Raw genomic sequence first — 71,843 nt, forward strand, 5'->3', positions numbered from 1 at the left:
AACAAAAAGTTTAAATCTCTTAATCATAACATGAAGGAAATGAAAAAAATTAAGACAATACATAATTATTGTTTTTACTACATCATGGATAAAATAAAATTCTTCATAGAGAATAGAAGTGAAATTTTGAAACAAATTCTGGGGGTCACCTGAAGAGTGCTGGAAACATATCATAAATGTGCACAGAAAATAAAGAAGAAAAGGCAGTGAAATAACATTTGTGAAATTTATACTTATTGGTATTTTTTTAAAGGAAAGCATAGATTCTCACTCTTAGGTTCACACACCTAATAATGAGTATGTACTTGCCTGAAACTGGTGCAAAATTAGTTTAATTCTAATTTGCAGAGATTAAAACAAACAAACAAACAAACAAATTTACCCGAAAAAGAGCTGAGACAGTCTGGAAAGAAGACCCCTTCTTCTTACCACCCTTTTTGCCACCACCACCACCAGCCTCTGACAAAGTAAAGATAATAAAATATTTTTTATATTTTTTATGTTTTTCAGATCAGTTCATAATTCTGAATTTTGTAGAATCACTGCACACCAAAGAGTTGATATTTCAGAAGAACTGACCTGCCTCTCCACCAGCAGAGGCAAACAGTAAGGCCAGTGTCTTCACAGATGATTTCTGGTACAACCCAATGACAGTTTCGTTCAGGGGGTCCTTGTTCTTCTCAAGCCAGCCAGAGATGTTGTAGTCCACTGTGCCAGCGTAGTGCACCAGGGAGAAGTGGGCCTCAGCCTTGCCTTTGGCAGGCTTGGGCTTCTGGAAATTGTTGGACTTGCCCAGATGCTGGTCATAGAGCTTGTTCTTGAAAGAGGTGTCAGTTGCCTTGGGGAACATGCACTCCTCTTCCAGGATGGAGAAGATGCCCATGGGCTGAAAGAAACAGCAGTAAATACAATAGAGATAAAATATAAATCTGCTTTCATAAGGATATTGGTGTAAAGCATGGGAATTTGAGAAATGGATCCGAGTTTTTTTAAGCTTTGGACATACATTTTTGAAAGAAATGTGAATTTCTAGTATCTGGAACTGTTGTATTTCAGAACTGATCTCATCACAAGAGGCAGATTTTTCTAATTTTTTTTGAAAACTCTAATGGATCAAAAGTAGATTTTTATTTTTGCATCAAGCCTTTCTCTAGTTAACAAGATATAGACAAAATTATCTAATTAAATTTGACATTTGTTCAACAGATCAACAGATGCTTTAGATACTTCCTGAAATCATATTTTGATGAGATATCCTTGTCTTTTCATTAGAAGAGGATATTACACAAAAAGTTTTGTCTTACAGTTATATATTTATTCGGTCCTGTTCATCCAATACCTTTTTTCTATGTGCACATCTGGTTTTACTTAGTAATTGTGTTTGTGAAATCACAACATTAATATTTAGATCATAATCCTAATGCTGAAAATAAAAGTTCCTGAGTTTCTATAAAGAAACTGTTTTATCTTTGCAAACTTAAAAATATGCTACAAAAAATCCTACATATCAACTTATGTGTGAAACATGTTAATTATTCTATTTGCAAATGAGTGAAATTGCAGTTTGTTTTTTAAAATGTTTACTAATGTACTTAATGAATATTCTAAAGGTACTTAATTTGTAACCAAATTGTTCTTCCTTAAAAATTATTTTCTGAACTAGAGCAAAAAACTGATGCTGAAGAAACGCCCTAGAATTCTGCCACAAACAACATAAACCATCTTAGATATAATGAACGTACTTTTTCAATGAGCTCAATGCAGGCAGCCAGGTCCATCCCAAAGTCAATGAACTCCCATTCAATGCCTTCCTTCTTGTACTCCTCTTGCTCCAGCACAAACATGTGGTGGTTGAAAAACTGTTGGAGTTTCTCATTGGTGAAGTTGATGCACAACTGCTCCAGGCTGTTGAACTGTGCAAAAATAAGATTTACTTGTCAAGGTGAAGTACTCTCAGTAGAGCTTATTCCTGTGTGTCTAGATTAAGGGTTTTTTTTATGGTATAAACATCTCTGGGTTTTGTTGTTTTTTGGTTTTGTTTTGTTTTGTGCCTGTTATTTTTAAAGCAAATTTCAAAATAATTTAGTAATCTTATCCCTAATAATGTTCAATTTACATCTGTTTTTTTGTTTTTTGTTTCTGTTTTTTTGTTGGTATTATGTATATTTTCCTACTGAATTAACAAAACATATTAGATGTTACAAGTGTTTGCCAATATTACCTGCACTCAGGTTCTTTTATTTTTACAAACCATGCTTGCCCACCTTCTCTGCTTGCTTTGAAGGAAGTCAGTAACATCCTCCTCTTGGAATCACATTACAGGTCTTCAAAAGCAAAGGGTATGTATTGCCCACTTTTCAAAGCGTTGGGACAAATTTGTACGGGACTTAGGTTTAGCTTTCTATTTAGACAGTCTGCAATGTTGTATGCTATTTGTCAGTGGAATTTCATCTTTAATAAGAAGCTCTAGCTAGTGAAAAACTACATTTTTGGCAACTATATAGAAGGCAGCAATGCAATTTCTTTCCTTTGTTCTTCAGGATACTATTACATGAAAAATATCTAAGGCTAGTGCTGTGAGATGGAGAAAAAGCAGTCACATATTCAAAAGCTGTGACATATTCAAAAAGGCAAGCATTTCCAGAAAACTGGAAATATGCTGCTTGCAGTAAAAAGCAGACCTTTATTTGAAATTGTAAGTGAACAGGTGGTTTTCAAAAAACAGAATAAAAGCGACACATCTCCAGTTTCTTATGACCTGCAGTAGTCTTTAAAGATTTTACTGTTATTTCTGACTTTCTTACATCAAAGATCTCAAAGCCAGCGATGTCCAGGACACCAATGAAGTACTGCCTGGGCTGCTTGGTATCCAGCTGCTGGTTGATGCGAACAACCATCCACAAGAACATCTTCTCATAGACAGCCTTTGCCAGAGCACCAACGGAGTTGTGCACCTAGAAGAGAGAATAATGTAGCAGGAGCAGAATGCCACCCAGAGCAAGAAGTACAGTACTCTAGAGGTTCCCAGTCATCAGCTGTTTCTTACCTGCTGCACAGTCTGACCCTTGGTCACATACTCATTCCCAACCTTGACACGGGGGTAGCACAGCGCCTTGAGCAGGTCTGCTGAGTTCAGACCCATCAGGTAGGCAGCCTTGTCTGCAACTGTATGCAGAGAAAAAGAGCGATACAGGGGCAGTGATGAGTGAACTGTGGATTTTCTCTAAGAGCGAAATACTTTAAGTTAAGTTCTTTAATTGCAATACTTACGGTAGCTTAAAGGAAATTTTAGAAATATGATTACTGTGGAAACTGAGATTTATGTCTTCATAAAAGTGAATTGGAGCAAGATACCTGACTGCTACCTGCCAGTTCTGTAACTATTTCTGTTATTGGCAGCTCTCCATATTAGTAGTACCTTCTGTGCCATCTGGCTCTGCCTGCTCTTCTCGCTGTTTCTGCTTGAACTTCAAGTTCCCATAGTGCATGACAGCCCCTGTTAGCTTGTAGATGGCAGTCTTTTCATCAGCAGTGAAGCCCAGGATGTCAATGGCACTCTGGCAACAGATTCAGTGAATGTAAATGCCACATATATTAAATGTATTAATAAATGTATTAAAATTTCTATGTATAACTTACATCTGTAGCCATAAGCTCCTCCTGGTCATTAATGCTGGGAACAGTGATCTCGCCTTGACTCACAAAGTGGTAGTCATACGGGTTGGTAGTAATGAGGAGCATGTCTGTAAAAGGGAATAGGACATATCTGGGCATAAGAGTGAAGACAAATATTAACTATGTTAAAACTTTACTAAAAAAAAAATGGTATTTCCTACCAATTAGCTCTGGCTTCTTGTTGGACATGATCTGATAAAAGATGTGGTAGCTTCTTTCAGCCTTGAGCTGGAAAGTGACCCTGGACTTCTCCAGCAGATCTGACAAGGAAGGAAGAAAGAGTTAGGTACAAGACAGGGCATGGAGGTGGGAATTTGGGAAGGAATATGAGCAGGCCAGGAGCATCTCTTACAAGTTTCAATGTCAGCAGAAGCCAGTTTGCCTGTGGCCCCAAAATGGATTCTGATGAATTTACCCTGTTGAGGGGAAAAAATTTACCTTGAGATTTCACTAGGAAAGACCATGATCTTGTAACAGTATTATTCACAAAGGGCACATGTTGAACTAAGAAGTTCTGTGAGTTTGTTTTTTGGAGTTTTATCCCCACTTAAAACAGAAACAGAAACAAACAAACAGAAGAAGAAACCAAAAGCTACCAAACAAACACAACCAAAGAAATCCCACCACAAGCGAAAGAAGAATGAAATTCAGGAAAAACTGTCAAAAGTAAGATAAAGATAAAGGCCCAGATATCCCTCATTGCAGAGGAGTGGGAAAATTATTAACAGCCTTTTGTCATTTATGCTTCAGATGGATATAGAAAAAGAACTCATGGAATAAGTGTGTTTTTTGGGTTTTTTTGTTTTTTTTTTTTATCTTATGGAAAATGGAAGGTAGTATTTATCCTCTGAATAGTGGAAGTACACAAAATGTAGAATTTGAAGCTGGGACCGTGGATTGGCATTGCAATTTTTCAAGGATATTTCACAGCCTATCTACTAATAAGCCTTTTGAATGAAAAGTGCTACAAATATGTCATAGAGCAGTTCAGTTTGCTATACGATGTCTTGAAAACTTGTTTGTCCTATCTCTCAGCTCGTATCAAGGTCTGAAGTGTTAAATTACTTAACCTGCACAGTACTGTATTGAACAAAAGTGACAGTAATATTTCACTGATTAGATACAAAATTCTAGTTTTGCATTATAGAAAATGTACACAATTTTATATCAACAGTCTGCATGACAGATACTAGGGGTGTATTTAGATATATATATACAAAATTCTAAATACTCAATAATAAATACATTTGCATATATTTTAATGATGCCTCTTTTTACACATTTATTAACTGTAAAACACTTCATGTAAAGACAATTCTAAACTGTGTAAAACAACTACATAGTTAATTAGAGAATTAGATAGCTTTTTGTTTAAAAAAGTATGAGGAATCAATTAGTTCAAGAAATACATCCATCCTATCATGTCACTTCTGAAGTGACAGCTCCTATTCTGATATCCATGCCCACCCATGAATATCAAAATCTCTGATCAAAAACTTACAAAGCGTGAGGAGTTGTCATTCCTCACAGTCTTGGCATTTCCAAAGGCCTCCAGTAATGGGTTGGCGCTGATGATTTGATCCTCAAGCGTTCCCTACAAGATAATAATTGTTCATTTACAGTGTTTATTTGATCCAGGTAGCAATTAAAGACTGAGTTCTTAGTCTGTCCATCGTAGGAGCTCACCTGCATTTTGCCGGACTGCTCCTCCTTCTTCTTCTCCCCGCTAGCTGCAATTGTTGCAAAGTACTGGATGACACGTTTCGTGTTCACAGTCTTCCCTGCACCGGATTCTCCGCTGTCCAGCCAAACAGAGAAGCAGAGAGCGTGAGGTCAGGGAGAAGGTCCCCTGGCACAGGGCAGCCCCGCAGGGACCCGAGCAGGGAGCGTACTTACGTGATCAGGATCGACTGATTCTCGCGGTCTGTGAAAGAGGCAAAAGGAAAGATATTTTTTAAACGGAGAACATAGCAAAACTGAAAATTAGTGCTATAAATTTAAATTCCACTGACAAAAAATATGTTTGTGGTTGTTTTTTTTTTTTTACTATGAATAGTTTATTCAATTTCATTTCTTTGTAAATTAATAATTTTCCATAAACTTTAAAGAATCTTGAACAGTTGTGTTTTTCTTCCATACTGCAGTGTTATGGTCTATTTTATCCTGCATGAAGTAGAGAGAACGGTTTTCATTTCTGTTAATTTTGATAGTTTTGATAATTTTCTGCTACTTAGACTGCATTTACAGTAGATGCAGGATTTTCATACAACATATGGAGTTCATGACTTCCTGACTTGTAAGTTCTGCCTATTGTTTCCCATAACATGTTAGCTGTGGTTCTATAGCTTCTTTTTAGAAATAATGATGTAAAAAAAAAACCCTGTTCAAGCCAGCAACAATTGACTGAAATAAAGCACAGATTGAGTGTTAAAATAATATCAACATATTTATCAGAAAAATTCTTTTTAATACATTTACTTTGAGTACCACTCACCAGTCAGCATGAACTGATAGGCGTTGTCAGAGATGGAGAAGATGTGTGGAGGGGCCTCCTGGCGCTTTTTGCCTCGGTAGGCCAACACCACCTCCGGGTTGTACACCGGCAGCCACTTGTAGGGGTTGACAGTGACACAGAAGAGGCCCGAGTAGGTCTGTGAGGAAGGGACATGGCACGTTGGCTTCCACTCAGCCTGGCACAGCAGTCCTCCCCAGCTACGCTACCCAAGGAAGAGAGCTGCTGGTACTTACGTAGATCATCCAGGCTGCATAACGCTCTTTGAGGTTGTACAGCACAGCGGGTTCATGGAGGTGGGTCATCATGGCCATGTCCTCAATTTTATCATACTTGGGAGGGTTCATGGAGAAGATTTGATCTTCCTTCACAGTTAGAGTCTGCCAAAGAAAAGACAAATCCCTGCATGTCAGCTCAGAGACCACTGTGGACATCAAATGGTGTCCCCCAGCCTTTCTTTTCACTCACTTCTCCACCTTCAGTCTTGACAGTGACCTTCCCAGATTCCTTGCTCTGGATTGTCCCTTTCACAAAGGATTCTTTGGGATGCACCACAAAGACAGATGTCTTGGCATCAAAAGGCTTGTTCTGGGCCTCGATTCTTTCCTTCTCTGACTTTCGGAGATAGGGAGCGGCCTCTCCAAAGATGGCCATTTCAGAATCTGAAGACATGGCGGCACTTTATGAAGGGTCTTGTCAGCAGAGAACTCTATGGAAGAGCAGATATGTTATCCAAATGAGTCAACAATTTCGGTTGCCATTCAATTTTCTGGAATCATAGAATTCGACACTGCATCATCGAATTATTTGGCTGGGAATACTCTCATAACATCTGTCCATGGTCCATTTTTTTCTGTGCAAAGCAGATACAGTATTGGATTTCACCAGGAAATTTTTAATTAAGAGTACTTTTGGAGGAATACTACCAGGCTACTGTGATGAAATCAACATCAATAAAGCATCTGTAATTTTATACGCTCAACAATTTAAAAGTATTTTTAAAATAATTTGTGTCCTTCAGCAAGCACTGGGTTCCAATAAAGAAATAAAGCATCACAGTGAGGCGTGTATTCATACCACCTATCTGGAGTTACCCAACCAAATGCCCAAACTAACAACTATACAGGCCTACACACAAAATAGAGGTGGGTGAATCCAGAAGGTGTTCCAAGGACTAACTATTGCTTGATGCTTATTGCTGGTGCTCTGAATCATTCGCTGGAGTTTGCTCCTCACAAGTTTCTTAAGGATTCCTGCATTGTAAATTCAGGCTTTGAAATAATATGTACAACTTCTCTTTCTGTGTGTCTTTCTGTTTATAGGACTAGAAACACTAGCTGCAGATTCTAAACAACTGTACCTTCAAGCAACATCCATCCTGCTTGTCCTCCTGCAATACTGATGGATGTTGCATCCCTGGTTGCACAGTGGTGCATTTGCTCCTGTAGAAAGATCCTGTGATACAGAATGCTTTCCAAACCCACGGTGAGGGCAATCTTCTAAAAACATGAGTGGGGCTAAGTCAAACTACCTCAGGTTAAAGAAAGCGTGGACTCCAGTATCTTGATTTTTTTTAGTATAGATTCTGATTATCAAGCATGAGTAAGATGTGTTCAACACATTTCCTACTGTTGAATTGAGTTCTGCATAAACTCTGAATGTTAGCTGAGGTATCAGCCATACAAGTCAGTGCTGACTTGAGCCCTGCTTATCAAATTGTCTCCTTTAGGTGTTTAAGAGTTACAAAAAACTTTTTTGTGTGTTTAAATTGAGAGATTTACTAGGTCCTATTTAGAAACAATTCTGGTTGTTAATTTATTGGAGGCAATGTCAATGTTCTAAAAAAATCATACAGGAAAATTCAGAGATCTGTTCCATCTAAACAAAGTAAGACTTTTTCCATATTTCATCTGAGAAAATACATGTATAAGTTACAGTTTCCTGTTTAATCTCATGCTTAAATTTCAATGTGAATCTCACCTTAAATAATCTTCACTGTTATTTCATTGACAGTTACAAGAGATTTACCTCTGGAAAATAGTATAGTGCAAATAGTAAATAAGGATGGATAATTCAGTAAGTTAAAATATTGCATCATCAGAGAATAGTTATATTAAAAAATCATCAGCTTCAGTTCAAGAAATTACGTATCAAAATGGATATTGAAAGTATTGAGTTCCCAAGGAAACATTGCATGTCTAGTAATAGAAAACACCTGAGTTCCTAGGAAGTCAGACAGGCAATTTATTTAGATGTTATGTTAGAACTTCTAGTTGCAGAAATGAATCAACCAAATGCTAACACTTTGCACAATTCCTAATAGCATGCTGAGCCCCCATTTTACTCTGTTTAATTTCAGCCATAAAGTAAAAAGATATCTCTACAGATTTTTTTTAAGTATGTTAGTTGTTTTTGGCTTTTTTACCAGGTTTCCTAGTACAAGTACCACATGCAGATTATAACCCCACAGTATGGTCTGGTAGGCATTTTCATAGCAATTTCTGGCCAATGTACAGTGTATGTTCTGCACAATAATTCCTACATTTTATTGCAAACCTGTAAGATTTTGCCATTAGTTGTTCTGTTGGCTGGCTTTGTCCAGCTTGACTTCATGCCAGAACAGACCATTTTCTCCACTGATCCACTATTAAACATGAGGAATCCCCAGGAAGCATTTCCTGGCATGGCAACAGTGGCTAATAGCTTCAAGCACATACACTTCGAAAAGCTTGCTTGCCATGAGCAGCCTAGCCTGCTCAACCATAAATGTGCTGTGTTTACCATAACAGGGCAGTGGACAGGAATATATGGGCTTTTGTCAACTGCCCATGCAACTGCGCAGAAATCTGCCACGACCAAGAAACAACAAAAAAATCAGATCTACAGAAGTCCTCCATCTTTTTGACTGTTCCTTAAACGTGAGTAAATTAGGCTCTTACCTCTTGTGACACAAGAAGGTCTTGTGCTGGCTGGAAGATGATCAGTGCTGTAAAGCAGAAATGTTAGACCCTTCTTACCATTGCATAGAATTTCATAAATCAGTTTAAGTTGAAATACAAACGTGCTTTATGTCACAGACTTTAAATGCTTGCAAACATAGATATATATACCAAGACAGCAGTGGGATGCAGGGACACTGTCCCTTTCTGCAAGTCACAGGCACTCACCATGAAGTTTTCTCTGGAGACAGGACAGCAGAGCTTCAAGGAATCTTTTATAGAGTCTGGTCAGCACATGCTACAGATACCTCCTCTGTCTTTGGGCAAAGCATTTTTGGCAAACCTTGTTTTTGGCAAAGCATTGTCTGGCAAACTGAACGAACTGAAAACTGGAAAGTGATGTTGCTAGATATAATTAGAAATTTTTGGTCTTGCTCTAGCTATGTGGATAAATCTCCTATAAATAATATGAGAAGATTCTTAGGGAGAGAATTTCAGCTAATGCTGACTTGAGGGATGAGAGCAACTACTATTAACTGTAGGCCATGGATGCTCCATGAATCTGAGGCAGCAGGGACAATCATTCACTGGGCAAGCAGGGTGACATTTGGATGCATACCTTAACCTTTTCTTGAGGGCAGCAGAAGTCTAATGACAGCTGTCCTTTTACAAAGCTCTCCACTTACAGACTTTGGATATGAGAAGTGGATTTTATTGTTGGCTGCACTTAATCAGATTACTCTACTTCTTCCAGCTGCAACATAATTTACCTTAATATGTGAGATAGAATTGCCACCTCAAACCAAAATAAGTGTTCATTAAGCTGTATTTCATCTCAGAATAAATAAAAAATAGTATTCTGTTGTGTATCTTCCAACATCCTGGAAATCTTGAGTTTACAGATTTATAGTAGGACAGATGACTGTGTTCAGGAGTGTTTGCTAGACGTTTCTTCATTTGATTTAATCACTTCAGGTTCAATTTTACTTGCCCTCTGACCATGAGATTTACAGTTTAAATGATTTTATTGAAAAATATTTTCTTTTTGTGATGTCCCTGTTCTCATGATAGAAGTATTATGCATAACAAGGCAAGTAGTGGTGATCTATTTAATTTCTCCTTGCATGGAATTAATTATTTACTTTGCATTAGCTTTTTCATTCTCCCCAGTAGTTTTATACTTCTGTATTATCTCTCTCAAGATTTGATGAAAGGTAGTGTTAATACTGCAGTCCATGGATTTAATGGCTGCCCATCAACTATGTAAAATGGAGCTGTTTTTCCAATGTACATTTCTTTGCACTTACCAATATTTTATTGCCCGGTGAAAATACCATGAGATTCTTCATGGTGAGAAACTAACTGAGGGCTTATGGGTAAGGATTAAAGAGTAGAGAGGTAAGGGTGACATTGCAGGCATGTCCAACCCACAGCCCATGACCACAGTGGCCTTGTCCAGCCGTTTCTGCAGCCACCCCTGCCCAATGCTTTTGACATAAATGCATTCCCTGCCAATTTTCAGATGGAATGGGTAGAGTTGCAATCAGATATTCAGCTCAAAGAAAAACTGAGTCATATCTCTTTCATCTTTCTGTAAGACCTCTCTTACCATAGACAGATATCCCTCACTTCATGTCTTATTCATTACATACATTTGTGACCAATTGTTTTCCAGGATGAAACACAGAAAGAGTAAAATTTCATTAAAAAGCTCTAACAAACATCTTGGGAACTCTCTGGGAATTGCAATCACTCCCATTGAACCAGGATGAGGTGTTAGGCTCAGAAAAACAGGGTTAAATACCCCATTACTTTTATCTTCCTTTGGCCTTCTTCTTTATTCAAATAAAAATATTGATAAAAATACGGCTTGTTGCTTATATGCTTTAATTATATTATATATTTTATGAAGGCTGCTCCAAAAGAAATGTCTCCTGTTTTATATTATATTGGTTCACAATGTCAAGAGGGAGATGTTGGAGGAATGGAAGTAGAGGTTGAACCTTTCTGCCAATATTCCATTACATTTTGTTGCTGTATGACGGATGGAAGCAGAGGGGGTATCCTGACAAAATGGCATCTGACATAGAAGTGTTTATGAAGCAAAGGTGTGTCACTGAATTCTTGCACGTGGAAAAAATGGCACCCATTGACATTCATCGATGCTTGCTGAACTTCTATGGAGAGCAAACAGTGGATGTGAGCACAGTGAGGTGATAGGTAGTGCATTTGAGCAGTGGTGGCAGTAGCAGTGAGTAACCACTGCTGGTGCAAATTTTGATGAGTGCAGCCAGTAAGCTCTTTGCTGGTGAAAATGTATCTCTAATGCTGATGACTATGTTGAAAAATTGTTTTGTAGTTGAGAAATTGCTCTATTAAAGTGTTATTATGCTCTTCCTGTCAATCGTAATTTCTGTGGAAATAATTAGGTGTTACTTTTGGTGCAAGCCATGTATATGCAGCCCAAGACAATTCATTTTAACTCAGCACGGCCCAGGCAAGCCAAAAAGTTGGATACCCATGCATTATAATCTGTCTGCTATAGGATGTCTGGTCAGGAAGAAGGGTGACGACCTCTACAGACAGTTAGGAACAGCCTCATGTTTCCAGACCTTAGTTCTCATAGGGGACTTCAACTATATTGAAACTTGCTGGAGACACATCCCACCAGGAAGTCAGTAATACAGGCAGTTCCTAGGGCCTTCAGTGTCATCTTCCTGACCCAAATGTCACAAGGACACAAAGAGGAGAGGTGCTTTGCTGTTCATCAAACTTGCAAACAAGGAAGGGATCATTTGGAGGCAGGGAGGAGGATGAAAAGGAAGATTACACTGCTGGACTTCAGAAGAGTAGACTTTGGCTTCCTTAAGGATCTAGTTGAAAGAACTCCATGGGCTAAGGCCCTGGAGGGAAGAGAGGCCCGAGGAAGCACTGCCTCCACTAAACTTAAGAGTAATCCATCCCAACAACCAGAAGTCTGCATGAATGAACAAGGAGCTCCTGGCCAACTCAAACACAATAAGGAAGCAATCAGAAAGCGCAAACAGAGATGAATAACATAGGAAGAATACAGTGCCATTGTCTCACCATACAGGAATTAGGTTAGGAAAACCAAAGCACAAGGGAACTGAATCTAACAAAGAATGTCAAAGACAACAAGAAGGACACCAAGATCGGTCAAGAGAGCCAAGACACCAAGATAGGTCAGCAAGGAGCCCTTTCCATAAACAAGGCTAAAGATACTCTTGGCTGTGCAAGGCAAAGAGAGGCCACATCTGGAGTACTGTGAGCAGTTCAGGGCTCCTTGCTGCAAGACAGACGTGTATGCATTGGAGATAGTCCAATGAAAGGCCAGAAATATGATGAATGGACTGGCATATTTCACATATGAGGAAAGATGGAGAAGTTGGATCAGTTCTGCCTGGAGAAGACATGAGGGGATCTAATCAATGTTTATAAAAACCTTAACGGAGGGTATAAGGAGGACTGAGTCAGGCTCTTTGCAATGGTGCTCATGGACAGGACAACAGGCAATGGGCACCAGCTGAGACATGTGAGGTTCCATCTGAATATCAGAAAAGAAGGGGCTACTCAGAAAATAATGCCTCCTATTTTATTATGTTGGTCCTTGATGTCAGAGGCACATGTTGGTGATATGGCAGTGGAGGGTAAACCTTCCTTCCAATACTCCATTACACTTTGTTCCCATGTGACAGATGGCAGTGTCCAGTCTGACAACATAACATCAGATTTGGAAATGCATATGAAGCAAAGGGCCACAAGAAATTGAATTCTTCCATCCATTAAAAATTGCAATTCGTCAACACTCAATGAACGTTTATGGAAAATAGCTGATGTTAATACATTTCAGCAACAATACCATCACAGTGGTTGTGAAACAATGGGTGATTTCTGCTGGTGCAGATTTTTATGAGTGCAGAATGTAGGGTCTTGTTCATTGCTGGCAAAAATGGTGGAGACTATGTTGAAAAAATAGCGTTTTGTAGCTGACAATTTTCTCTATCAAACAGTGTTATTGTACTCTGTATCTGTTGTGGTTTCCATGGAAATAAACAGAAGGCATTACGTTCAGAATGATAGATGTACTTCTTCACTGTTCAGGTGACAGAGCACTATGGGGAGGTTTGGAGGTGGAATCTCCCTTGCTGGATATAGCAAAGCTTGGAATGGTCTTGAGCAACTTGTTCTAGTAGAGGCTAGATTTGTAAAAGCTAGGTTTATTTAAGTAATTATAGATAAATTAGAAAGCTTTTCTTACAGAGGGAAGCTATACCTCATAAAACTGGAATATTTGAAAGGATATAGAGAAGAAAATACATTTGGAATAGTGACATTGGGTATAGGAAACTTTTTCAGTGAAGTCCCTAATAATAATCAGTTCAAGAAATAAGCTATTTTGGGAAAAGATGAGAAGTGATTATCAATATTTATAACATAGACAATACAGGACAGAATGGACATAAATCAAATTATAAAATAAAATATCTAATTTTTCCAGCAGAGGAACTTTTTCAGTAGCATCTCATAGTAAGCAGTGCTAGAACGTGTTGTTACGTACTCATTTATAAATGATATGTATGTAATTACAAATTATACCCTGGTAGTGACTGAGCCATTTTATGTGAGAGGAAATTTAGCGTTTGTGTATATCAAGTGATGCATTTTGGATAAAATAACTTTAATTTACACAATATATATTACCACTTGCAGCAGAGCTCTAGAGGTCATTACAGGAAATTTTTCAATAACATCAAGTTACTAGATAGAAACTGTTAAAGCAAATATGTAATGTTAGGAAGTGAGAATACAAACATAAACATCATAACATGTTTTTCTGAGGCACAGCTTTAATAGCATGTGAAACTGTGGACATCTCATTAAATAAATACATATATATATATATGTATATGTATAGTAAATAAGAAGGGGTTCTAAAGAATGACCAACATAACTTTTTCAACATCAGAATTTTATACCAGGCCTGGGGCACACTCTTGGCAGGAGCATGCCTTTTCTGTGGCCTTCTGCCACCATCCATTCTGGGGAATTAAGATGACAGGTCACCTCAGATTCCACAACAGAGGTGTCAGATTTAAGTATCCTCAAGGAGACTGTGGATCCGACTGTCTTCATGGCTATCTGATGCATTTTCCAATGCATTTAGCACTGCTGTCCCTAACTGCGTTCCAAATTGAGGAAAGCTAGTCATAGCACTGCAGCTGGACTACTTAAATTTGAACTACGCATTTCCCTGAAATTAGACTGGACCCATCTCTTTGGAACCATACTTGGTGGTAGCTGCTGTTGTCTTGACTGCAGTGCAGCTTGACTAATCATGACTGGTCTACTGACATTTGAGTACTGGTTTTCTAGTCCACCAGAGGAGAGAAGAATGTGCTGGAGCTTTCTCTCATTTTGTATACTTGAATGTTCTTGTGTTCACCAACATTGCTCCAGACAACACTCAGCTGTCAGCTACAAAGAATCATTGCATATTTTCAAAACTCTTCGGTCCTCTTTCTTATCTAAGTAAGGATTTCAATGTTTTGTATTTCATGTGGTAGCCTGGCCTCACCGTCCACAACCATGTTATACAACATAAGGAGGTCAATGCCATTTGTGTTCCTGAGCGTGAGCTACATGGTTCAAAAACAACATAAATTTCTTAACAAACAGCTGCCATTTATTCCAGGTCATGGTGAACAAGAGGGTAGAGTCTGCTAGCAGGTGGAGTGGGGAATAATAGATTCATTATCCTCATGTTATGGACATGAGGCTGCATGCTCCTGGCCGTGGTTCCCAACACAGTGGTTACATTCCCACTGGATAAATATGTATTTTTAAAATATCTGTGACAGCATCTCTGTGCTCTAGTGAGTCACTGGAACAGCTTGCTTCTGATTTTGCTCTCCCTGTTCTTTCCCACACTCTTAAGGTTTGCTCAGTCCTGGAAAAGAAGGCTGTTACAGAAAAGTGGGATTTCCTATTGTATGCTGACTACTTTCCCATTTCTACTCTCCCACTATCAAGGAGCTGTTTCTTTGTGTTCAGCTGAAGTTCTGCTGTTGTTTCAGAGACAGATCTCTGTTATTTTCAGTGTGAAGCAGCTAAGGAAATTCTAAGGCCGAGTAAGGTTCTTTTGTCACAGCTCCTGCTTATAACAGGAAACATTCTTTTTTTTTTTCTAAACCTGAAAAAGAATGAGAAGTCAAACATTCATCACTTAAAACTGATGCAATGTTTTGTTTCATTCAATTGGATTAAATGGTTTAACTGCCTGCACTGCTACTGTGTTAAAATATTCAATGAATGATGCAAAATTTGAAGTGAAAAGGAGAATGAAGTGGTTCCTGCCAACCATTCATTTTCTACCATTCTTGTTTATTTCCCTGCAGGGCTGGACTCCACTGGCACTGAAAGGAAAAGACAGCACAGTTGAAAGAGAAGAGGCGGACTGAAAGCTATCTCTGTATGTAGACTGTCCGACAGCAGTGCAGAGAGGGGAAGGCACTGGAGGGCTGACATTCCCCATGAAGGAGAGGGCATTCAAGCTTGCTAAAAATAGGTCCTTCTTCAGAATGAGACTGGGCAGCTGCCTCCCTTACTGCCACCCCTTGCGATATAAATGCTTCTCCCCATATTCTGTGATTATTGAAGAGCCTGAAAGGGCACATGCAGTTTGAGTAGTTGAACTAAGCAACAGTGTCTAAAGAATGCAAATTTCTGACTCCTTGAAAATGCCCCTGTAATGTCTGAGTCTTAGTGACCATTCATCTTACAGAAATGAGCATAAGAATGTCTATATCAAGGTCTTCTTAGACCAAGATCTTGTCTATGAGGTGCCCGATTACGTGAACATAACAAGTGTATAGTGTTGCTTGCTGAGAATATCGCCATAGTCCTTCTGATTTGTTGCTTTTATACATAATATGAAATCAGTTTTTTTCTTCCATGGTTTTGACCATTTCCTCGAGTTGTGCAGAACACAGCCACAGTCAAGAACACTTTGTATGCTACCCAGGTGCAAAACTTAATATATTCTGTAGCCAAAGTTCTCCATCTTGTGATTCAGTAGAATAAAGATAATCACAGTTCTACACTTCCATCATGGAGATTTGACTGAGATTAAAATGGAGGCACTATTTTTTTTCATTTCTCAGAAGGCCCAGTGATTGCTGCCACTAAGAGATTCTTCCACTACACTGCAGGTATAATAATGGCCCATTGTACACAGGAGGGTCTTCAGCCACTGCTAGAAGTTGAAGTTTGTTCAGATTCATAGTTGAAGTAATTTTGCACATTCTTGCCCCAGAAAATTTAGTGTGGAAATTGTCACTACTCCTGCTTTTACCTAGTTCACAAAGCTGTTTCTGCAACTGGAGATACATCAAATTAAAAAAAAAAAAAAAAAAAAAAAGACAAAAGGGCATTGCTGTTGGAGACTGAACTTCTTGTGTTAAATGGCGAAAAGAAAACAAAAAATAAAGTTACAGGTGAAAGAAAAAATGGAAATTATTTTAGCACAAAAATACACAGAATCGTTCATAATAACAAAAAAATAATCCATTACACATTCAGAGAAGTCAGCTCTGAGACTGTACTGGAACATGTTAGTGTTAAAAAGTTCAGAATCTCGGATATTGCATCTAACCTGAAATGAGAACATGTAAAAATTCTGTGGTGGTTATTGAGATATTAATCAAATTGGAATCTTTGGGATAAGAAAGTAGGTAATTTTTCCTATTTCTGGTAACTGTGAACTAGATGATCACCATGTGTGAACAAGGTGCTGGCATTAATAAGGCACAAACAACTTGATAATGGCAAAATTCAGGTTTTCTTGGTAGGTGCATAAAAGAGTAAGATGAAAACTCAAATGATAATTTAGTATTTGATCTACATGAGCCACATGACACAAGGGTAACTATAACCCTCCCAAATCTATTTGAAGTAGGGTGAGAACTCATCAGAAAGAGTGTATGAGATAGAGAGGTAGGGGCATTAGTGGAATACACGGGAGTGCTTTGGGTTTCACAGACAAAATTGTGCTGAATGCATTAGGTTTAGAAACTGATGCAGGTGCAGTATTGATAGTGTATAAAACCCTGATGGCACCTGAGCAGAAATATTCTGCAAAATCACTGTCAAACCTAGTGGAGAGAAAAAATGTCCTTTGAGCATCAGCTGATCCTACACAGGAGCTGCTGACCACCCTCCTTCAGCTCCAGACACCACGCAGCACTAAGGTAGGTAACCTTGTTTGCCCAGCTGGCATGTGTTCATGTCACCATGTAAACCAGCAATTAGTCTCTTATGTCAGCATTTGGCATCCACTTCACTGGTGGTGAGGAGTGGTGCAGATTAACTACAAGTGATTTGAAGAACTCCTTTCTTCTGTCTTTGGCTAATTTTCCTTTATTCAATTTTTTTGTACTGGTGAGGTGGTAGAAATGTCCCTCTTGTCTGGTCAGCATGCAGTTCACCTGAAGAGGGGTCTTTTATCTAGCGACCATGTTCTTTAAGGAAATATCTTCACCATGTTGATTGCAATACTCCCTGAGTAATGTATACAGCATCTTCACTGTCTGCTCAGACTTCAAGATCAAAGATTGCAACAGACATTAACACAGCAAAGTTGTCAGGGTGTTTCCTGAATGTTATCATGGAAGATATCACTTTGCATCCTGCCATCCTACAATGCTACAGTTCACCACAAAATGCTGCATCAGTGCTAGAGAAAACAGTGTGTGCTCAGAGATCACAGAAGCACTGCAGAAAAAGGAGCGGTGTTATCAGGCAGCTGACAACATAACACGGGGCTGGAGAAGACCTGGCAGTTGACAGTGCTCTGCATTTATCATAGGAGAAGGTGCTGGGCTTCCACTAGTTCAATCACACCAGAGCAGCAGTCATACCCTCATGTCCTCAGCTGAAATGCCCATATGCAAGTCCTTCCAGAAGCAGTCCTGCAGCACAGGGCTTGTTAACATGCCCAGGAAACAATTCGCACATTGAATGGCTGCTTGGATTGTTTGGGAACTGTTTGAGTGTCATAGAATCTACTAAAGAGTGGATTATCTGCATAACAAGGAAGTTTGGCACCTACACAGTTTGGCTTCCACATAATGCAAAGCATTCAGGCTGCTTCCAGCACAAGCCAAGGGCTCAGTGTGGTAGGTGTGAGGCATACACAGAGCTGGTAGTTCTGAACCAGGGCAGAGTACGGACTGGATACTGAGACTAGCACAGCTTGGTCCTCTTAGATGGGAGAAGGGAAAGGAAAGGATTTGCCCAAAGATTGCTTCTATGTGGGGGAGCAAATGCTGGAATGCTGTTTCTTGGGTTGTGAGCATCAAATTTCAGGTGACAAGAACAGAGCCCTTTCCAGGCTTTGTGAGGGAGTGCATGTATGTGCGAGTGCATGTGTCTGTGCAGCCAAATGCAGGGCTGCCCACACACACTCTTGCATCTCCTACAGCCGTGAGCCAAGTGCTCTCCCACTTTCCTGCCACCTGCATTGTCACGCAAGGGAGACCTCAGCATCCTTGTGCCAATGCATCTGCATTTTGCTCTGAAAAGTGCACTTTCATCACAGCCTTTTCTTTGGACATTTGTTCTTTTCATGTGAACCTGGAAAATGTCCCCGATGAACAAGGCCTTTGCCAATAGTCCTCTCAGGTCATACTGAGCTGGAGATAGTGGTCACAAAACCACACCATTCTGCGCAGTTCCCTTCTCTTTTATTTTGATTAATTTCCCTTCCATCAAGCTTCCTCCTTGTCAGCAGGAGCAAATAACAAGTTCCTAATATAGAAGACAAATAGTGAGGTTTGTGCCTTCCTGGCCAGGTCAGACACAGGAACTTTCCAACTATGTTTGTCATTCACTTGTTATCTAAGACACTGCCAGGGTATATTGAACAGCAGATCCATGCAGCACTGCCAGATGACAGGGTCATCTAGAAGATAGTCTGTCCTGCAGGGAAACTTCTCTCTCTGCACCTCACAATAATCAGCCCCTGACTTTTTCATTCTCTGACAGCACTTTTCCAGTTGGCTGTGTTCCAGAACTGGCTATGAATTTCAGTCAGATCAGAAGTTCATTTGTTCTTTCATTTGGGTTTCTCATCAGTGGAAGATGAAAGTTTTGTCTCTCTGCACCCTCCTTAAACAAAGTGTCTTTCTCCACTCTTCCTTGTAGCTCATTTAATTTACAGACTCTGTTGCAGGCTATTACAACTTGCGTAAGACCAGAGCCTGTTTCCCCACCCTCTACTCCATACATGTCCAACCAGCAACCCATGGCCACATGCATCCCAGCCCAGCTGTCCCTGCGGCCATCCCTGCCCCACACCATCATGGCGGCCCTTCCCCTCAGCACCAAGCAGACCTCACTGCACCATGAGCCCATCTGGGCTGAGCCTTTGTGATGGGGTGCAGGGCAGGGACAGCTCACCTGATGGCCAGTGATGGATGCATTCTGATACACTGGCTAAACACCATCCTGCAAGCAGCAAAAACATGCAGTTTGGTAAAGGAATTTGGGAATAGGTCTCAAGATTGCAAAAAAAAAAAAATCATCAATGTTTTGGTTTATTTGCAGCTCCATTTTCAGTCAACATAAATACATTATCTGCAAATTTTCAAATGGAATCTTTAGAGTTGGAAACAAAAATGTGACCATGTCACTTCACCAGACCATTATTAGCTGTCTCTTACCAGAGGGAAATACCTGTCACGTCATAGTCATGCCTCATTCACATTTGAACCAGGGTGACCTGTTTGTTTCACAGAAACAAGGTCTAATACCCTACTAGTTTTGTGGGAGTTTTTGCCCTCTTTTTAGTTCATTTTAATAGAGAAAAAAAAAATTAAAATAAGTTTTGTTACTTTATATACATCAACTATATTGTCTACACGATGATGGATGCTCTGAAAGTAATGCCTCCTGTTTTATCATGTTGTCACACAATGTCAGAGGCAGATGTGGGTGGGATGGCAGTAGAGGTTGGACCTTCTTGCCAGTATTCTATCACATGCTGTTGCCGTGTGACAGATGGCAACAGAGGGACACTGACAAAATGGCATCTGACACAGAAGAGTTTATGAAGAAAAGGTGTTTTGCACATCGAAAAAATGGTACCCACTGAAATTTTCTGATACTTGCTAAATATTTAGGGAAAGCAAACAGTGGATGTGAGCACAGCGAGGCGGTGGGTGGTGTATTCCAGCAGTGCAGTGGGTAACAATTGTTGGTGTGGATTTTCATGAGCATAGCCTGCAGGCTATTTCTTTGCTGATGAAAACATATATCTAATGGTGTTGAAAAAAAATGTTTTGTAGCTGAGAATTTGCTCTATTTAATAGAGCAATATTGCTATTGTGCTCTTTTCCTGAGTGGAATAGGGTTTGGAGGCCGTGCTCTGGTGGAGTCACTCAGGCAGTGAACGGAGGATCTGTAGGAGGGAGCCAACAGATGATGCTGCATTTGGGAGGGGGAACAAGAAATAGCCTGATATTACTGAGACGTTACATGAGGATTTCTGGGGCCCTGTCATGCTCTCCTCCAAGACTAGCAGACAAATAATGTCAATGGGACAGAGATAAGACCTCTTGGAATAGGAGATTTCACGGTTTCTGGTAATTCATGGCCACAAAGCAACAATTCTGCTTGTTTACTTAATAGTCCCGGTCAGCAACAAATACGAATTTTAGGCAGTGGATAAAATAATGTGCAAATCTGAGAGGGTGTAACAGCAACAGCTACACATGCTAAAAGCCACAGAAGGGAGCAGCATGTAATAGTAATGCATGACTTCCTGCTAAGATGCACTGAGACTCCCATCTGCCAGCCTATTGCATTCAGTTGAGAGATAACTGCTGCTTGCTAGGAGCCAGCGGTTAGAGTGTTGCAGAGAAACTGCCACAACTGGTAAAAAGCAGACTGCAGCCATCTACCTTTCTTACCTTTGGCCACCAAAGATAAGTTGCAGCATAGCTTTGACAAGACTGACTAGGACTTCAGCATCCTTGGAGCAGAAGTGAATGGGGTGGTGGCACAGGCGGTCTTCTTTATATTGCTACTGTTTTCCTTTAACCCAGCAGCCACTCACTCACTCCTCTCTCCTCCTCTCCCCTGCTGCCTCACCCACTGGGCTAGAATAAAGAATTGAGGGAAAAAATGTCATATGATATGGAACATCTTTTTGATCTTTCATCAGCTCTCCTGGTCTTGTCTCCTCCCATCTTCTTGCGCTCCTTTAGGCTCTTTGCTGGCAAGACGGTATGAGAAGATGAACTTAGAAGCGCTCAGCAAAAAAACTCAACATCACTGTTCCATCCAAAATGCAGCATTTTGATGAAAATTTATTCTATTCCAAACAAAACCAGCAATAATGTCAGCAGGCTTCTATGATCATGGAAGGTACTTTGACAAATACATATTACTGGGAAGAGGTGGGATCCGCTGGAAAGGAAGAAAGTCTTCTCTGGCTGGTCGACTGACACTGTTCTTTAAATTTACCGTCCTGAGAGTTTGAGACCTTAATCATAACACTCACACGCTCATGCACTTGCTAGGATGGAAGTGTACACCCTCAAGAGTAGTGAGAAATGCTTCTCAACCCTCCAGAAAGGTTCAGTCACAAAGATTAGACAGTCAAAGACCCAAATGAAGTGCCTCTATAAAAGCGCTTACAGTGTGGGTAGGAAAAAGAAGAAGCTGGTAACCACTGTCCAGCTGGAATATTGTGATTTGATTGCTATCTTGGAAACATGGGGGGATGAATCACAAAATTGAAGTGCTGCAATCAATAGCTAAAAGCTATTCAGAAGGGACCGGCAAGGAAAGAAAAGTGGAAGATTTGCATTCTATGCAAAAAACAGGACTTGCTGCACATAGTTGTCTTTGAAAAACAGCAATACACGGATTGAGAGCTTGTGTGTGAAAATGAGAAATCACACTAACAAACAAAACTTCACTGTACTCTTTAATATCTTTATCAGTGATATAGACAGCAGGATCAAGAGCAACCTCAGAAAGTTTGTATACAACACCATTCTAAGAATTGCAGTTGATACGACAGAAGGAACACTTGACGTCCAGTAGGACTTGGGAAGGCTTGAGAAGTGGGCCCACAAAAACTTAGTGAGGTTCGACAAGGCCAAGTGCAAGGAAATCCCAGATATGTGGACAGACTGGGAGTTGATCTCATTGAGAGCAGCCCTACAGAGAAGGACTTGGAGTTCTGGTGTATGAAAAGCTCAACATGAGCCAGCAGTGGGCACTTGTCCTGGGCTGCATCAAAACAGGAGTGACCAGCAGAACAGGCAGGAGACTGTCCACCTCTGCTTTGCCCTCACGAGGCCCCATCTGAAATATAGCATCCAGGTCTGAGGCCACCTGCATAAGACATATGAGTGCTGAAGTGCATCCAGAGGAGGGCCACGAGGATGATCAAAGGACTGGAGCACTTCTGCTATAAAGACAGGCTGAGGGAGCTGGTTTTGTTCAGCTTGGAGAAGAGAAGGCTCTGGAGAGACCTCATTGCAGCCTTCTAGTACTTAAGAGGAGCTAATAATCAGGAAGGAGATAATTTTTTTACACAGTCTGATAGTGATAGGAGAAGGGAGAATGGTTTTAAACTAAATGAAGAGAGATTTAGATTAGATGTTAGGGGAAGAAATTTCAACCAGAGGTTGATGAGGCACTGGCATAGGCTGCCCAAAGAAGCTGTGGATACTCCATCCCTGGAGGCATTCAAGGCCAGGCTGGAGGGGATCCTGGGCAACCTGATCTAGTAAGCAGCAAACTTGTCCATGGCAGAGGGCTAAGAGTCCTTCCATGATTCTAGGGTATTTGTCTGGTATAGACCAGTAGATCAAGGAGAAAATGTTGAGGAGCTCTTTTTTCAACTCTGGGAAACATCATGTTCATAGGCCCTGATTGTGCAATGTAATTTTGATACCCTTGCATCTGCTAGAAAAGCAGCACAGCATATTGCAAGCAGTATAGCAAACTACTTGAGTGTATTGAGGACAACCTCCTAGAACAGATAATAGAAAGCCCTAGCAGAAGAGAGAGATTACCAAACCTGCTGGTCAGCAATGTGGAAAGGGTTTATTGGAAAGGTCAAGATTGGAGATGGCCTAGTGTGCAGTGATTGAGCCCTTGTAGAATTCAGTCTTAAATGATATGGGAAATGGAAAAGGTAGAGTCAAGACCCTTAGACTCAGGTAAATTTTGGACTGCTTAGAGCACTAGTGCATGGAATCCCTTGGAAAACTTCTCTCGGAGATAAAGGAGCCAAGAAAGACATTTTTCTTAGGTCCCAGATGCTCTCAGTCCCAGCATAGAAGAAGTCAGGAAAGGAAGGTAAGAGAACATTTTGGTAAAGTAAAAACCTTTTAGAAAAAGTAAAACATGGGGATATACATCCTGGTAAGATTATAGGAATGTGAGGGCTTGCAAGGAAGGGATACCATCCAAAGGAACCATAACGGTCTTGATAGATAGGCCCATGTGAACCCCATGAAGTTCAACAATCTTAAGTGTATGATTGTGTATCTGCGCTGGTACAATCTGAATTAAGAATACAGGCTGGGAAATGAGTGGTTTGAGAGCCATGCAGAGGAGGGCTTGAAGGTAGCGATTGATGAAAAAGTGGATTTTAGCCAGCAGTGTGCATTTACAGCTCAGAAAGTCAGTCATATCATAGGCTGCTTGAAGCGAAGGACAGCCAGCAAGGTTGAGGGAGGTCAGTCCCACTCTGCTCCATTCTAATGAGACCCCACCTGCAGTACTGCATTCAGCTCTGGCACAACATAAGAACATAGAGCTGTTGGAGTGAGTTCAGAGGAGGGCTTCAAAGGTGAACAGAGTACTGGAGCACCCCCCCAATGAAGGAAGGCTGGAAGAGTTGGGGTTGTTTAGCGCAGAGGAGAGAAGACAGCAGGGAGACCATATAGTGGCCTTCCTGTGTTTAAAGGAGACCAACAAACATGGGGAGGGACTCTTTTCAGTGAGTGCAGTGACAGTACAAGGAGGTTTAAACTAGATTAGATTGAACATTAGGAAGAAATTCTTTACTATGAGGGTGCTGAGACACTGGAACACATTTCCCAGAGAAATTGTGGATTCCTAGAAGTGCTCAAAACCAGGCTGGATAGGTCTTTGGGCAGTCTGATCTAATGGAAGATGTCTGTACCCATGGAAGAGGTTGGGGCTTTTGTTTTCTTTTTTCCTTTTTTTTTCTTTTTTTTTTTCCCCTGTTACAGAAGTTTTTTCCCATGTAATATGGAAGCATGCACATACTTTTCAAAATCTCATCATACTGCATTGTCCAGATCATTCTTTACCAATGTCCCTGTTGACTCTCTTGAAGTCAACTCTATTGTGAAATGATTTTCATTTTAAATTCTATTCTTACTGTGGTTTCTACCAATTTGTCTCACGCAAAAATCACACTGACTGACCTACTTCTCCACAATTGGGAAAGTGTTGAAAGTCTAACATTACAGGCACAACATTTTATTACCTTTGGTAGTAAGCATGATTTGAAGAGCCATTAAACAACCATCATCATTGATTTTTAGAAAAATGATTTCTGATTATGTAAAATTTGCTGCAGCAAGTACATTATTTTTGCCCACAACCTGAAGTATCCAGCCTTAAGTTGATAAGGTTCCTCGCGTTTTTTCTCAATTAATAGATACTTTTTTTTTCTAGACACTTCCTCTCTTTTGGGTAAAAAACAGTGCAAAAAATATGTTTATCTTTTCTGAAACACCTTTTTTTTCCTTTAGTGATCATAAAATGCTTATGATTGATGTCTATAAATATATTTATTGATGCTTGAGACCAGGCCATTCAGATAATCTTTTATATACTTTATTCAAATTGGAACAGGTTAGTCCCAGTGATGCTGGTCAATGGGATTGCTCTCCAACGTTAGGTTATGTCACTTTCAATGTGACTGAAGTTGTTGTGGCAATCTCTATTACGCTCAGAGATGCAGAGGCATACTTGCCATGTAATAATCTACATTTTAAAAGTTTACAGAGAACACAGATGAACAAAGTAACACACTGAATTTAAACTGAATTTTGTACTTCTTCAGATTATCTGATATACAACTTAAATAAAAATGTTCCCTCTCAGATTTACAGTTTGTATGTATTGCTGTCTGCCACGCTCTCAGTATGAGCTGGGCATGCCAGATGGATCAGTGCCTCCTGCGGACCTCTGATGAACCAACTGACAGAGAATGCCCAGCCTATGCTGCCAACAGCATTTCTGCTGCCCTCAGTGTAAAATGAGAGCTCCCAGGCATGTCAGTACAACCCGAAAAGAAATGCCGGTGCTCTGATTTTCTAGAGCAATGCTTCTCTTCCCTACACTTCTGCTAAGATGCAGCTGAGCACTGGACCATGACAATGGTAAGGACATATTTTCTGTATAGAAACTAATAGAAATTAGGTCAGACTGAATTAGACTAGTTAAAGTGAGGGAACCTTTTTGTGTTTCTTGAAGACGATTAGCATACCATACTGTGGCTGCTACAACATACTGTCTGGTTAGGAAATGTGAGGGAACCTTTTTGTGTTTCTTGAAGACGATTAGCATACCATACTGTGGCTGCCATTCCAAACAGAGAATCTCATGCTTGAGCAGGAGAAAAAAAAACAGGAAACATGAACTGACCTGGAAGAAAGCTGCTAATGAGACACTTGTACACATTGTCTGGGATGTAAAGCAGTTCAGAATGGGCTTTGACATGTTAGTCAAAATGCATGGAACTACAGCCCCAAGACGCTGCTTGTTGGTGATGGTTTTTGTTTGTGTTTGTGGTATGAACAGGTGTTTTTTCTCTCTTCAAGTCTCACTATTCTTAGTGTTTGGTGTATCTGTGATCTAGCTTCAATTTAAAGAAATCAAAATAGTTACTTCTAGGATGCAAGATTGGAAAATGCAGTTTTGTAAAGGTTATGCTATCATTTTTCAGTGCAGATATTGAGCAGCTTCCTGAAAAAATACAGTGACAGATAATGTGGGGAGGCAATTACCTGAGTGGTGGAAAGCAAGGTAAAAACCATAATGTCCTGATGTCCTGGAATATCAGGATAAGCAGCTCTTGAAAGTGCATCAGGGTTAGCTTGTTATTTATACTCCTCCTGCCACCACAGCAAATTTGAAAGGATTGCATATGAGGAAGATTTTAAATAAGATGAGACTGACATACAGAATGTTCTTTCCACCACTCACTGTCCAGTTACACAGAAATTGATGGTGCAGAAAGACTAAGTCAATGGGCAGAAGATGCTCTCTGGAAATGTCTGAGATGTTGAAGAGTGAAACAGAGACAACAGAAACCAGTATCCATTCAAAATAAGAAACAGCAAACAGCTAGCTTTTAGGAAGAGAGAAAAAAAAGATTATAAGGTATGATTCATCTGCAGGATTTTAGTGAATGCCTCAGTGTCCAAATGGAAACCAATAAGAAGTGGTATTCCTCAAGGCTATGTACTGGGGCTGACATTATTAAGCATTTTCTTTAATGATGTAGATAATGGACTGGAGTGTACCCTCAGCAAGTCTGTGGATGACCCCAAGGTTTGTGGATCAGTTTATATACCAGAGGGAAGACATTTTTCCAGCCAGTTCAAGTCCTACCCCAAGGGCCCTTCACATTGGCCACTGTAATCCCTAGCATTGGTACAGATTTGATTGACAGAAACCTTGCAGAGAAGGACTGGGGGATATTGGTAGATGAAAAATAGGACATGAACTGGCCAAGTGTGTTTGTTTCCCAGAAGGCAAATTGTATCCTAGGCTGCATAAACAGAAGTGTTGCTTGCAGATCAAGGGAGGTGATTCTCTCCCTCTCTTTTACCCTCATGAGATTCCACCTGGAGTAATGCATTCAGCACTGGTGCCCTCAGCAAAAGAAACATGTTGGCTTATGAGAGTAAGTCCAGAAAAGTATCATAAAAAATGATCCAAGGTCTGAAGCATCTCACCTACGAAGAGAGGCTGATAAAGCTGTGGTTGTTTAGCATGGTGAAGACAAAGGTCTGGGAAAACAAGATAGTGACCTTCAGTACTTAAGGGAGGTTTACAAGAAAGATGGTAAAATGCTTCTTACCAAGGCTTTTAGTGATAGGTCAAGGGGTAATGGTTTCAGATTGAAAGAGACCATATTTTGATTATTAAAAAAGAAATTTTGTACCACAAGGGGTTGCTCAAAAATGTTGTGGACGTCCCATCCTTAGAGGTTCAGAGCCAGGTTGAATGGGATTTGAGCAACTTGATCTTATTCACAGAATCACAGAACTGGAGAGTTTGGGAGGGACCTTAAGAGATCATTGAGTCCAATCTTCCTGCTGAAGCAGGTATCCTACAGTAGGTCATACAGGGTCATCTAGATGGGTCTTGAATATCTCCAGAGGAGACTCCACAAGCTCTCCAATGCTCCATCACCTTACTGTAAAGAAGTTCTTCCACATGTTTGTATGGAACTTCCTATGGCCAAGTCTTAGGACATAGCTCCTTGTCCTATCACACACACCACAAAGGCACTAGCTTGGACTCATCCATCCTTTTAGACATTTAGAATAATTAATTAAATACCCTCTCAGTCTCCTTTATCCCAGGCTGAACAGAGCCAGGTTACTCAGCCTTCCCTCATACAGGAACTGCTCCGGGCCCGTAATCACCTTTGTGGCCCTCCACTAGACTCCTTCTAAGAGATCTCTGTCTTTTTTGAAGTGGGGAGACCAGAACTGGACACAATATTCTAAATGTGGCCTCACCAGGGCTGAGCTGAGTGGGAGGATCACCTCATTCAACCTGCTGGCCACACGACTTTTAATGTACCCCAGGGTCCCATTGGCCTTCTTGCCCACAAGGACACAATGCTGGTTTGTGGCCAACATAATGTCCACCAGAACACCTAGGTTCTTCTCTGCAGAGCTCCTCTCCAGGCCGTTCCCTAACCTGCTGAAAATGCCCCTGACCCTAGTAAGGGAGTTGGACTAGATGACTCTTTAATTCTACACTAGGATCTTTGATGTTTACATGTGAATATTTTGGTTTCGTTTTCAAGCCTGACTGTTTTGATGGCATAAATGGAAATTATACAAGCACTGTATCTTTTTTGATACAGCTTTCTGTAAGAAAAACCATCTTGAAACAGGAATTTACATTCTCTATTGCCTTACTTAGAGCATTGTGATTATGCTGCACTATAATGTAGTTGCCATGCAGGACTAATTTTTACCAGTGCTGTGGGCCAGACTGGAGATACAAGGAGAAGGACCGTGACATTACTGCTCTATACTTGGTAGTTGTTTGCATGGAGGTCACATTCACCGTATATGTATCTCAGAAAGTTATCTGCTTATAATGTACTGTCTCATGCAGGGTCTTTCTATCTGTCCTTACTCAGTCAGCAATCGCAGCAGCATTCTACACCCTATCAGCCTTCCCAGTTCCCCACCCATACCTCTTCTTTCCCTAAGAGCATTTCACTTGTATTGTTTTTGGTTCACTTATTTTGATACCAGGGTTTGCAAGGACTTGGCGTGTGAGGAAGTATCAGACTGCCCATCTCTCCAGCAGTGCCGGGACCAAGGAGACTCAGAAACAGGTATGTTTTCTAAGGCACTTTTTCTGTGTTTAGTTAGAGTTTTCAAGTAGTCAGGAAATAGTCATGAGAGACAGTGTGTTCATAAAAGCACTTTCCTATCTATAAGTATGGATGTTACTGACAGATCATTCTTCTTTCCTTCCTTCCTTCCTTCCTTCCTTCCTCCCTTCCTCCCTTCCTCCCTTCCTCCCTTCCTCCCACCCTCCCTCCCTCCCTCCCTCTCACCCTTCCTTCCTTCCTTCCTTCCTCCCTTCCTCCCTTCCCCCCTTCCTCCCTTTCCTTCCTCCCTTTCCTTCCTCCCTCCCTCCCTCCCTCCCTCCCTCCCTTCCTTCCTTCCTTCCTTCCTTCCTTCCTTCCTTCCTTCCTTCCTTCCTTCCTTCCTTCCTTCCTTCCTTCCTTCCTTCCTTCCTTCCTTCCTTCCTTCCTTCCTTCCTCTCTTTTTCTCTCTTTCTCTTCCTCCTTCTTTCCTTCTCTTTCTTAATGTCTTCCTTTCTTCTTCACTCTTACTCATTCTTTCATGTCCAAGCTGTAGTAGGTAAGAGATCTCCATAGTACATATGTGGCAGCAGCTTTAACGGAGTCCATCAGCTGCATCTATTTTAAACTTTCTCTTAAGGCATTACTTTATGCCTATTATGGACCAAAGTTTTTTCCAAGATCAGTTACCTTTGCATCAGCACTTATCAAATCACAAGCATCCTGACTCCAGAAATAGTGTGTCAACACAAAATGACTCCTGTTCTCCATATATGGCAGCAAACCACAAAGGGGGGAGTAGCTAATTTTCCTTACTCCTCCCATTAATTTTCCATTCTGATTCCAAGAAGTCTCTGATTTTTCTTTCTGGGATGCTCAGTGGTAAGGCCAGGTCAGCCCAGTGCAATGTGCAGTTTGAAATAGATAATTGGATTGAAATGTCATAACTCAGGGAACCTGTAATGTTACCTTTTACCAGCTGAGCATTTAGTAACAGATTCTCCAGATGTAATTGCTTACAGACAAGAGAGAAGCCATAACATTTTCAGCTGCTTTGAGATTTTTTCACAGTTGGGCCAAGTGTTATGTTTTGAACAAGGATTGTAATATCGTCCAAGGGGAACTGGGATTTTAAGGATCAAACTATGGTCCTGAACCCACTGTGGTTCACTGTCAACTGAAAGACACTGACTCCAGAATTAAGCTTTATTTTCTTGTTATTTAAACAAGATAAACTAAACCAAGCCTCCAGGAGAGTGCACTCACTGTCTGATGTTTTCCATGCAGCATGCATGGGGCAGATTAATCCAGGATGCTCTTGAATGTGTTCTTTTCTGCACCGTGCAGCTTTGCGTTGTCATTCTCATGGGAGGAACTGCACAGTGTAGAAATATTCTTTGGGCTAACATTCAAGGGAAAAGTTTTTCATAGCATTATCAAAATGAAAAGATCTTGATTAGAGTTAAATGCATCTTAATAAAGAAATTGTTCTTTTTCTGCCTTTCAGTGTGTGGAAAAAAAGATTTTGTCTAGAAAGAAAGAATCTCACATCTTTTTGGAGCATGCTGGGGAAGGGAGAGTGGAGAAGGGCTGTCTCCCTTCTTTGGATCCCAGATATCACTGGCATGGATACAACTTTCACAGTTTCACACATAAAGATGCTGTCTCTCAAGAGCAGTCACACACAGGGTGTCATCTTCTTCAATATATTTAGTTGCTGCTTAGCAAAGTACATCCATATTTGGTTACAACATGAGAGGACTCCCTGGGTCTAAGCCTCAGTGTACCTGGGAGAAAGAGAGCTTCCTGATCCTAAATGCTGGTGCTGCAAGTACGCTGTGGTCGGTGCCAGTCTTTCCTCACACTCCTCCACATCTCTTTGGCAGCAACTCCAGTTCCTTTCTCCAGCAGCTTCACAGCTCTGTGAAGTACTCTATGGAAACAGTGAGGCTGAGCTAGCTAGGACCTCAGGGGGCATAAAGAGTCCCTGTACTGAGCGTACTGACATGAGAACCACCCACAGCAGATACATGATGTACCACAGTACAGCTGCCAGGATTGCTATTCCATTTTTTTAGATCCACTGCTGCTTGCCCTTCACATCATCAGCTGTCTTCTGTTTTAAACTTCCAGACCAGCAAATGTCTGAGTGACTTTTGCTTCTCTGTCCATCCAGGGTTCTGTTAGTATGTAATGTGCCCAGAATTATTCTCAGATCAAGCCTTATCGTAAGAGATTTTAAAAAACACCTATTCTTTTTTTTTTAATATTTATCCATAGCTCTGCATTATTCCACTTCACAAAAGTTTATTATGGTTTTATATTAATATTTCAAAACTTAAAAGAGCTCCACAGTACAGCAGCAGTTTCTGCATTGTTATCCTTTCTCTATATGTTATCTTGCATAGGGCTTTATACCATAGTTAGTCCTCTTTTTCTTGCTTCTACCAATCAGTCCCCATTTATTTTATAATAGGAACTGTCTGTTTGGGACTGATTGGTCTACAGAATAGAGAAAGTAAGAAACTGCCATGTTATCTTATCCAAATAAATTATTTGTTCTACTTTAAAATTGAAATCTTAAAAACATCTTCCACTAATAAGCTGTGTAATGGATCCTGCCTGATATTTTTACTATTGCTTGCAAACAAATGGCCACTTGTTCAGAGAAAGCAGCAGCTCAGTCCTTGCATAGGTTTCTCCACAAGGAGTCAGAGCCATGTAGATACATTTGGGACTTCAGATTTTTCTTATTTATGTATTTGTTTATTTCTTTGTTTATTTATGAGTGATATCATGGCTCTAAATCCAGCTTCCAAAGTGAGAATGGACCAGCACAGACCACAGACTGCCTCCATGTACTGCACCCATTTGGAGAGAGGTCCCCAAAGCAGAAGCATTTTTACTGTGCTAGGATAGACCATCTAATCCTACCTCTATCCTGACACTACCCTATTGTCAGTGTGGAGACTTTGTTACTGTTTATCTATAATTAGTAATGTAACATGATAGAGTACAGAAACTATGGGAATGAGGCTAAGAAAATTGTTATCCAACTGTAAAAGTGAAAAAAGGTTCATTTGAAAATGTTCCAAATTTACATACCTACAGAACTGAATTATAACAAACAAAAAGCCACACTGCTTCTGCTCCGTATGCAGAGGATTCTATAGTCTTTATTGTCTAGCCATAGAGGTGATTATAAAGACAAATTATAAGTGATAGCAACAGAGGGTTCATATTTTGTGCACTCCTCAGGCCACTGTGCTGTAGTATGACATCCTCACTCTTCCTCTTCTATCTTCTTGCCGTGAAACTCCCGGCTCTTTGCTCGGAGCTTGTTGACCTGTGACTCTGCAATGTCAGCCCGCTCCTCAGCTTCCTCCAGCTCGTGCTGGATCTTCCGGAACTTGGTGAGGTTGACATTGGACAGCTCCTCCTGTACAGGGAGAGGAGTTATGTGGTGAGAACCGGGCAGGGTTTTCAGTCCTCCTGTGGCCAAGCTTAGAAGGGTTCCTTGGGAGAGAGTACAGATCCCCTGTCTTCTGCTTACTGCTGCCTAAACATAAGACTAACAAAGACCTCCTCATCCTCCCTTATTCAAGACTCCACTACAACCAGTTTAGTTCTTTGTTGCAATTGAGCAGCTATTTCATTACTTGATCTTTTCATTTATGTACTCAATCCTACTAATTTGGTGCTTGGGTATAAGAGTGGTTTGTCTGGATGACAAAGCTCCTGAAACATCCCATCAATGAACAATGGTATTTTCCAAATTTCTTATATTCATCACAACCAATGGAAAGCAAAGCTTACTTATTTTCCCAGAAATACTTACAGCCTCCTCAGCTTGTCTCTTGTAGGATTTCACCTTCATCTGTAGTTTGTCCACCAGATCCTGGAGTCTAAGAATGTTCTTGCGATCTTCCTCAGACTAAAGCAGATGGTAAGCAGAAAAGAGAGAGAATTGGTTTTCCCCACACCACAAAATGACATTTCCTCTTGGACTTCATGGAAAAATACCTTGATTTTCTGTCAGATGGGTGTGTCAACACAAAGATGCCATCAGCCTTACCTGGTAGGTCAGCTCCTTCACCCTCCTCTCGTACTTGCGCACACCCTTCACAGCTTCAGCACTGCGCTTCTGCTCAGCATCAACCTCCCCTTCCAGCTCCCGCACCTGCAATGAGAGATCCATCAATGGAGCTTCCCTGCTATCTCTGACCTGGGATTGCACACTCTTGCACAAACACCAGTCCTACGCACTCTGGCCTCCAGCTTCTGGATTTGCTTCTTGCCTCCCTTCAGGGCCAGCTGCTCTGCCTCATCCAGACGGAGCTGCAGATCCTTCACCGTCTGGTCCAAGTTCTTCTTCATCCTCTCCAGGTGGGCACTGGTGTCCTGCTCCTTCTTCAGCTCTTCTGCCATCATGGCCGCCTGGAAAAGAAAGAATCACAGGCATTTTGTGACTGGAGAGAATGCATCCACCATCAGCTGCAAAACAGTCCCTTAACTCACATCAGTGATGGCCTTCTTGGCCTTCTCTTCAGCATTGCGGGCTTCCTGGATGGTATCCTCCATCTCACTCTGGATTTGGGCAATGTCTGTTTCCAGCTTCTTCTTGGTGTTGATCAAGCTGGTATTCTATTTAAAATCATAAGTGTTTTCTGCATTTTTTTCCAAAAAAGAACACTTAATTTGAGAACTGTATTGCTTAAATTTGAAGTTACAATTTATGAATCTATTATTACCATCTTCCTTCAAATGTCTAATGTTGTCAGACCATACACAGAAAGACAATAGGAAGAAGCACTCCTGAATGCAATTCTACTCACTTAGCTATAAAACAGTTCTTTGTCTAAATACAAAAATTGTGATTTAGATTAATGTCCTTCTTACAAGGGATGGATGATTCAAGAACTTACATAGATGAAAAATCTGGAAATAAAAACAAAAGAATGCTCAAAGATATACTGAAATTGGCTTTTTAAATGAGAAAGTGATAATGACGATCAGGGCACCTCATGATCTTGAGAAAAATGAGAAGTAAAATTCCAGGGGAAATTTTCTTTTTTCCTACAGAATGTCTGTTCAACTCTGAAGAAGGGATCGCAACAATAAATATATCTCCTTACACATCATTTACATATCTATGTTTATTTTTGCTATTCTTAGCCATGAATCTAACCTGAGTGTGCAGGAGCTGAACTCTCTCACTTGCATCCATCAGTTCCTGCTCAGCCACTTTCCTTGATCTCTCCGTCTGCTCCAGGGCTGCCCGTAGCTCCTCAATCTCAGCCTGCAACAGGTTTGCTCTGCGCTCCACCATGGCCACCTGCTCCTTCAGATCCTCCTGTGTTCTGAGAGCATCGTCCAAATGTATCTGGGTATCCTGTAGAAGAGAAAAGAGATATAATATGGCAGAGAACTGTTGGACAAGAGTAGTTACTGCTATTCTATAATAGTTTAGATACATAATTATTTTATCAGTATAATGCAAGACAGACAGCTACATGCACATACTTAGTTTAACATACCTTGAGCACTCCTTGTGTATTTCTGAGGTTCTTTTGTGCCTCTGCAGCAACACGGTTGGCATGGTTCAGCTGAATCTCCATTTCATTCAGGTCTCCCTCCATCTTCTTCTTCAGCCGCAGGGCTTCATTCCTGCTCCTGATCTCAGCATCCAGGGTGCTCTGCATGGACTCCACAATTCTGAGGTGGTTTCTCTTCAGCTGGTCAATTTCCTCATCCTTCTCAGCTATCTTCCTGTCAATCTCAGACTTGACCTGGTTGAGCTCCAGTTGGAGGCGCAGGATCTTCCCCTCTTCATGTTCCAGGGAGGCCTGGACAAATAATTGTCATCGTTTATAAGTAAAGTGAAACGACTTCTTACTTTCTAGCTGATTACAGAATATCTCAGGAAATCTGAGGTAGCTACGCTCTGTAGCCAGAACAGAGGACAACCATGCCTTTCATAGCCAGATTTCCTCATTGCTGATATTTTTAATGTGGATGCCAGTTATTATGAGCATGTACCTCAGCTTCCTCCAGGGCAGCCTGGATTTCAGACTTCTCCTGCTCAATCTGCTTCTTGACTTTCTCCAGCTCATGAATCGCCTTTCCTCCCTCTGCAATCTGCTCCGTGAGGTCAGAAATCTCCTCTGTAGAGAAGAAGGAACAATCACATGGTCAGATATGGAGCATACAGGGAAAGGCCCTGTGACACCAGCATAACAGGCCTGCTCCCATCACTGCAGGCACAGACCCAGGTGGAGAGGTGGGCAGGAAAGCTTCTGAGAAAGCCCCGACAGCAGGAAAGGCTGAGCGACTTACGCTGCAAGTTCTTGTTCTCTCGCTTCAGCGTTTCCAGGTGGTCCAGGGACTCCTCATAGGCATTCTTCATCTTGAACAGCTCTGTGCTGAGGGAGCGAGACTCCTTCTGGGAGGCCTCCAGCTCAGCCTGCGTTTCCTCGTACTTCTGCTTCCACTCCGCCAAGATCTGAGGAAAAGCAAATCATGAGTTCGGATGCGGCAATCATGTTCTGCCCAGGAAACACAGGCCTGGAGCCCAGAATACCTTGTCAAAGTTCTTCTGTTTCTTGTCCAGAGCTGCGCAGGCAGCATTTGCTCGCTCCACGTCAATCATCAGGTCCTCCACCTCATTCTGCAGCCTCTGCTTTGTCTTTTCCAGGGAAGCACATTTGGCATTCACAGCTTCAACGTGTTCCTCTGCATCCTGCAGGCGCTGCGCCAGCTTCTTCCTGCAAGATGAGCACAGCTAGTGATTTGGGAGCAAAGAAGAGTCATGCTGTATGCTTGATAGTATTTTGACAAGTACTTGGTTTACCTCTTCATGTACTGTGGACACTAATCACCAGCGCTGGAAGGAATCTCTAAACCAGCTGTTGTCTTCCCAGTTCTGTTTCCCCATTTTGAATAATACATATGACCTCTGCATTTACCATTGTTAGAGTGTCTTCACTATTCTCTGTGTCAGAGGAATATTTTGCTTTACATTTCTCAAATATCTGTTTCATTGCATATCATGTACCACTCCGCTCTAAAGCACAGCTTGGATTTCTTGATAGTATCATATTTGTCTGTTTGTATTTATCATGTTAGTCTTCCTCTTTTTTGTCTTCCCCTACTTCCCCACTCCCCACTCTCCCCACATACTTGGCCTCTTCCAGCTCCTCTGTGCGCTGAATAGCGTCTGTCTCATATTTGGTTCTCCACTGGGCCACTTCGCTGTTGGCCTTGGACAGGGCACGCTGCAGCTCACCCTTGGCTTCCTGCTCCTCCTCGTATTGTTCTCGGAGCAAGTCACAGTCATGGCGGGCAGACTGCAAGGCGTGGGCCAGGGCATTCTTGGCCTGAGGAAATAAACATTATTAGGATAATGAATATAAACATCTTGGAGAATCTCTCACAGTGAATTAATTTAATACTTCAAATCCGACCACTGGAAATTACGTGTGTTACAATGAATGATAGATGAAAGACTAGAGGACAAAATGCACTAATCACACTCTCTACAGTAGTCCGCTTTCTGATTTGACAATGAGAAGTTAAATATCTTTTTAGCAGTGATCTGTAAGAAAAGATATCACCTTGATTTCTTCCTCTAAGTGCCTTTTGAGTTCCTCAATCTGCTGGGTGAATGCCTGCTTGCCTCGAGACAGCTGAGAAATCAGAGCATCTTTCTCCTCTACCTGGCGTGAATATTCACCTGAGAAAGCATAGAGAAAGGAAATCTAGTCACTTGGGATCAAAACCAAAATTTAAAGGATGCTGTCCCATTCCACAGTGAATGCACTCTTACCTGATTCTGTCTGCAGACGAGCCCTTTGAGTGCTGAGATCATTGATCATGCGTTGATGCTCTTCCTCCTTTGACTTAATCTCACTCAATTGGTCTTCTAGAGTACGACACATCTTTTCCAGGTTTGCCTGTGAAGATCAAATAGAATGAAAGAAGATAAATACCTGAATTATCGTGCAATATGAACAGCACGATATTCATCAGAAAAATGTGGCCAGCAGAGCAGGCAATATGACGCTCATTGGTTTTGATTTTAAAAATACATTTTTATACATATTTAGTTATTGTAACCAGGTCATATCATTCAACATTATTTATTTTCAAGGTTTTTTTAAATATATTTACAGTACCTTGGCTTTGGAGACAGACTCCATATTGCTGGCCAAGTCATCAATCTCCATCTTCAGCTCACTCTTCTCCTTCTCCAGCTTCTGCTTCACTCGTTGCAGGTTGTCGATCTGCTCCCCAAGCTCCGCTGTGCTGTCCGCATGCTTCTTCCGCAGGGCGGCAGCCGTGGCTTCGTGCTGCAGCGTGGCCTCTTCGAGGTCACGGCGCATCTTCTGAAATTCTGCCTCGCGCTTCTTGTTCATATCGATCTGAGCTGCCGTAGCCCCTCCTGCTTCCTCCAGGCGCTCGCTGATCTCCTCCAGCTCCCGGGAGAGGTCAGCTCGGTGCTTCTCTGCTTTGGCCCGAGAGGTTCGCTCTGCCTCAATTTCCTCCTCCAGTTCCTCAATACGGGCCTAGGGAACATCAGGAACCGTTCACATCCACGTCCTTCTCCTTCAGATGTTTTCTGAAGGGAAGGACCAGAGACTTGCCTGCAGCTCCTTGATCTTCTTCTGTAACTGCATGCCCAGGGCTTGCTCATCCTCAATTTTGCTCTGGATTTGACTGATTTCAAAGTCTTTCCTTTTGCACAAAGCAAATGATGTTAGTGCCTGAACAAAACTCCCAGCTGCACCTGCCCAGCACTCAGGTGTCCCACAACCTCACTTACTTCTTCAGTTTCTCATCCAGCTGCTGTTTATCATTTTCCAAATCCATTATGGTATCCTGAGACATTTTCAGGTCTCCTTCAAGTTTCCTCTTAGCTCTCTCGAGGTCCATGCGCAGCTTCTTCTCTTGCTCCAGGGACCCTTCCAGCTAAACAGAATGAGATCATTAATGCTCTGCCAGACATGTTTATCTCCACAATTATAATAACCTATAATAGCCAGTCCTATAATAGCCATATGCTTTTGTTCTTACATCGTCCACTTGCTGCTCCAGCTTGGTTTTAGCTTTGGTCAGCGTATTGACTTTGTCCTCTTCAGCCTGCAGGTCATCCAGTGTCTGCTGATGGGCTTCTTGGAGGGCTTTCTTCTCTTTTGTCAGCTTGGCAATTGTCTCGTCCAAGGCTGCCATCTCCTCTGTGAGGTTTTTCACCTTTGATAAGAAAGAGGAAGTGTAATGAAAGCTGATAGTACAAGACTCCCATAACAGCATAGAGCTCTTTTTTGGAGTGTGAGTGACAACTTCTGCCTCATACCTTGTTTTCGGTGGCATGCTTTTCCTTCTCAACCTTGGCCAATGTTAACTCCAGGTCATCTATATCTTTCTTCAGCTCTGAGCATTCATCCTCCAGTTTCCTCTTCTTGGCTGTCAGCTCAGCATTAATTTCCTCCTCATCCTCAGCTCGTTCTGTCACCTCCTTAATTTTGGCTTCCAGCTGGATTTTGGTTTTGATGAGCTGGTCACATCTTTCTTCAGCATCTGCCAAAGCATCAGCTTCCTGAGAGGAAAACAGTTTATTTTGACAGTGTCTGGCTCTAACACAGAAGAATAAAGGCTATTTAATTCTCAAGGAATAGATCAAGAAAACTCATATAATTTCTATTTGCAAAGCAGATATTGCACAGTTACAATTTAAATTAGAAATTTTGAATAAGTTTTCAATTAGCTTTATTTTTTCAGACCTTTTGCATCCCCAGATATGGTGTTTAGAACCTGTATGCCAGTAGGCTATTTGATTTATTTTATACTGTCCATTCAAATGTGCCAGTAATTTATGACTTATCATAATTTTCCATTTTTCACCATTGTCACTTTCAAAGTTACTTGAAAGTACTGAAAAATGAAAACACTTTTTCTTAGTTCATTCATCACTGAGAAAATATTTTCATATTTCTGGTAATTTTTCTCATATACCCTAAGAACCTTTTTTTTCTGTATACTGAAAACATGTTTGAAATTAACATCACTAAATGAGTGCTTACGTGAAAGCTAGATATGTGACTCTAATTAAGAGACTGACACACAGCTGTTACAGTTAGCCGTTATGCTAACTACCACTGATAGTTTTCTGAAACAGACACTTCAGCACAAAGATATTGTTTAAAAATCATTTGGGGGCCAAATGGCATTGTCACAAACTACAAATATCATGGGATTTCCATGTACATCTTCTGAGATCAGTAGCTCAGGAGATATGCCAAAAGAAATGGCACTAGGCTATTAACATGTATAACTCAACTAAGATGAAGTAGTTGTCAGTGGAATAATTATCCCACTTCACTAAGCACAGAGCAGTGATAATTATGTTTTCTGCCTTGAACTTGCATGAAGATGCTACATGTAGGATTTAAGATTGAAATTTGAATTTATTTTTAAGCTGAAACAATAGATTTTAATAGTAACACTGATTGTGGAAAGGAAGTGGCCTGAATTATTCCTTCAGATACATGCTATTTGGCTTAAAAAATTTTACTAAAGCAGATCAGAGTGTAGTTTGCTCTCTGGAAGAAGGCTTAGAACTTACTGAATGATTTCCCTTAATAATAATAATAATAATAATGAAGCTCACAGCCTGCACTTGGAGCTGCAGATCATTTTTCTCCTGCACCAGCTTCACCATTTTTTCCTCCAGCTCCTTCCTCTTTGCCTCAGACTTTGCAAGCTCTTCCTTGGTCTTCTCAAACTCTTCCTTCATGTTGGCCATCTCCTTCTCAGACTCTGCGCTCTTCAGCAAGGGCTTGATCTTGAAGAACAGCTTCATCCAGGGCCAGTGCTTGACATTCATGAATGCACGAACATTGTACTGGATGCAGAAGATGGACTCTCTGAAGCATAATTAAAACGTACATTTGATTATTTTGTATGATATGATCACTAGGACTTTCCCCAAAGTACAGTGCCTGTAAGTGAAGATGGGAGACACCTACCTCCTCTCCACCATTCTCTGGTACTCCACTCTCATCAGGAAGCCCCTGCACCTGGCCTGTGTGCGAGTGATGAGCTGTGCCAGCTTCTCATCCCTCATCTCCTCCAGGAGTCCCAGCAGCCCAGCTTTGAAGAACACCTGAAAAAAGGGAACATTGCAGTGCATCACTATCAGGTAGAACAAAACACAGATACAGGGACTGAGTTGAGGAGAGTTGGTACCTTGGTGTGACCAAATTTGTACTGGGTGTGGTCCACATCGATTGACCCAAGAAGCTTCTCAGAAGCTTTCTTGCTATCAATGAACTGTCCCTCGGGGATGGCACTGGCATTAAGCACCTTGTACCTGTGACAAGCGAAAGAGGAAGGTAAGGCCATTCTTCCCAAATCTCAACATTACTTACAGTCATGCTAAAAGGCAGAGTGCTCTTACCTCTGTTTGAAGTCTGCATAGAGGACTCTGCTGGGGAATCCTTTCCTGCAAATCCTGATCCCCTCCAGCACGCCGTTACAGCGCAGCTGGTGCAGCACCAGTTCATGCTCCATGGCACCTAACAATTAATTTTACAAATGAATACCACTGTTTCCACCACCAAGGGAGATGACTTCAGTGTCTCTGTGGGAGCATCTTACCAGGTGTTTTTGTTTCATTTGGGATGATGCAGCGGACAAAATGAGGGTGAGTACTCCGTAGGTTGGTCATCAGCTTATTTAAATTCTCCTGTGGGATCAGGAGTAGATTAAAATTTTTTACTTACACACTCTGTATATAGGTGAAAAGAATATAATGAATCTTTGGAGAATGTAGCTTTCAGATCCAAACTTTAAATTTAATGAAATCTCCTATATAATCTTATTAACAAAAAGTTTAAATCTCTTAATCATAACATGAAGGAAATGAAAAAAATTAAGACAATACATAATTATTGTTTTTACTACATCATGGGTAAAATAAAATTCTTCATAGAGAATAGAAGTGAAATTTTGAAACAAATTCTGGGGGTCACCTGAAGAGTGCTGGAAACATATCATAAATGTGCACAGAAAATAAAGAAGAAAAGGCAGTGAAATAACATTTGTGAAATTTATACTTATTGGTTTTTCATCATAAAACAAACTTGTGAGAAGAATGGAAGTTCAGACAACTCAGATCCATAACTGTTTCCATGTCATTATAATGATTATGAGATTCATACTTTACCCGGAAAAGAGCTGAGACAGTTTGGAACGAAGAACCCTTCTTCTTGCCACCTTTCTTGCCACCACCACCACCACTAGCCTCTTCAAAAACAAATGTCTTTTATAAGTCATTTTTGTAAGGTTAATCTTTACATATTATGAAGGTGAGAACTTAAGAATTTTGGAAATCTGACCTGCTTCTGCTCCACCATAGTTGGCAAACAGTAAGGCCAGTGTCTTCACAGATGATTTCTGGTACAACCCAATGACAGTTTCGTTCAGGGGGTCCTTGTTCTTCTCAAGCCAACCAGTGATGTTGTAGTCCACTGTGCCAGCATAGTGCACCAGGGAGAAGTGGGCCTCAGCCTTGCCTTTGGCAGGCTTGGGCTTCTGGAAGTTGCTGGACTTGCCCAGATGCTGGTCATAGAGCTTGTTCTTGAAAGAGGTGTCAGTTGCCTTGGGGAACATGCACTCCTCTTCCAGGATGGAGAAGATGCCCATGGGCTGGAAATATTACAATACATAAAATAGAATATTATTTTGGTCTTCAAGTGAATGTAGTAAAAGAAGAAGCTGAAGAAGAAATTCACATCCTTGATGTGAAGTAATTTTCCTTCTAAAAAGTGAGTTTACATCACCTGCAGTACACCTGCTTCACTCTAAATTTGGCATGATCATTTAGGACTTTTTTTATTGCAAAAAAATCAAATTACAAAAATCACGAAATCCATAATTTAAAAAAACATTCACAAATGTTTCCATTTTATGTTTAGTTTATTTTTGTACTTTTAAACACCTACCTAAATTATACAGCACTACAAGAAATATCTTTTATTCTGTTGCTCTAAAATGACAGACAGAGATTTTACTCTACTATGATCCATCAAGAAAAAAAATGTATTGTTCAACAAATAAATTAATTCCAGAACCTTAAGGAAATTCATTTATTTTACTTTAGGAGCTACTTTATGTTTTTGAAATAGTATCCTTTAATAAAGTAAGCAGAGACATCTTGCATGCAGAGAAGGTGTGTAAAGGATGACTTCCATAGTTATTTGTGAACATTGTAATGAAAATAAATGTAGACGTCAAGAGATACTTCATTAACTAAAAATGAGTGCATTAAACTAATCAAGGAAGAAAGGGGGGCTTTTTTAATAGTTAACCTCCAACTATTAGCTTCTGAAAATGCAGGACATTCTGAATTAAAAATTTACCTTTTCAATGAGTTCAATGCAAGCAGCCAGGTCCATCCCAAAGTCAATGAACTCCCATTCAATGCCTTCCTTCTTATATTCCTCCTGTTCCAGCACGAACATGTGGTGGTTGAAGAACTGTTGCAGTTTCTCATTGGTGAAGTTGATGCACAGCTGCTCCAAGCTGTTGAACTTCCCAGTGCGAAAAACAAAACAAAACATAACAAAACAAAACAAACAACATGTCAGTTATTAATATGAACAATTACTGTATGATTTCTTTATAATTCTTAATCTTTTATACACCTCTCTTGTTAAAATGTAGTTACATAACAGCACTGCATCACAGCAGTTCCCCAAAGAAATACCTATTTAATGAGAACAGGATTCCTGATGAATCTCCTAAAATTACTAAAGTACTTCTGCTTTTCTTTATTCAGACAAAAAAATGACTGTATGCTTTCAGTTTTAATTATCTGATCTCTGATCAGCCATTTATTCAGTAACTTGTTTCTCTTTTAAACAAATCATACATCTTTAACCTATTATATGTTTGTCACTGAATTTCCAAATCTTAAGATCTGAATCCATAAGCTCTTTATACATATTCATATTTACATACATATATGTATGCACGGGTTTTTTTTGTAATTTTTATCATTTCTCTAAGATAAATATTAAAATATTACTGCATATAGAATTGTAACTGCTACTTCTATGCAAACAACATAACTGCTGTTTCAGAGGGTGGTGAGGCCCTGGAACAGGTTGTTCAGAGAAGTTGTGGATGTCCCATTTCTGGAGGTGTTCAAGGCCAGATTGGTGAAGCCTAGGCAACCTGATCTGGTGGGGGCAATGAGCTTATGACAGGGGCAGTTGCAAAATGATTAAGATATTTAGAATATTTTTGCTTGGAAATCTCTGACATTATAATCTCACTCTCTAAAAGCAGACCTCAAACATGTACTCCTTACATCAAAGATCTCAAAGCCAGCGATGTCCAGGACACCAATGAAGTACTGCCTGGGCTGTTTGGTATCTAACTGTTGGTTGATGCGAACAACCATCCACAGGAACATCTTCTCATAGACAGCCTTTGCCAGAGCACCAACTGAATTGTTCACCTAAAACAAAGAAGAGTGCAGCAAAAGAAAAATCAATATATAAAGCAAAATGTGCCAGTCTTACAAGCCAGAGGTTCCCAATCATCAGCTGTTTCTTACCTGCTGCACAGTCTGACCCTTGGTCACATACTCATTCCCAACCTTGACACGGGGATAGCACAGGGCTTTGAGCAGGTCTGCTGAGTTCAGACCCATCAGGTAAGCAGCCTTGTCAGCAACTAAACAGCAGGAGAAGGAGATAGAAAAATTAAGATTAACAAGATACACAGCACATTGAATAATAAACCCTTTCTGAAGCTACTGCCATATCAAATGTTCTTGTGATCAACTTCTACTTGCTGTATCTCACAGGACGTATGGCAGACACTGAATGAAAATTCATCTTTGTTTTGAACATCATTCAGAGTAGGATGCCTAAGTGGTATTTGTGTTTTTGCAAATCTTACCCAAGTCATCTAGAAACAAATTCTTTACTAAAAATTCACACTGAAAACTGAAGCTTTCCCTTCTATGCAGAGCTAATTGGCATCTATAAGCCTGGAACAAAACCACCAAGGTGTTATGAGGATTGCTGCTTGATTGTAATACAAAACATATTTGGGCTCCCTGCATATTTCTTTGGCAGCAAAAATAGCCTTCTAAAGGAATGTATTCCAAAATTACTGGCAAAAATTGTCAGGACTCAATTTATTTAAGTCATGTCTACATTATATAATATTGAAGTCATGAACTAATCAGCTGAGAAACAGAAGATCTAAGTCACTTCTTTCCTAGTCTATCATATGCACCTATGCTTCATTTAGACTGCTGTTTAAAGAATTCCGTTATGCAAGGATAGCTCCAAGTCGGAATGTATATGAGAGAAGAAATTAGAGTACCCTTTATTCCTGAGAAAAAACCTTTATTATGTGCTTTATAAACAGTGAATTTAGTGCACCTACTTAATTGGGGGAAAAAAAAAGCAGCTAGAAATATGTTTTATGAAAACAATTTCTTGTTAGCGGTTATCCAATTTGAGCACATCAGATTGTGCTAAAACTATGAAAGCCCAGGATAGAATTAATGGACACACACACAGTTCATACATCAGACAAAGATTGTCTTGTCTGAAAGAAAGTCCTTGAAAAAAGGGAAGGCAGTTTTATACTAGCCATTGGGTACTAGCTCCATCTAGATACTTTTTTTTACACATTTCCACTTGTCTCTAAGTTTTAAGTTACTGTTACTACTGCTTCTATTCCTAATAGGTCAGCAACAGAGTTCGCTAGTACCTTCTGTGCCATCTGGCTCTGCTTGCTCTTCTCTTTGTTTCTGCTTGAACTTCAGGTTGCCATAGTGCATAACAGCTCCTGTCAACTTGTAAATAGCCACTTTTTCATCAGCAGTAAAGCCCAGGATATCAATGGCACTCTACAACAGAAAATGTAAAGTAAAAGATTTGTCTGGGAGAGATTACAATAGACACAACATTTTAAAATGTTACTTACATCTGTAGCCATAAGCTCCTCTTGATCATTAATGCTGGGAACAGTGATCTCACCTTGACTCACAAAGTGATAATCATATGGATTGGTGGTAATTAGAAGCATGTCTGAAAGTAAGAAGAGGGAACACGCAGGTATAGTTCAGTTAAGTATGTAATAGCATGAGCTGATGTTCAGCAATCTTCTCCAAGTTGGTCACCATTCCTACCAATTAGCTCTGGCTTCTTGTTGGACATAATTTGATAAAATATGTGGTAGCTTCTTTCTGCCTTCAGCTGAAAAGTGACTCTGGACTTCTCCAAGAGATCTGAAGGGAAAACAGAAAGATAAAAAACATAAGGAAATAGCAAAAGAGAAAGTAGGGAGAAGGTATGAAGAGAGAAGGGTGTTTAGATGGTAGGGTAAAAAGGATAGATGGATACTGATGAATGAGTGTATGGATCGTGAACAGTTGAGGAAAGTGTCTTACATGTTTCAATATCTGCAGAAGCTAGTTTTCCTGTGGCACCAAAGTGAATTCTGATGAATTTCCCCTTTGAATGGATAAAAATTGTCTTAAAATTTATGACATAAAAAGTGCATCTGAAATGGTGAATTTTGCTCTTTATTGGGTGCAAGATTTCTTATTAAAGATATTTTCTTATGAGTCACATGCATTTTCACTGCTATGATAAAGTCTTTTAAATTTTTGCCCATGAAAATAACCAATAGAGACACAGCTGGATATTTAGTGTATGGTGAACATACAGATGGAAAGTAATTACTGGATTTCATTAGCCCATTTATACCTTATCCCAAACACTTCTAATTCTATCTTGCCTACAGACAACAGCCATATAAATGATATGGGGATATATCCATTTAACTAGTACAGTTGTGTAAATCTGTCTTGGTATCAAGTGATTTGAATTGTGATTAAATCCATTTGATATGCAGCAAAGATATATTCAGGTAGAAGTTTCTTTCCTTCCTTGCTTCCTTCCCTCCTTCCCTGCTTCCTTCACTCACTCTTCTTTTTCTGTTTGTGAGTCTTGTGGTAACTGAACAAAAATATGAGGAAAGGTTAAAGAATATTGTATAAAAACATAGTGTAGGAGAATGAGTATGTGATCTGCTAATTTAATATGTATTCCGATGCAATACAGATAAGTTTTTTTTTTTTTTTGTTTTTTTTTTTTCCCAAAGAAGCACTGATTTCAAAATCTCACTAACTAACTTCAGGGTAAGTGTTAAAATCACACTAAGAAAATTCAGTTTTACTCTTGTAAAATGCATGGCTGAACAACAGGAAAGGATAACTGCCATAAATTCCTGCTTATTATAATTCAGAAAATATTTGCTCAAACTAAACTTACAAAGCGTGAGGAGTTGTCATTCCTCACAGTCTTGGCATTTCCAAAGGCTTCCAGCAGTGGGTTGGCACTAATGATTTGATCCTCAAGTGTTCCCTACAGGATGATAATTGTTACTGGGTATACTTTCTAAAAATGAGGAACAGAAGAAAGCATTGATTCGAGCCCGTATCTCTTAATGTACCTGCATTTTGCCAGGCTGCTCCTCCTTCTTCTTCTCCCCGCTAGCTGCAATTGTTGCAAAGTACTGGATGACACGTTTCGTGTTCACAGTCTTCCCTGCACCGGATTCTCCGCTGTCCAGCCAAACAGAGAAGCAGAGAGCGTGAGGTCAGGGAGAAGGTCCCCTGGCACAGGGCAGCCCCGCAGGGACCCGAGCAGGGAGTGTACTTACGTGATCAGGATCGACTGATTCTCGCGGTCTGTGAAAGAGACAGAAATACAGAACATAAAACTCAATAAATAAGAAGGAATAGAACACAGGTAAATTTAAGTGAATTAAAATTTAAGCTCACTAAGGTCATCTAAAGACAAAGACAAATCAATGAGGAATTCATATCCAGATTAGTTTCAATTCATTTAAATTAAAAAAAAAAAAATGCAAAAAATGCGGGCGCAGAAAAGGACAAAATTTTCCTCTGAATTCAGTTTTCCTATTAATTCTTCCTTTTCTGTTTTTGACTACATGCTTCAGTTAGGCTTAAAAAAAAAAAAAAAAAAAAAAAAAAAAAAAGCACAAACAAAACAACACCTTGCAGTGTTGTCTTTCATTTCAAATAGGAGTAAGAATGATAGAAAAACTTAGAACTGTGTGGACCAGAACAATGAAAGCTTTGAAAAATTTGCACTTCTGCTATAGAATTTTACAGAATCACAGAATAACACAAGAAGGGTTATTATCAACCACCTTGCCCAAGCAGGGCCTCCTAGAACAGGTTGTCCAACGGGGTGTTCAGGCAGCTTTTGAATATTTCCAATGATCGATACTCTACAACCTCCCCTGTCTGGCAAATCTATTCCAGTCCTCAATCATTTGGATAGTAAAGAAGTGTTTCCGAATGATGAGAGAGTACCACATGTGTTTCAGTTTGTACTCCTTGCGTCTTGTCTTCTCCCTGGGCACCACTGATAAGAGCCTGACTATGTTCTCTCTGCATTCTCCATTCAGGTTTTTATATCCACTGAAAAGCTCTCCCCCAAGCCTTCTCTTCTTCAGGCTGAAAATCTCAACTTTCTCAGCCTTTGCACATAGGTGATATGCTCCAGTCCCTTCATCAGCTTAGTGGCTTTTCACTGTACTCACTCCAACACTTCCATGTGCATCTCATACTACGGAACCCAAAACTGCTCATAGTTCTCCATTGTGGCACATCAGTGCTAAGTAAAGAGGAAAGATTGCCTCCTTCAATCTGCTGATAATGCTTTGCCTAATGGAGTCCATTTTACCCCTAGCCTTCCTTCCTTGTGGAAAGGACACATTACTGTCTCAAATTCATAACAGTTCTTCTTTGTAAGAATTTTGTGGAGCAATGACTCTAAGATAGATGGAGTCACTCACCAGTCAGCATGAACTGATAGGCGTTGTCAGAGATGGAGAAGATGTGTGGAGGGGCCTCCTGGCGCTTTTTGCCTCGGTAGGCCAACACCACCTCCGGGTTGTACACCGGCAGCCACTTGTAGGGGTTGACAGTGACACAGAAGAGGCCCGAGTAGGTCTGTGAGGAAGGGACACGGCACGCTGGCTTCCACTCAGCCTGGCACAGCAGTCCTCCCCAGCTACGCTACCCAAGGAAGAGAGCTGCTGGTACTTACGTAGATCATCCAGGCTGCATAACGCTCTTTGAGGTTGTACAGCACAGCGGGTTCATGGAGGTGGGTCATCATGGCCATGTCCTCAATTTTATCGTACTTGGGAGGGTTCATGGAGAAGATTTGATCTTCTTTCACAGTTAGAGTCTGCCAAAGAAAAGATAAATCCCTGCATGTCAGCTCAGAGACCACTGTGGAAATCAAATGGCATCCCTCAGCCTTTCTTTTCACTCACTTCTCCACCTTCAGTCTTGACAGTGACCTTCCCTGTTTCTTTGCTTTGGATTGTCCCTTTCACAAAGGATTCTTTGGGATGCACCACAAAAACAGATGTCTTGGCATCAAAAGGCTTGTTCTGGGCCTCAATTCTTTCCTTCTCTGACTTTCGGAGATAAGGAGCAGCCTCTCCAAAGGCAGCCATCTCAGCATCTGCAGAAGCCATGGCTGCTCTTCACTGAAGACACTCAGCAGAAGACTCTGATGGGGAGAAATAATGTAATACTATTTATATCTTTTGTAAGACTGGGAAAACTATTCCATGACTTTCAGCATGTCTTTCACCATGTCATGTGGTTTTTCTTCATACTCCAATATTTAAGACAACAAAATGACCTAACTGAAATCCTAATCTGTAGGTTGATTTAGACAACACAGGGTTATAACTAATGTAGATCTTCAGACTGCAGCCTTTCACAACTGCAATTTTGGATCGTTAGGAACTGTGTCTGTGACATGAGAGTGAAGTTGCCAAGCAACTTTCAATGAGACATCATTACTAGTGGAAATACTTGTGGAACATTTTGATAGAAGGATGAAAAGTGGAGGATCATTTTTGAAAAACTGTAAATTAGGAAAAGAACAGGTTATGTGACTCTTAATACTCTGTCATAATTTGTTTATACAGTTGCTATTCATAAGCACAATATCTAAATAATCTCAACTTCAAAGTTATGGTTTGGGTGAAACAAAATTCAAGCACTGAATTTGGAACTGCTATGCCTGTATGGAGCTCCCAAATAAATACATACTGAAAAAAAAAAGTCTAGGAACAGGTGAAAGGTGAGCTTTCAAAATTTTAATAAAATAAGAGTGTTTATTTAGATGCTTTGTTTTTGATGCTAAGTTTTGTCAGCTGCACTTGAAAATTTTCTAGATACATTAGTAAAATTGATTCCCTCTGTTCAACAACTAGTATTTTTTTATTTTATTAAATTAATTATTTTTTTTTAATTAAATGAATATGTAAGAGGGCTTTGACATTTTACAAATATGGTAGGAAGGTCTGTATTCTCAGATGATTTATTAATTGATAACATTTTGAGGAAAAATATACAATTTTGCACTTTTGCTCCTTGGTTCATCTTGGTCCAGTTCTACTGCTGCAATGATGTGAAGACAGCATGCCTCACTCCCTGTTTGGTCAGTTAAGCAGAAATGTTTTCCAATGGGAATTTCCTGGTCTGCCATCAGAGGCAGGAAGACAGAAATACAGCCATTTGAAAACCTCACCAACCATGAGCACCCCTCCACCTGCCTACTGTAGTCACACGGGCTTTGAATACAAGATGAAAAAGGTGATTGTTTGCTCATCCATACAGAAATCCCACCCAAAAGCATGAATAAATCAGGTTCTTACCTCTCGTGACACCAGATGGGTGGCTTGCAGCCTGGCAGCTGGTCAGTGCTGCAAAACAGAAATGGCAAGTTCCTACTTGTTGCTGCACAGAATTCCAGAGTGAAAATGTGCAGGTGTCTTGAAAGCAGGTTTAAAACTCGAGCTGAGGAATTGAGTTTCCTCCTGGAAATGAGCACTAGAGGCAGAGGAATGCTGTAATACTGAAAGACTTCTGCATGGCTGCGGACCCCATCCACTTACCTTGAAGCTTTCCGTGGAGACAGGGCAGTCTTGCTGCAGGGACATTTTATACGATCTCATCTGCAGATGCTACAGATGCCTACTCTTTCTTCGGTCAAAAAATTTTTGGCAAGCCTTCTTTGGCAAAGCATTGTCTGGCAAACTGAACTAAGGGCATAATTGTCATTTGACATGACTAGATATAATTAGAAAATTTTGATGTCTTACGGACTATATGAATACATCTCCTATAAATAATTTGACAAGGGTGTTAAGGAGGGAATCTGGACTAGTCAAGGCACTTAGAGAACTTGGATGCGGGACTTATGGATTCTATTGCTGGCTTTCCCACCAACTCACTGTATGACCCAGAGTGGATCGCTTGGTATGTGTGTGCTGCAGCTACCCCAGCTGTACAATGAGGATGATAATGTTTATCTTCTCTATGTCATGGTGTGAAATTTATGAGAAATACATTAAACTACAATACATTAAACAAGCCACTAAAAAGAAAATAAGTACTGCTAAAGACATTTGGTAGTTATGTTGGCAAAAATCCTGAAGTAGATGAGTAATGTGCATCCTTCAACCTCATAGTGCTAGTGACAGAGCACCTCAGACATAGTGAGGTGACTGGCTGAGACAAAGAGTTGGTCACATTATTAGGAAGCTGGGGTCAAATTGAACTAGTGTCTTGAGAAGAGATGTGAGGTCACCTCTGACATAGAAAGAACTGCATGCATACATTCATGCACAGATGTGTCAATCATTGTACTTAAAACTGCAAAGAAGTGGGAGATTCTTCAAAAAATACTTTTGTAAGCCTGTGAATGAGATAATGTTCTGATAGTTCATAAGATGTTTTGTAATTTCTGATAAGTAGGTCAGTGCAGCTGAGATCTGCACTCTGGTATCCTCAATCCAGAATACCCATCACAAATACTTCCCACACATTCATACAGAAAGAATAATTATCAATACAGTCTTGCCTGAGCATTAGATATTGTAGACAATCCTGGTACTGGATCCAGGGAGACATGCTGAAAGTCATGGAGAGCAACTCATCTAGTTTTAGGAAAAGGGCACTGTCACTGGAGCTGCTCTAATTCCTGTCAGATCTAAACACGTCCTTCTCCTGGTCATTGGCAGTTTGGTTATTGAAAGACATCTGTAAGTAATACAGGCACAAGGATAGAAAACTGATACTGTGATCCAAGGTAAAATAATCAGGAACTGTGCATGAAGAACTTTTCTAAGGAGGACCAGTGCAGCACCCAAATTCGGGGTGTCTGGGCCTCAACCTGGAGCTCAAACCCATCCAAATCAGGATGATGAGTGTCACATAGAGCCCTGCATCCCAGTGGTGATAGGTCTGGCCAAGGAGGGGACAACAGGGCCTTGGCAGCTCCAAGCACAGGGTTCAAAAGACCATGAACAAAGAGCAAGGCCTGGGAGGAGCAGAGACGGATGAGGCCCCTCCAGGATGGGAGAGCTGGGGGTTTCCTCCCGCCAGGTAGAGGAAGGAGCTTCAGTCTCCCAATTCCTGGGAAGCTGCAGCATCTGCACTGTCCAGGCAGCATCCCTTGGCAGCTGCAGATGAAGCACTAAGTAGCTGCAGCTGCTTCCCTGTGGGGCCCTGCCCTCAGCAGTTGGTAGCAAGTCTGTCTTATGCAGTGCTGTCTGGATGCGCTTGTGTCTCCAGAGACTATATGGGGAGCAGCTGAGTGTCCTAGGCCATATGCCTGACTCTGGGGAATGGAAGTCTTTAATTTCCAGTTGCCAGTGGCAAAGCCAGACTTATCAGTAGAGCTCTTCAGTGTTTTTGCTGTTGGGTTGCCCAAGCTGTGAGCCCAGATATGTAAAAGGCAGGAGTGTGGCACATGGCCAAGCAGCTCTAAGCGCAAAGTCAGCTGAAGGAAGGTCTAGTTTGAAAAGGAAGAGGCTACCAAGTCTAGATGATTCCAAGTGTTGACAATCAGTGCTTTTAGGATGATAAGCTTTGATGTAGTTCGGAAGATCCAGCTTAGGAACTAAACGACTGTCCTGGAATTGGTCCCAGTCCCACATGTGAGTCAGGCCAAAAGAAAGAAGAATTCCTTCCTCACTCCTCCTTGTTTCTAATATCCTCTCAGTAGTTAGATGATAATCAAGAATTTTAGATGAAATTCAAATGCAATTGGTCACTGTTACCAGCAGGGTATAACTATACTTGCACAACTGTATAGCAGAAATATAGTCAGATCTTAACAGTTACATTACTTCATATCTTTTCTGTATGTGAGCAACGTGTTATTTGCCAATGTATTTCACAGTCCTAAACTCAGGTGACAATCTGTGTTGTTATCAACAGAATTATAGTTCTCTTTTTTTTCAAATTCTATAAAATTCTCTGCAATTTTTCCAGTATACATCTTTACTGAAAAGTCTGCTTTACAGAATTATACTTCTACTGAATTGTATCAACAGATTAAAACTATAAACTGTTTTCCCCACTGTGGTTGTATCATACTGTCCAAAGACTATGCAAATATTTAAAGAATTAAATGATAGAGGACTCAATGTTAGTTTACATGAGGGGCCACACAAAATTTCTACACTTAGAATGAATTGGATTTGGGTACAGCAGTCAAAACTTAAATGTGATGATATATATATGCCAAATTCAATTGATTTTCAGTCTGCAGATAGAAGAATATCATTATGTATGCTCTGCCAGTAATGTTTAAGAAAATTCATACATATTAATATATCTAAATTAGGTTATCTAAATTATGACGGCTTCTCATAGAATAAACCACTGCACTGTCTTTCCCAGAAGCTACATAGTCTGTTGAGGGACTGACTCACCTCCTCAGTGTGACCTTGAAGGAGACTCTCGCAGCTCTTTTCAGTTTGAGGCAACAGCTGAGAAAAGTAGTAGCTGATTTCCACGACTGCCAGGACTTATTGGAAGCACAGCAGGAGATGGCTGGAGAAACTAATTCCTTCTTGTGTCCTCTCTTTGATATTAATGTCCGCTGCTATTTGCCACCATTCCCAGGGAGGCATATAACTGAACTGTTTTCCTTGTCCCTCTCAAGTCTCTTCTGTACAAGCACAGATTCTGTTAGAAATGCTGACCATTTGCTGCCACTTCTGGGCTGAGGCTGAAACCCAGAGAGGCCATCATCTCCCCAGGCACACGTTTACATAGAAACAGATCTTCTGAAAACTGAAAGAATTGCCTAGATGCTAAATTGAAGGGAGTTTCAAAATCTACTAGCTCTCCTAGGACCTGAAGACAGAGGTGGGCGTTGTGGATGCAAGTATATCCAGCTGATGGACTTTTCAGGCAAGTTGCTGTGTTGTGAGAGGAGCTCACCATTAGCACAGTATCCACAAATCTGAGTGAGTGATTGATGCATGGTATGGTGCAGTGGCATGGGCTGAGCAATAGCCCTGCCTTAAGTCTTTGCAAGGGGAAGGTAAGCTGACTTCTAACTCTGAGCTGATGGACTTGGCTTACAAGACCAGGGAGACTGTATCTTTGCCTCTGTTGAGAGCAGAGGGATAGGTCTCCCCATTGCTCCTGAAGTACTTCTACGCAACAGATACAATGCTGTGGGGCTGGAAGAATGAGAATCTGTGAGTGGAAAGACCCTGAAAAGGACAACCTCACAAAGTTGTCCAGCTAACCACCTCTGTTAGAACCACTGCCAACAAAAAGTTGGATGGATGTTAGTAATTGTAAATCGCTCACTGAGAGACTCTGAAGCACTCATTCACTGTCTGGACAGTTTCTCAAGAGAGAGTTTGCTGTCTTATGGGGGCCACATTCCCAATATCACAAAGAGGCTACCAAATTTGGTAAAGCCAGAGGACTAATACAAATGAGGCTGCAATGAGGAGACCCTGAAACAACAATCTGTCCCTTGGACAAATGTTGAAGGGATCAGGAATGCAAGTATTGTAATCCTCTACCTTCCTAGGTGGAGACTGGGACTCAGAAAAGAGACAGTGGATTAGGTGAATGATTTCTTGTGTGGATAGCACCGTGCTCAGGGTTTTGGGTTCAGTGATTTTGGCTGCATCTTCAAGAAGCCAAGCATGTTGACACCGGATGGGATGCAACTGATCAGGTGGGACAAGAATGTTCTGGGTAGTAAACTGGATAGACTCACAGAACTTTAAACTAGATTCAACAGGTGGAAGGGAATGTATTTCTGTGTGACAGAGAAGGGCCAAGGGAAATACCTCTAAGTTATCCCAAGGGAATTAGGAAGTGTTCCTCTATAAAGCTATTGTGGCCTTCAATCCATTTGAAGTCCTTTTGTAAAAATGCACTCAGCATAGGAAACAAGTAGGAGTATGAAAACATGATGCAATTAGAAAACTACTACCTAATCGCTATCACGGAAACATGCTGGGACAAATCTCACAACTAGAACACTGCAGTCAAAGGCTGCAAGCTTTTTAGAAGAGGTAGGCAGGGAAGGAGGTGTGGGGATGTTGCCCTCTATGATAAGAAATCTACAGATTGCAAAGAGCTGCCTCTGAGAAACAGCTACAAATAGACTGAGAGCTTGTGGTTAAAAATTAAGGACCAGACTGATGAGGAACATCTGGTGGCCAGGGTCTACTATAGGCTGCCTGATAAATGGGAGACGGTGGTTGAGGCCATCTTGCTTCAGCTGCATGAAGCATTGCAATCTCAGGCTCTTGTCCTAATATGAACAGTTCTGCTGTTAAAAAAAGGGAAAATTCTTCAGATTTTAGTAGGCAGCAGTAAAACAAAAGCCATTTTGACTGAAAGAAAGGACTATAGACAATTTAAAAATATTGTCAAAATTTCACTTTTGACTAAATACAACAAAACTGCAAAGATTAGAAATGCAGATTAAAACTGTAGCTTATTTATAGGTCCTAGTTAATAGTTAATTGGTAAAATCATTCCATAACAGCATACGTCAGAAGTTTGCCAGAACTTGCAACCCATGACATTAGCATGGTTCTGGATAAGACTTCTAAGAGTGGATTTATGCATTTACTGTCCATAGCAAACATATTTAGCAGATATTTATTTGTATGATCATTATTTTTTTTATCTTAGAGAGCAAAGATGACACAAAGAAAACAGAAAAACAGGCATGGAATATTGAACAGCAATTCAGCTGGGAAAAAAAATGAGTTAAAACATTTGAAAACTTTGGTGATCCTTGAAAAAAAGACAGTGAATTTTTCTGCTTTTTGCATTGTTCAAGCACAAACAAAAATATTTCACTGATCTCTTATTATTAGTATTGTTATTTGCTGATCTGCTCTTGGTCACTGGCTGAAGATTTCAGCAACCAATCTCAAGCAAGCAACTATTAAGTGATGTGAATTGTGCAGCCACCTCCTCTAGCTCCTCTAGCCCAGAAGCCACGTTGGCTTAGCCCTGTGCCTGAGACACTGGGTCTCTGCCCATGCTGGGACACGTCTGCTGCTTTTTTCTTTGCAAATTGAGCCAGAAGCAGAACTGAGCATGTATCTCAGAGACACAAACAGACAGGACAGTGACATGTCTGGTCACATGCCGTTCCAGCCAAGGTCTGTTTCAACAGCAAATACGCATAGAACTGACACAAAACATGGACATGAACAGCTGAGTCCCATTCCTCAAGTCCAGAGAGCAAAGGCAGAAGATGACTAATGCAGATATACACAGAGTTGAGAAAAGTTCGTCAACTATGACTGAGAGTTTTGTTTAATGTCATTATCTCTATTTCTGTTTTGTCAGATATATGTCTCTGTAGTTTTGCTTATCGTTCTCCCTGCTTCTCTTTTTATCATTCCCATTCAGAAATTCTTATTTAGACAACATTGCTTGAATCAATGTTACCACATTCTGTCTATTTTCTTCTTAATTAATACAAATGAGTTTATTTGTCACCATTGACTCCTAACTGAGAAGTCCTCAGTCATATATCACTGCTGAAATAATCATTTCCACATTCTCAAATGCTCTCGTGATTGACCAGATTTGGCTCCCATCATGGCCCCCACTTCTTATTATCTTATGTTGCATTGGATAAGTTCCTTCATCAGATACACTTAAAAGAACAAACACTCTCCTTCTACATGCCCTTCCAGCAGGGGAAATAGACTATATAATAGATTCAGGTTTTCAAGGCAAAGTGGTTAGGGAAAAGTCAGTTGGACAAGCTTGTAGAAGTCAAAGATAGAGATGAGCAACAGATGAACATCATGGAAAAACACTGAACATAAAGGGCTCCCGTCGATACAAATAGCACATCTTTAATTCCCTGAAGTTGAGTTTTTTCATGGTAAAATCAAAGAAAGTTTGCAGACAGCCTATTATGGTCTGTCCTTCTTAGAAGAAAAAATTCTGAAGACTCAAGTTCAGTCACTTGATTGCTCACAGGATTGTCCTCAAAAGGATTTTGCACTGCTCGTATTTGGCTGCAACATTTTTTTTCTTTCACAATGCTGAACTTCCTCCCATCAACAATTAATTTATATTTCCTGGCATGCAGACATATAAGTTTCTTACAAAGAGACTAGAAAACAAAGTATCCAATTTTAATTCTTGTATATCGTCACAGACCTTGGAGAATTACACTGGAGAAAAATATGGCTCATGTTTTCTTAGTGCCCTGCACTATGCCAAGGAACATTTTCAGGTACAGGAAGGAAATCATTTTTACTGATAAAATATTAGCATATTCCCTGTCAAGATTTTGACTTGTGCCAGCTGCCACTCTCCTAAGTAGATTCAAAAGCATAACTGGACGTTTGGCATTTTCTGGGACCATTACCAATGCACAGCCTACATCCAGCCGCACCATTCTTGATACAGATATAGTTTACTCCAATAAGCATAACTAGTACTATGCCAGTTGGCCTAAGTTCCTGGACATGTTTAATTACTAGTGTAGCATAGCCTTACTATAAAAAGTTCTTGAGCTGTCACAAAGATACCTGTCCCTGGGAAGAGAAAGACCCACTGGAAGAGTAAGCAGTACCCTGATGCAAAAAAAAAGAGAAAAGGATATGGATCCTGACCTACTAACTTTCTTCCATTCCTTTTTCTATCTCTGCAGGGCTGCAGTCCCCTGGCACTGGGAGCAAGGCATGACACAATCAAAACAGAAGAAGCAGAACATGGTCCCTGCATACAGACTGTCCTGCACAGCAGCGGGATGTGAGCAAAGCAGTGCTGACATTCCCATGGAGGAGAGGGGATTCAGTCATGCTGAAAATAGATCCCTTCTGAGATGAAGATCAGGCAGCTGCTTTACTCTTGGCCAGCCCTGACAATATAGCTTTCCCTCCCCCAACGTTCTGTGACTGTATGAGAGATGGGAATGAAAGGTTGTGTCTTAGCAAGGTAGCACAGGGAGAGTGGGCAGATGGAGGCATCTCAAGACCGCTGGTTTGTGTCCCCCTAAAAACTTCCCCCTCATGTGTTTTTGTCTTGGTGCCATTCATCTTATGAACTGGAAACTACTTCAGCTGAAATAAGCATAGGAATAAGGAAAGTTAGAACTTTAGATTCTGTGAAAACTAGTAAGGTTTTTTCAGTGTATTTTGCAAGTGTCTTATTTGGAAGCTAAGGAAGCATGCACTGGACAGGTACTTACCCGTCCTCTTTCAAACGTCACTGATTGTGACATTTGAAGACTGTCTAGACTATTCAAGGAGTAGCAATCAGCAGCAAATTAGTAGCTGGCTTATGGCTATTAAGGAGAACAGATCCCCCGACCTTCATACTGGGGCCCTTATCTTTCAAAGTCTTCATTAACACCCTAAGTCATGACACAGAATACACCCAGATAATATAATGGGGGGGGAGGGGAGGAAGTGAATGAAGACCGCACATGGAAGAGTTTCAATCCAGTGGGACCTTGATAAACCTGAGTCAGACTAACAGAAGCTCAGTAAGGTGAAGTGTGGAGTTTTCCATCTGGAGCAGTGTCAGCTGTCTATTGGCTGGTTCAGCCCAGTTCTGTGGCTAGCAGGGCAGGGGGACCTGTGGATCTGCGCCCTGGAAAAGGGAAAAGGGTAGAGAGATGGGTCCAAAAACCAAACAGCGGGAATGATGCGAGGAGAAACAAACTAATTTACTAAATAAGATATCGGAATGCAGGATAACACACTATAATACAATATAATACAAGATAATTAGAATTGGAGCTAATAAATCAAATATAATGAGTGTCTGAAAAGCGAAGGCTTTACTCTAATGCTGAGGCAAGACAAGCAGTCGGGGCGAGCAGAAGGGACTAGAGCCTGGTCTCGTGACTTCGCCAGGTGTTTCATCTCCACTCTGAACGCAACGTTCTCTGGAGTATGTAGCTCTTCTTCTCTTCTGGGACCAGTGCCCAGAACTGGAGCATTAATTCTTTAACTCCCAGTGCGCTACATGATGCTATGATGTTGAGTATGTATAACCAAAAATCATAAAACCATGACAAGCAGTATAACCCCTAGGACTGGAGTCAGCCCTGCTGGGACTGGTGTGGGCCTCTGGTTTGAATACAAGCTGGGAGTGTTTTCTCACTTTGAGGAAAGCAAATTACATACTGACACATGCTAGGAAAAATATGTACAACAGACTGAACGAAGGCATTCCTTCCCCTCTAAATTTGGGGCTAGTGCATCCATACCTGGAATACAGTATTGCATTTTGAATTCTAGAGTTCAAGAGGGATGTGGAAACATGGAAGGGATCCGGTGAAGGGATGCCAACGTGATGATTGACCTAGAGCAAATTACTTGGGCTAATACACCTATAGCTGGATTTATTTAGTCTGATGAAGAGGTAAAGGGGTGATCTAATGGCAGCCTACAACTATCTGTATAGCAGCTATAAAAATGATATCTGTACCAAGTAGGAGTAGATGATATATAAATGGGTAGCACTGGATGAGTCAGATTGATATTGGGAAGATAATTTCCACAAGGAGGGAAGTGCAGTTTGGCAGTAACTCATCCAGGAAAAAAATAAAAATAAAAGAGAGAGAGAGAGAATGCTGTCTGGAATGTTTTTGATTTTTAGCTAATTAAGATCATTCTCTATACAGTGGTACAGGGCTGGGAATTCATCTGTGTCAAACAGGTCAGACTGGAGGCTTCCAGACCCACAAACATTTCTATGCTTCTTGCCCTAAGGAAGGAGATCTTGCAGGAGAGTAAGGGATCTCTTCCTCTAAGTCAATGATCCTAAGTTTTCACCCTTGGAACTACCCTAAGCCTGCACAGTTAGAACTTGTCCCTCCATGAAAAAATGTTTTTACAGCTCCATGGTTACTTCTGTGTCTGGGAGAGTGACTGAAAAAAACATCATTGTTCTGTGCTCAACAACTAATTTTTCTATATCTTCTTTGAGTCAATGCATACTACTGTTAAAAGCACTGCTGCCTGGCAATCAGTAATATTCAGAGCATAAAAGAATCACAGAAGCACAGAATTGTAGGGTTTGGAAAAGACCTCTAGAGATCATTGAGTCCAACCCCCCTGAAAAGCAGGCTCCCTGCAGCTGGCTGCACAGCTCAGCATCCAGGGGGGCTTGCAATATCTCCAGAGAAGGAGAATCCACAACCTCACTGGGCAGCCTGCTCCAGCAGAAAAGAAGTTGCTATCGATATCTGATTTACTTTTGTAAGGTAATGCGGCTGTGGAAATAGCAAAGCTGCTTGTGGAAATACTACTTACTACATTCAGTGGGTACTACAATCCCTCTTACCTGTATTGGTTATATTCAAACCTGACATGAAGATCATCAGTGCTTCTCAATTGCTATGAGATTTGGTGGCTGTTCCTTGTTCATACAAATGCCAAGAGGTGATATGACAGGTAAGCTGGAGCCCTCTCATTTCTTTGGGGACACTACAGTCCATGTTGCTTTTACACCTCAAGTTTCCTACTGTATTTTATGACAATTCTATCAAACAGCAATAATGCTTCCTAAGTACTCAGTAAACTCAAATGGGAGCTTTTCCTAGTGTCTTTTCTGCCAGTGTGAGACCAATCTCTGACCTTTCCTCTGTAGTGAGTTCCTACTTCTACCCCATATGATACTTTGCTAGCCCCTCAACTCCTGCACAACACACTTCAGCCTGTCTCAGGCCTGCATCAGTCCCAGCCACTCAGCGCCTCCTCTTCTCAAGAAGTGCTGGCACAGCTTCACCCTCTGCAGCTCCTCCTCACTTCTGGGTCCTGGTTAACAGTCCAGGGTCTGCCAGGGAGCTTTGGCACCCAGGCAACCTCACTAAACCAAACACTGGCTATGTGGGTGTAAAGTCAGTAACCTTCCTTCCAATCACAGGGTAGTTGCTGCCGTATTTGGAAGCTGCAGAGAAGTGAAGACTCTCCCCAGAGGCACTGACAATCCACCCACTTGCTTTCAGATAGGGCAGGTTGCACACAAAACAATCCTGTGTGCTCTACTCACATGCACTTCACATCGATGACTTGATAACTCAAAACCACATCAGCCTGGAGCCAGTATCACCCAGTGGGCACAGAGGAGCCATGCTGCCCAGACAAGAAGAGGACCCCAGCTGGCCTGGTTCCCACAGCTTTGCTGTGAGCCCCCCTGGTGTGTCCCCAGTGCTCATCACACCCCACAGATGGGATGCGCTCAGCTGTCAGCAGACCCAACTCTGCTGCAGTCACACCTCCATGTCTGAATCCAGTGAGCTTTCAAGGCTGTGGCTTGGTGGCCCGGGGATGGGGTATAGATAGAGTGCTTCCACTCCCGGTAAGCTCTGTGCCTGGACCTACGGACAGCGTCTGAAGCTGAGGTTGCCTGCCCTGCCTCTGACAGAAGCAGCACCCATCCTGGCATGGCAGCAGCTCCCTGGCTTCACACTCTCTGTGGCACAGCCTCTGTGCCAGGCACGACGGACCTACCTGCATCGCTGCTGTGTGCCGGCTGCAGGTGTCAGGCCTGCCAGGACGTGGGAGCTGCTCTGGTCAGCCCAAACACAGGCACAGAGCAGTGTGTTCCAGGCAGTGGCTGCGAGCCTCACTGGTGCTGAGGCCAAGAAATGATGGCAAGCCTGCAAACAGGCTAGTTGTCCTCATTGGCAGAGCTACATCCTGGAGCAGAGAAGATACTCTCAGGATCACCTGTTTTTATGATCCTGTTGCAGGCTGAAATGAGACTGAGAGCTGTTCATATTCCACACATGAATTGTCCAGTATCTTTTTGAAATTTATTTTCCTGATTTGGAAGAGCCAAGCGACATTTCATTTGATATGGATATTTTCACTGTTTCTTGGCCTAAGCATTTCCATCAGTAACGCATCCCTAAGGATAGCCCATGCAGTTATTTTTATGGATGTTAGTATCCTTGCTTCTTAGGGTTGGGTTTCAACAAAATGGAGCTTGTTCTTCACTCAAAATTCAAGAGGGAGATTAGGGCTCTCTCAGGAGCAAGTGTAGCATTTGACTATCAGCTGCACAGAAAATATGATCCGTGCTTATAATAATATAAGAATTCATACAACTCTAGACAGCGTAAGTTCATCCAAAATAGTTATTTTGTCTATATGCAGGGAGCTGCACACATGGAAAAATGAATGTACACCCACGTTTGCCTACACACTGTTTATAGTGTTCTCACATTCTCCTTCTGGGCTGTCTGTGTGGAGCCTGGAGGCTTCCTTTGAAGAAATCTTTGCATTAACATACAGAGTGGCCAGCTTTTCATGAGATAACCATCAGTATTTCAGAACACAAATTCTATAATCCTCTTTATTTCCCCCTTTCTCTTCCCACTCTTCCTTACTGCCAAGCAAATTGCCAAGTTTAAATATTCACAACTCTCATTGTTAAAAAAAACAAAACAGATTCCCACATGTTAGAGGGTGAAAACTTTATTGGGCTGATGAAGTAAGATTTTCTGGGAAAGATTTCTGTGCTTCTGATTTTGCATGGAGAGGAAGACTCAATTCCTTCTTTGATAAAAGAAGTGAGGTTGTAGAAATGTCCCCTTGCCTGATCTCTAGGGAGTTCCAACACGGCATCAAATTTCCCTATGAAAACAAGATCATCGTGTGTTGGGCTCAACATGTGTGCCCCAAGAAATGTCTCCAGCAGCTTCTTTTCCCACCTCCATCTTCAATATCAAAGACTGTAACTGGCACTAACTCAGCAAAGTTGCCAAGGAGCTGCCTGAGTTTGATCATGGAAGATTTTGTGCAGCAATGTGCTCCGTGTTTTTATGTCCCTTCACTGCAGCATTACCAAGTAGTCCATAAAACTTTTAGGAAAAGGAGTGAGTGAGGGTATGGTTTGGGAAAGCCATCCCTGCAGCAATTTGAAGGAAAGGATGAGGCTTTGGTGAGATATGTCAGCTCCCCACACTGCAGTGCTGGAATTCTGTCCCCTTTTCTACATCCCAGATGCACTGAACAGGAAGGAGTAGGAAAGCCTAGGAGCTCACTGCCGCAGATGGTCACACACAGTATGTCTTAGTCAGCTAAGGTGCAGGGCAGAATCAAACAGACTTGCCTCTCCTAGGGGGCAGGGATGAAAGGAAGCAAAAGTTGTGCTGGAGGGGAGCTTTAAAACTGCATTGCTGCTTTGGTGTGGTGAAGCTGATATCTCACACTTTCTCCAAAGTATGAAGGCATCACTGTCCCACTGTCAGTCTGACAGCCTACCCGCCTGTAGAAAAATTCGGGTCAGCTGCCATAAGAGTATATCCCTGTTGTGGGTAACTATACCCTGTATTTGGCTCAGAGGAAGGTGCTGGGCTTCCATCAGTTCACTCTTGCCAGAGCAGCAGTCATATCCTCATGTCCTCAGCTGAGATGTCCATGTGGCAGTCCTGCCAGAAGCAGTCCTGCAGCACAGGGCTTGTTAACATACCCAGGAAACAATCCACACATTGAATGGATGCTTGGATTGTTTGGGAGCAGCCCTAGTATCACTAAACTGGTGCATTAACTGCATAACAAGGAAGTTTGGCTTCTGCAATGCATTCAGAGCTCTGCTGATACAGGCCAACAAAGTGGTAGGCATGTGCAGAGAAAATGTGGTTCCACTTACAGTGTTACGATTGGCGAGTACAATGCAGCATGAATGAACTGTTCTGCAGCGTGTGTAACTTCCATCAAGCAGCCATCCAGACAAGAACATCAGTAGGTGCTGTAGTGGTAATCTCCTGCTAATATCAATACAATGAAAGGAAAAGCTCTATCAAGAGACTTATTATAAAACAAAAAGAAGTGTCAAAAGCGAAAAGATGAACCTCAGTAACTGTGGAAAGAGGCCGCTGCATCAGACATTTAAGAAGAACAAAAAACCAATTACATTCAGTACAGTACTCTCACCCCATGTTATAGATTCAGCATTTAGAAGGCAAAGGATTATTCCCCTAACAATGGTCTCCCTAAAGGGTGGGAAATGTTTGACAATGTTTGAAAGCTTTTCTTAAATGATTTTTGTTATTTACATACTGCTATTGCTAAGTGGGCATATCGGCATATTTATTTGTCTACATAAAGATATTACAGATTGTCATCTAAAAATCTGGCCCAATGGAGGAAGTTACCAACTATCCCTGCCATTCATTTGTTAACCATGACAGAGCCAAAGCTGTTGAGGAGTTCTGCAGAAAGGCACTGCACTTGTGATGGTCCAACTGGAACCAAAAAGAAGTTGAGTTTAAAATTAGAAGCAAGAACGGTGTTATTTAAAAAACAGAAGGAGAGAAACTCAGAACTAGATAACTTTGAGGTCTGAGTGTCTGCTTGTGTCAATCAACATGTCATAAAACCAATTCTGTAAACTCATTAAGTCCCAGATTACTACCAGTAGTAATGGAGTACAATACAGGAATCAAGAATTTTCTATATAGTGCTTACCACTACAGTGAACGGAATTTGATGGCATCTTTCCAGCTCTGTATTTCTATAAAATTTATTTATTTACCACTAAGCCTCTTGGAAGACAGATCCAGCATATGCTTGAGGGTCAGAAATGTACGGCTTCATTCTCAGAATGTGTTAGCATATGCTGTTTTACAATCATTCATTCAACTGCTAGCACTATTTATTTCTTTTTTTCTTTTCAGTATAGTTACACAAATAAGTCCACCTTGCATCAGTTTCTTGTACCTAGATTAAGCAAGCCAGTCTTTTCTAGTCACTCATCACAAACTCAATTTTCATTATTCATTTAATAACACTGACCTGCCTTTGTTCCAGTTAAGTGAATCTTTCCGATCTGTCTCATCAATCCTTATTTTATTGCAATCTTGTAATCATTCTTGATGATAAAATTGTTTTCTCCATTCTTCAGTACAGCTATTGCATTTTTTTTTTCTTTTTTTTTTTTTTTCTTTTTAGCGCTATGTTATGATTCCCGATTTCGGAGATTTGTTAACTGACCACAGAATGGACATCTAGTTCCTCAGTCTGGAAAGGATTAAACCTACATTTTGGAATTCTGTAGAAGGTATCTGTGTCTCCTGCACAGGCAGCAGAACATTTATACTGCTAGAAGTAGCTCTCTTCCAGCTGGAGCCACATGCAGGAATGCAGAAGTCAGAGGCCAGAGATAAAAAGAAGGCACAGGCACTCAGAATAGAGAAGAGAGCCTTAGTTTTATTTACAACTATTTTAAATGCACATATATTTTGTATCTACAATTATTATAAATAAATAAAAAACAACAACAACAAAACCAACAAATACTATCCAACATAGGTTTTGAAGCACTCTCAATTATTTTTTATCTCTTTAAGATTGTTTATAATTAGTTTTTTACTTCTTCCAACTCCCTTTCGACTTTTTCTACAGATTTCCTTGCATCTGTTTTTCCATGTGCTCCTTCACCACCCTTTGGAGAGGAAGAGATACAAGGTGTCTGTGATTTTTATTCTTTCTCTTGGCTTTTCACTGGCAAAGACTTCTTTGTCATTCATGCCACTTCCTCACTGTCCCCTGGAGGGATTCCTTGCCTGCCTTTTAGCACTTGTCATTATGCCCAATTTAAGTATCATGCTCCTCTTTGCAAGAGCTCCTGAAAACTGCTGTCATAACATTTTCTAAAAATGCTAAAGAAACACACTTCTGAAGGAGTAATCATCAATAGGTCAATGTCAAATTAGAAGAATGTACTACCCTGCATGATAATGAGATGAGCTCTGCCATTCGCATATGAATGGCACATCGTAGAGCTTTAAAAAAGATTTTCCAAATGATCTCAGAAATTTAGAAACTGCAAACATACTGAAATTGAAAAAGGGACACAGGAAAAATAAATCTTTTCCCAGATAACATATACAGCTCTGTAGCACAAGCTATTCTAATTACAAATAAATAAATAAATAAATAAATAAATAAATCCCAAGATAAAGAGTAAATGGTTAGGTTTTCTTTTACACAAAGGGCAGTGGGAATGCTGATGAAGCAAAAGCTGAGCATTCCTCATCGGAAGGTTGACCACAGGATACATGGTACACATTACGTCTCCAAATGGGCAATTGGCCATACAGTGCTGAGAGGCAATGCATTAGAGCTTCATGCTTGGTACTACCTAGACAGAAAAGACAGAAAGAAATTTCAGTCTTTCAGAAACGTTTTGTTGGCAGTGCTCCCAGTGCACACTGTAGCAACTACCTGGTTTCAGTAATAGAGTGGATCAGTGGAGTGAAACTGGAGACACAGAGATGTGCAGTAGAGAGCAAGAGTCAGAAGAAACCAGAAAGATATAAGCTGGTGAGATAAAGGAAAGATTGAAGCAGTGTTGGAATGCCTTCACAGCTCAGTGTCAGCTATAATGCCCACTTTGTTTGGAGATATCAACTTCTTTAGTGACATAACAGTATTTTCCATTCCACCTAAAACTCCCCAAACTTTTTTCTGGACAGGGTACGCTGCCTCAGACCTGACTAGTGTGCACTCGCTCTCTTGCTCTCTCAGCTCTACCAGGTGTGTCCTAGACACCATATCCCCTCCCAGCTCCCACCTGTACCTCTGCCATCCTTTCCCTTATTGTTTCCAGCTGTTTGTTTTCGTCTGATGGTTGTATAAGTCGTGAGGAGGCACCAGACACAGACTGCCTGCCAATCCCTCCTGGAGAAGCCAGGTGTGTTTCCCAAGGTGCAGTCTCCACTCAGTAAGACAGGCATTCAGACAGTCAGGCAACAGGTATGGAAAAGTGGATGGAAAAATACAGAATGTACCCAGGGTTGGTAGATCTTCTTTTCAGGATTTTTGCAAAGATTCAACCACATTATTCTTCTGTATTGTGCTGTGCTTGTTAAGTTTGCAAATCTCTGCTTATCACTGCTTAAGTAATGTCTGTTTGTGCTGCTACCCCTTGATTCTGAAGGAGCCCCAGTAACACATGCCAAAGGTGAACATTCCTCTCAGTGAAAAAAACTTATCGTTGTCAAGTCTTAAATTACATCTCAGGTCTGAGATACACAGGGCATCTGGGCGTCAGATTACTAGGGTTAAAGCAGTTTCACTAAGAAGTTTCATAGAACTAAATTCTCAAGGAAAAATACTTCCTTTGAAACTTGAAAGTCCATGCAGTACAAACAAGGTATCAGATGCATCTATTTTAAACTTTCTCTTAGAGATGTTCCTTTATGCCAATTATGGGCCCATGTTTTCCCCATGATCAGTTACCTTTGCATCAGCACTTACCAGCTGACAGGCAGCCTAACTCCAGAAATAGTAGTTTAATGCAAGATGACTCTTGTCCTCCATCTATGGCAGCAAATCACCAAGAGGGGATAAATTCATTTTCCATTCCACCTCTATTAATGTTCCATTTTTATCCTGATAATCCCGCTGACTACACAGGCTGTTTAGTGGAGTTCTGCACAGTGCAATGTGTGGGAACTTTGTGTTTCCTGAAAGCACCATTTACAACAGGAAATCTAATTGATATTTTTATTTTAAAAGTCTGCAGACATTTCCATATAAAATTGTCTCCAAAATCAGTGTTTTGTGCAAAACAGTGTAACAAAATAGCTTATTAATGAATCGGTAATAAATATTAAAATATTTTATGATGGCTTTAAAATGTTATTTATTTTCTATTCTTTATTCAATCATCCAAAGTAAACAGAATGTATTATAACTGATTATAAAAGTGTGACTAGAAACTTTGCTCTTCACTAAACAGACCTCAGCCTTTCCTACCATTAAGCACAAACTGTTTTATGGGTTCTATCAAAAGGTTTCACATTCTCTCCTTCCTGCTTGTGGAAGGCAGAGATGGCTCCAACCCATTTTGGTACTATAGTACTACACAGATACAAAATCTTTTAACTAGTGACCAGTAACACTTTACAGAGTTGAACTTTTTGCCCTCTGTAAACTTAGGTGAAAGAAAATGTAGAATCTGAGTCAATTGCCCTGGAAGCCAAAAGCACTAGCTGAATCCTGGGGTGCTTTAAGCATAGTATTGCTAAATAGTTGAGGGAAAGAATGGCCTATTCTACCTTCTCATGATCTCCAGTTTTCTCATAAGGAGGAGCACGGGGGGTGTTCTCTTTTCTCTGGTGACCAGTAGGAGGATTCAAGGGATAGTACGGAGCTGCATTGGATATTAGGAGAAGGTTCTTCACTGAGGAGCTGGTTGGGTACTGGAACAGGCTCACTAGGGAAGTGGTCATGGCTATGATGGTCTATGAATCCCAGGACAAGAAATGGATGGACATTCTTGCGCAGCTTCCTCAAGGGAATTGTTTAAGGACTGAGGTATCTGATATGGAGAGAAGCTGAGTAAGATGGCATTGTTATTCCCAGAAACAGAAGGCTCAAGGGATTCATTTTAATGTGTGTTAATGTCTGAGCAGGGGAAACAAAAAAGTCAATGCCAAATTCTTCTAAATCTTACCTATTGACAGGACAAAGACCATTGGATACAAATTGAAATGTAGGAAATTTCACTTAAACATAAGAAAAATCGTTTTGTATTGTGAGAGTTGTTAAACAGGATGACCCAGGTTGCCCAAAGAGATCACAGAATAATAGAATATTCCAGGTTGAAAGGGGACCACAAGTACCAGGTGAGTCCAGTTCCTGAATCCACAAAAGAACACCCAGAAATCAAACAAGTTTTTTGAACTCATTCAGGATTCTCATGACCACTTCCGTGGGGAATCTGTTCCAGTGCCAACCATCATTTTAGTGAAGAATCTTTTCCTAGCACCCGACCTGACTCTCCCCTGACACAGTTCCATGACATTCCCTCTGGTCTGAAAAAATTAGGCTGTAAAAATCATGATTCTGTTTTGACTAATACACCAAAAAAGCAACCTTAAAGAGTCTGATTTCTTAGCACATGTAGCTGCTATTCCTGTGCAAGTTCCAACATCAGTGTATATTCTCAGAATAAACCTTTCTGTATTCTGTGGCAACAGAGCTTGCTGTAACTCTCAAAAGCAGTCCACAGGAAATCACCGAGTCCATGCCACTATCACAGAATCACAGAATGGCCAGGGTTGGAAGGGACCTCAAGGCCATACAGGCAGGGCCACCAATCTCCCAATTTAATACCAGACCAGGCTGCCTAGGGCCCCATCCAACCTGGCCTTGAACACCTCCAAGGATGGGGCATCCACAACCTCTCTAGGCAGCCTGTTCCAGCACCTTACCGTTCTCACAGTAAAGAACTTCCCCCTGACATCCAACCTAAATCTTCCCTCCTTCAACTTCAAACCATTTCCCCTTGTCCTGCTGTTATCTACCCTTTCAAAGACTTGACTCCCCTCCTGTTCGTAGGCTCCCTTTAGGTACTGAAAGGCTGCAATGAGGTCATACTGCAGCCTTCTCCAGGCTGAACAAGCCCAGCTCCCTCAGTCTTTCTTCATAGGGGAGGTGCTCTGGTCCCCTGATTATCTTTGTGGCTCTCCTCTGGACCCTCTCCAACAGCTCTCTGTCTTTCTTGTTCTAGGACTCCAGACCTGGACACAGTACTCCAGATGGGACCTCACAAGAGCAGAGTAGAGATGGACAATCATTTCCCTGTCCCTGCTGACCACCCCTCTTTCGATGGAGCCCAGGATACCATCTGCTTTCTGAGCTGCAAGAGCACACTGCTGGCTCATATTAAGTTTTTCATCCATCAGGACCCCCAGGTCCTTCTCTGTAGGAGTGCTCTCCAGGACTGCTCCTTCTAGTCTGCATAAATGCCTGGGATTCCTTCAGCCCAAGTGCAAAACCTTGCACTTTGCTATGTTGAAGCTCATTAGGTTCACCTGGGCCCACCTTTCAAAGTCTGTTTCAGGTCCCTCTGAATGGCATCGCTTCCTTCCACTGTGTCAACTGCACCACTCAGCTTGGTGTTGTCAGCAAACTTGCTGAGGGTGCACTCGATTCCATCATCAATGTCACTGATAAAGATATTAAAGAGCACCAGTCCCAGGACAGACTCCTGGGGGATGCCGCTCATTATCAGCCTCCACCTGGACATGGAACCGTTGATCACCACCCTCTGTCTGCGGCCTTTCTTACTCATCAAGTGCTCCACCTATCAAATCCACATCCTTCCAATTTGGAGATAAGGATGTGGTGGGGGACCATGTCAAAGGCCTTGTTCAAATCCAGGTAAATGACACTGGTCACCTTCCCCTTGTCCACCAATGCTGTCACTTCATCATAGAAGAACACCAGATTGGTTAAGCATGACCTTCCCCTGGTGAAGCTGTGCTGGCTGTCTTGGATCACATGCTCATTCCTCATGTGATCAAACATGTTGTCCAGGAGGATCTCTTCCATGACCTTCCCAAGTACAGAGGTGCCATGTTTTTCTGTACCCAGATTTTCCTCTGACTGTCACACATCTCAGCTATTTTTCTTGCGCATTACTGTTAGGATATAAATTCGAATCATAGAATTGCTCAGGTTGGAGAAAACCTTCGAGATCGTCAAGTCCAACCACAGCCTAACCATACTACCCTAACTCTTACAACCCTCCACTAAATCATGTCCCTGAGCACCACATCCAAACAGTTTTTAAACACATTTAGGGCTGCTGGCTTGACCACCTCACTCGGCAGCCTATTCCAGTGCTTAACAACCCTTTCTGTAAAGATGTTTTTTCCTGATATCCAAACTAAACATCCACTAGCACAATTTGAGGCCATTTCCCCTCATCCTGTCACCTGTTACCAGTGAGAAGAGACCAACCCCGCACTGCTGTAAGCACCTTTCAGATATTGGAAGAGAGCAATAAGGTCTCCCTTCAGCCTCTTTTTCCCCAGACTAAGCAGCCCCAGTTCCTTCAGTCTCTTCTCATAGGTCATATTCTCCAAGCCCTTCACCAGCCTTGTTACCCTTCTTCGGACCTGCTCCAGCACCTCCATGTCCTTTCTGTACTGAGGTGCCCAAAACTGAACACTCAGTTGATGTGACTCAAGGTAAGGCCTCACCAGTGCTGAGTACAGAGGCAGGATGACTTCCCCAGTCCTGCTCACCACACGATTCCAGATACAAACCAGGATGCCATTGGCCTTCTTGGCCACCTGGGCACACTGCTGGCTCATATTCAGCTGACTGTCCATCAGTACACCTTTCCATCAGGATGCCTTCCAGCCTGTAGGATTGCCTGGGGTTGTTGTGACCAAAATGCAGGACCTGACACTTGGCCCTACTGAAACTCATACAATTATCCTTGGCCCATCGATCCAGCCTATCCAGGTCCCCTCTGTAGTTCCCTTCTCCTCTCAGGCAGATCAAAACTCCCTCCCACTTTGGTGTCATCTGCAGACTTACTGAGGATGCACTCAATCCCCTCATCAAGACCATTATTAAAGATGTTAAATAGGAGTGGCCCCAGTACTGAGCCCTGGGGGATACCACTGGTGACTGGCTGCCAATTGGATTTAACTCCATTGACCACAACTCTTTGGACCCAGCCATCCAGCCATAGTTCCACCCAACAGAGCATATGCCCATCCAAACCATGGGTAGCCATCTCCATGAGGATGTTGTGGGGGACAGTGCTTTACTGAAGCCCTGGTAGACCACATCGACAGCCTTACCCTCATCCACTAAGCAGGTCACCTTGTCATAGAACTAAATCAGGTTTGTCAAACAGGATCAACCATTCACGCATTCACACTGACTGGGCCTGATCCCCTGGTGACCTTTAGTTGATCCATGATGGTTCCCAAGATTATCCATTCTATAACGTTTCCTGGCTCTGAGGTGAGACTGGTAGGTCTGCAGCTACCAGGATCATCTTTCTGGCCCTTTTTGAAGATGGGTGCCACATTTGCCAGTCCCCAGTCCACCAGGACATCTCCAGTTAGCCAGAACTGCTGAAGGGTGACGGAGAGTGGCTTGGCAACCACATCCACCAACTCCCTCAGCATCCTAGGGTGCAATCATCTGGCCCCATGGATTTGTGAGTGTCCAGCTTTCAGAGCAAGTCCAAAACCATCTCATCATGGATTATGCAGGGCCCATTCTATTCCCCATCCCTGTCTTCCAGTGCAAACTGGAAAACTATCCATCCTATGGTCCTAGACATCTTCACAATTCTTTGTATGATCATAACATATTATAAGGGTTTAAATGATGCATCTAGATCAAACAGTTAAGAAATGCCAGGACAACATGACACATTAAAAGCATGTATGAAAGCATTCCTGAAAATGCTGATTCTTAATAGCACTGCTTATGAGCCAGAGTTCCTGCTGGATCAGCAGTAGTCACTGCATTGCTACTAAATTACTGAAGAAATTCAACACTTTATGTGACAGTAAAAATGGAACAAATGCATCACACTGACATTTCTGGACTTTGACACATTTCCAGAAGTGTATAATTTCATTTCACAGTGAGCAAAACGAAGTTGAACAATTTTTGAGATCAGCTAGTAGCTTAATTCTCCTTTAACAGGTGTGACCTGTACCCTCTGCTCCTGATCTCTGGCAGTACATTTAGCATAACTAACAGTAAGGTCAATACCTATAATATGTAAGTAGGCTGTTAATGTATATCCCTGGGCCCTTCTCTCTCCCTCTCTGGCCTCCCTGTCTGGTGTGGGAAAACCCATTCTCTGGGTGATAACAAGCATTAGTGTTATCAA

At 41.2% G+C, this 71,843-nt stretch overlaps 2 protein-coding genes and 1 long non-coding RNA gene across 3 annotated transcripts in view; 1 reads left to right on the plus strand and 2 right to left on the minus strand.

Annotated features, from left to right (window-relative positions):
• The window catches only part of LOC149915333 (myosin heavy chain, skeletal muscle, adult-like), a 15,424-nt gene extending 8,565 nt beyond the window's left edge, over nt 1–6,859 (minus strand). The window contains exons 1-15 of the mRNA XM_090122121.1: nt 6,656–6,859; nt 6,424–6,567; nt 6,170–6,326; nt 5,572–5,599; nt 5,362–5,473; nt 5,177–5,269; nt 4,028–4,091; nt 3,837–3,935; nt 3,640–3,743; nt 3,419–3,557; nt 3,047–3,165; nt 2,805–2,954; nt 1,743–1,913; nt 580–886; nt 383–459 (exon numbers count right to left, since the gene is read on the minus strand). Of these exons, the coding sequence (XP_089978247.1) occupies nt 383–459; nt 580–886; nt 1,743–1,913; nt 2,805–2,954; nt 3,047–3,165; nt 3,419–3,557; nt 3,640–3,743; nt 3,837–3,935; nt 4,028–4,091; nt 5,177–5,269; nt 5,362–5,473; nt 5,572–5,599; nt 6,170–6,326; nt 6,424–6,567; nt 6,656–6,859 (1,968 nt within the window). The remainder of the gene's footprint in view (nt 1–382; nt 460–579; nt 887–1,742; nt 1,914–2,804; nt 2,955–3,046; nt 3,166–3,418; nt 3,558–3,639; nt 3,744–3,836; nt 3,936–4,027; nt 4,092–5,176; nt 5,270–5,361; nt 5,474–5,571; nt 5,600–6,169; nt 6,327–6,423; nt 6,568–6,655) is intronic.
• An 18,628-nt stretch (nt 6,860–25,487) lies between these two features.
• On the plus strand, nt 25,488–57,293 carry LOC149915334 (uncharacterized). Its single transcript, XR_016459137.1, has 3 exons — nt 25,488–25,583; nt 28,710–28,792; nt 56,872–57,293. It is a non-coding gene; the product is annotated as an uncharacterized LOC149915334 (long non-coding RNA).
• LOC116235564 (myosin heavy chain, skeletal muscle, adult) lies at nt 32,037–48,391 on the minus strand. The gene is made up of 38 exons (XM_031603774.2): nt 48,170–48,391; nt 47,938–48,081; nt 47,684–47,840; nt 46,520–46,547; nt 46,310–46,421; nt 46,129–46,221; nt 45,243–45,306; nt 44,982–45,080; nt 44,777–44,880; nt 44,561–44,699; nt 43,389–43,507; nt 43,140–43,289; nt 42,187–42,357; nt 41,164–41,473; nt 40,992–41,071; nt 40,424–40,511; nt 40,224–40,341; nt 40,013–40,136; nt 39,793–39,929; nt 39,435–39,690; nt 38,121–38,363; nt 37,841–38,017; nt 37,590–37,735; nt 37,411–37,501; nt 36,943–37,332; nt 36,594–36,720; nt 36,382–36,500; nt 35,948–36,144; nt 35,349–35,532; nt 35,105–35,270; nt 34,808–34,932; nt 34,306–34,614; nt 33,957–34,160; nt 33,287–33,412; nt 33,035–33,205; nt 32,844–32,948; nt 32,607–32,702; nt 32,037–32,207 (listed from the first exon to the last, which is right to left on the minus strand). The coding sequence occupies exons 1-38, from the start codon at nt 48,374–48,376 to the stop codon at nt 32,052–32,054; spliced, it is 5,832 nt and encodes a 1,943-aa protein (XP_031459634.2). The 5' UTR covers nt 48,377–48,391; the 3' UTR covers nt 32,037–32,051.
• Nucleotides 57,294–71,843: the final 14,550 nt, after the last annotated feature.

Source organism: Phasianus colchicus, chromosome 20, assembly GCF_987193195.1.
Source record: "Phasianus colchicus chromosome 20, bPhaCol1.hap1.1, whole genome shotgun sequence".
Lineage (NCBI taxonomy): Eukaryota > Metazoa > Chordata > Aves > Galliformes > Phasianidae > Phasianus > Phasianus colchicus.

Excerpts from the sequence above, each read along its gene's own strand:
- LOC116235564 (XM_031603774.2), bottom strand. The coding sequence starts at position 48,376 with ATGGCTTCTGCAGATGCTGAGATGGCTGCCTTTGGAGAGGCTGCTCCT. Across the intron at positions 46,422-46,519 it reads AATCAGTCGATCCTGATCAC|CGGAGAATCCGGTGCAGGGA; the intron begins GTAAGTACACTC and ends TTGGCTGGACAG. Across the intron at positions 38,018-38,120 it reads AGCATGCCACCGAAAACAAG|GTGAAAAACCTCACAGAGGA; the intron begins GTATGAGGCAGA and ends TTCTTATCAAAG.